General features: G+C 36.1%; 2 protein-coding genes and 1 non-coding gene across 3 annotated transcripts; 1 reads left to right on the plus strand and 2 right to left on the minus strand.

Annotated features, from left to right (window-relative positions):
- Positions 1–1,747: 1,747 nt before the first annotated feature.
- On the minus strand, positions 1,748–20,479 carry LOC123526699 (cyclin N-terminal domain-containing protein 1-like). The gene is made up of 10 exons (XM_053522547.1): positions 20,432–20,479; positions 16,135–16,300; positions 12,439–12,542; positions 9,811–9,979; positions 8,201–8,365; positions 5,699–5,782; positions 4,987–5,078; positions 4,515–4,526; positions 3,579–3,675; positions 1,748–2,533 (listed from the first exon to the last, which is right to left on the minus strand). Exons 2-10 carry the CDS (start codon positions 16,297–16,299, stop codon positions 2,432–2,434), a joined length of 990 nt encoding a protein of 329 aa, XP_053378522.1. The 5' UTR covers position 16,300; positions 20,432–20,479; the 3' UTR covers positions 1,748–2,431.
- Positions 16,490–16,561, plus strand: Trnat-ggu (transfer RNA threonine (anticodon GGU)). Its single transcript has one exon. It is a non-coding gene; the product is annotated as a tRNA-Thr (tRNA).
- Positions 20,480–35,408: 14,929 nt separating the features above from the next.
- Positions 35,409–52,062, minus strand: LOC123526597 (uncharacterized). Its single transcript, XM_045305837.2, has 4 exons — positions 52,023–52,062; positions 48,400–48,661; positions 47,056–47,277; positions 35,409–45,553 (listed from the first exon to the last, which is right to left on the minus strand). The coding sequence occupies exons 2-4, from the start codon at positions 48,626–48,628 to the stop codon at positions 45,303–45,305; spliced, it is 702 nt and encodes a 233-aa protein (XP_045161772.2). The 5' UTR covers positions 48,629–48,661; positions 52,023–52,062; the 3' UTR covers positions 35,409–45,302.
- Between the last annotated feature and the right edge of the window lie 4,710 nt (positions 52,063–56,772).

Below are 56,772 nucleotides of genomic sequence, written 5' to 3' on the forward strand. Positions count from 1 at the left end.
TAACATGTGTTTGTAGGCTGTAAAAAAGAGGTAAAACATCACGGTTGTAACCTACTATCAATGGTATTAAGAACTTGTTTTTATACATTTACATACTTCACAAGTGATTTACGTCTTCTTAACTGTGTATTAATAATATCATTTTTACGTTTCATTACACATTATCAAACCCTTGTTTTACATCATATTTTTTATTGTGTAACAAACACTACAGACTTTCTACATGTTTGATAGACTACAAGACAAAAGTCAAATTCTGCTTTAAAATCACTAAATATGTATACATCACTCTGCTTTAACTTTTTACTTGAAAAAAAAAACAAAAAACAAAACAACTAACAAAGTCAAGCACTTCCTAAATTTAGAAACAAGAATATATCTGCAAAATCGATGAATGCTGACCCAGATATATGATTACATTGTATTGCATATTAAAAGATCGAAAAAGAAATTCACTGACTGGACACATACAGTTTACTAATGTTGAATAACCAAATGGCAATTACGTCAGTTAAAAATCATTGGACCAGAACATACAGACAATAGTTGGGAGTGAAGCTTCCAATGAAGTTTTGATGAATTCTAGCAAGTGGTTGCTGAGGAATACCCCAGACAAGAAATGTTACTACTGTACACTATGTTGAATACTAAAAAGGCAATAACTCAGTGAAAATTCATTCAACTGGAACATAAAGAAAACATGCATATCTCCTTTTGATAGTGAAGCATCCAATGAAGTTTGGCTAAATTCTAACCAGTGGTTGCTAAGAAATATACCAGTAAAAAATTGCAGGATGGATGGACAAAGTGGCAACTATATGCTTCCCCTTAGAGAGCACAAAAATTGGCAATACTCTTGAAATGAAGGCATCTAAACTGCAACAACTTTTTTTATTTATTGTATCAACCATATTGCTGTTGTAAAGATCATAAATAACTAGAGCTGCTTTTGAGAAAAGCGCATGTCTCCCACAACTGCCTAATCATCTAGATTGGTGTTTCTTTTCCATTTTGTATCTGAGTCAACCATACACCAAGACCTGTATCACTGGCATCAGTATTTTCGGTAATTCAAGGGCCATAATTCCGCAGTGCCTGGGCCGATATGGCTAGTTATCGAACTTGGCCGAGGACTTATTGGCAAACACATTTTGTTCAAGTTTGGTGAAGATCAGATGAGAGAACTGTTCAACTTAGAGAGCGGACAAGATTTGTGACAGACAGACAAACACAGACAGGAGTAAATCAATATGTCTCCCACCACAGTGGTGTGGGAGACATAAACATAAAAGAAAATAGAGAAAAAATTATCTTAAATAACAACTTTCAACAATTATAAGCATAAATCACAGATTGCTTGGAAACAGTTCAATCAAAATTCCAACAATTATACCAAATAACATATAAAAATATTAACAATTTATAATACGAAAATAATTTGTAATGACTAGCATTATTCTGACCTATCTTTACTCACTCTTATCAGATACTGCTTAAAATTATTAGGGGACTCATATATGGTACTTAGTATAAAATTCACATATGGCTAAAAAAACTCAGTTTCAACATCTTTGCCTAAGACAATTTGACTGTGTTAAAACTACAATATGCACTGAAAGCAGCATTTGTTTTGTATTATCACTATCAGAGACATTTTTTTTGCATATCCAACGTCATTACTTTTACAAATTTACATATATAAAATAATCATAACATTTTTATTGTTAGATATTTGAAACCTTTCTAGTTTTTGCTTTTTTTCTTTTGTAAGTGTTTCTCTTTTAAGAAGTATTGACTCAAATATCCCCTAACAGTGCAGTAAACAGTCTGTTACCTTCAGGTACAGAAACACCACTCTACTGTTCCCAACATCAGTATAAACAGGGGAGATAATGTAAATAAGTTACTGTCATTATGACAGAAAAGGGAGGTAGTTGAGAACATAACTGTCCTAGCCAGCACTATATTTTGTTACTTTGTACAGGTAACTTCTTTCCTGGCATAGCTTAATATATCTTCACTGTTCTAACAACTTAGTTAACAATGAAAGACGGTAACTTCAAACTATTGTTCTTACAACACAGGTACTGTCTTAAACAGTGAGCCACGGTAATTTAATCCTTTACCATTCAACCGCAGGAACCAAGTTAAGATTTAAGGAATCTTTGATTTTTAGTGTCCCCAAAGCACTGCAGTTAACACTAATCAAAACTCATCATTTTTGAATGGTTAGTCTTCACAGAAATTGGGGATTATTTCAAATCTCAGTCTTCTGAAGTATTGCTGTAAACAGCCATTGGAGGTAAAGTAAACTGTAAAGGAACACTGCTTCAATCTTCATTTCCTCATCCGCTCACTGCTCCAGCTAAACAGGCGACACACACCAATACTGCATGGTCACATAATCCTCAGTGGTAAGGGGGATAATATTTCAATCTTCACTGCTCTCCATCAGGGTTTTCAGAATGACAGAGGCAAAATCTGAAATATCTTCTGTCGGAATGCTTGTGATCTTACTCAAACAAACCATAACCTGTAATATACAATAATCTGTGAGAATAATATAATGATCATTTCAAAATAAATATGGGTAATTTTTCATGTCTGATGAAACCAATGGAGGTCTACTTGAAGCACCAATGTGAGAGCAAAAAGATGTCCAAAGCAAAGTTTGAAGATTGTAGGTAAAGGCATTCTCAAGATAAGAAGTAGACAAGGTTACAGTTTTGTCACTGTGACCTTCACCTTTCACACACTGCCCATGGGCAATGTGCTTGCCAAGGTTGAGGACAGTAGGTCTAGAGGTTCTCAAGACTGGGAACCATTTTCATCCACTGCCTTATAATGAGCCATGTGGAAGTCCGAGGATCACAGGTCAAAGAATTTTAAAGTTATTGAACGGAAACAAAATTGGTAACAAGACATAGACAACCAGCGCCATCACATATGTCCCTTCAGGCATATAATATTAATTATTGGGTTTGTTACTGACCCTCTACGGAAATATGTAGGGTCAGTATGTTGTATAGAGGGCGAGGCGAAGCTGATATGTAGGGTCAGTATGCTTTATAGAGGGCGAGGCAAAGCCGAGCTCTCTATAAAGCATACTGACCCTACATATTTCCATAGAGGGTCAGTAACAAACCCAATAATTGATTTGTTTTATCGACCACTTAATTACTTCTCCCGGGCAAGTAGGATAGCTCCCTCATTCATTGAATAGTCAACCTAAAAAATGAAACGTTAAATCATATAAATTAAAGAAGAAATATTTTGCTTTAATTCAACAACAAAATGCAAATTTCCGCCATTTTGAATTGCAATTCTCATGTAGGATCACCAACTGACCCTCTATAGAAATATAGAGGGCAACCACGTGACACTAATCTACCAATGAAAGGGCTAGAATCTGGTGGGAAGTAAAACAAAATTTGAATAATATGTTCAATAATTTTGGACAGCAAAGACATGACAGTTTTCAAAAGAACTAGAACAGCAAAATGAGACTGGTCAGTAAAGGTGTACAAACTACCAAGGAGAAAGTAAACATTGGTATTTACATGTAGTTTACACCATACCTTCTCATGTGAGTCCCTGTCTATGATATAGGCACCTGCTGTAATCAGTGTCACCATCAACAACATTTTATCTGCTCTCACACTCGCGAAACATTCCCTGAAAAAACAAATCAGTCAATTAGCTCAGAGATTTCAATTTCCTGAATATCTACCTACCTTACTAACTTAGTTGTCTTGATTTTCATGCAGTGGTAGGATACTAAGAGACAATTTCAAGAAACACGAGACACAAAATATTTGTTTTTGCCAGAGGGATGGGGGCGGGGGAATGTATGGGGGATAAAGTGGGTGGTGATGTAATACTAAGAAACAATATCAAGACAAACAAATAAGGCTCCCACTTTTACAGAATTTTGTAAATTTTGACATAATATTTCAAAAACAGAACATCGTTTAAACAGCCTTAATTCAATTATTGCCTTCAACCATGACTTGTGCCTTAAATTTTTCTCCATGGCAATGGGGAACACTTAAACCTTTCCAGGGAATCTCCATTGATAGCCTTGTATTTTTGTTTGGAAGTGGCTATTCCTACGGTCCCGTAAGAATAGCCTCACAGGCTATTCCTACGGCTCTCCCGTAAGAATAGTGAAATAGCCCGCAGGTGCTTTCCTACGGCTCTAAAGACGTTTGATTCCCAGACTTGATTTGTTTGTTTTTGTTCGATGGTTATAACACTCCGTTTTTCAACAGTATCTTCATCAATTGGATTATTCAATCCAGTCTTCGAGTATACCTAAACACATTGGGTGAGACTGAAGTACTGTAAAGAACACTGCTTCAACTCATTTCCTCACCGCTCACTGCTCCACTTAAACAGCGACACACATACGCAGTACATAATCCCAGTGGTAAGGGGATAATATTTCAATCACAATGTCCAGGTTTTCAATGAAGCAAAATCGAAATATCTTCTGTCGGAAAACTTGTACTTACTCAGCAACATAACTGTAATATACAATAATTGTGAGAATATAAATGATCATTTCAAATAAATATGGGTAATTTTTCATGTCTGATGACATCCAAGAGGTTACTTGAAGCACCATGTGAGGCAAAATTTCCAAAGAAAGATTGAAGATTTAGTAAAGGCATTTCAGATAAGAGTAAAAATCCTGTTTTCACTGTGACCTTGACTTTCACACAATCCCTCATGTACTGCAGGTGAGCATAGTCTAGAGGTCCAAGACGAACCATTTTAACCACTGCTAAATGAGCCATGGAATCCAGATCAAGTCAAAGCATTTTAAAGTACTGACGAAACAAAATTGGTAAAAGACATAACATGCCATACTAATATGTCCCTTCAGGCAATAATATATTATTGGGTTGTTATGACACTTGACAGAAATATTAGGTCAGTGTTTATAGAGCGAGGCAAGCGCCAGTCTCTAATAAAAGCACTGACCACAATTCCGTAGAGGCATAAAATCCAATTTTGATACTTTTTATGACCACTAATTCTTCTCGCAATAGATGCTCCTCTTCATAATAGTCAACCTAAAAAATAAACGTTAAATCATAATAAAGAAGAAATATTGCTTAATTATCAACAAAATGCAAATTTCGCATTTGAATTGCATCTCAGAGATCACCAACTGACCACTTAGAAAACAGAGCAACAGTATAACAGTGTTGAATCTTACCTGAAGTCGAATGGCAAATCTGAAGCAATAAAACATAAAGAATACATAGGTCAATATTTGGAAGCAAATATATATTCAGTTTCAAACCACAGATTGTGGTCCGTCATAAGTGTGAACATCCAAAAAACATTTATACATTGCTTTACACTACTTCATTATCCAGTCATTATAGAGCTTAATCATGTCCTAAAATATCTAGTCTACCTTCAAAACATTTCCCTTGAAAACAAATAGTAAGAAGTTCAATATTCCAAATCACCTGAACCTATCTATTTGCAGCATGTAGGTTAAAAAATCAAAAAATAACACAAAAATTATTTTGCAAGTTGAGGCTGAAGGTAGGGATAAATGGGTGTGATGGAATACTAAGAACAATATCAAACAAAAATAGCTCCATTTGTACAGATTGTAAATTTTACATAATAATTCAAACAGAACATCGTTTAAAAGCTTATTCAATTATTGCTTACATACTTTGCTTAAATTTTTCTCCATGGCATTGGGAACCTTAAACTTCCAGACTCCATGATACCTGTTTGTTTGTTGATATGAGCCATTCTAGAATTTATATAAAATTACATTTATTTCACCCTGTCTTCATGTGACAGGAACCCACAGCCACTGGAAGTCTAGAGTTATCTCACATTACTGAAGATAAACATATCTACCTTCAAGTCCAGTAACATTTCACTTAAAAGCGGATCATGCTTGACCTAATAATTACAGGCCATGATGCCAATACGCATACTTATCATTGGCAATGAGACAAGAAGGTCCTCAGTAAATACAAAGTGCTAAAGACAGGAACACAAAGAAAAATTAACCAAAAGAAAAAAAATCTACAGGTGTAGATATGTCAAAATACACCTAAAATTTGAGCCTCCATGTTACACGAATGTCCGTTTTCTATGCCAATAATAAAAAGTTACTAAAATAACTATTGATGAGAAGGTAGTAATTAAAAATAATTTCGGTGTGATAAAAAGATCTGCAAATAAGCTTTGACATAATGAATTTCGATCAGTACATCATTAGTATGGTGATAACCCATTTAATTTGAAATAAACGGAGGTAATTTGACAAAACAGTTCATATTATACGATTGTCTCAGTCCAACTAGTAACATAAGTGAAATTCAAATAAGTCCTATAAGTACTTACGATATAAATCATTTTAGATTACGGAATCTAGGGAGGCGTACATTTAAAATACATCCGTGAAACCTACATTGGATCATGATTTGTCATGAATCAAGATTTATTTTGTTTGAAGATATTTTGGAGTTTGTATAATAACATAAATAAAGTCTCTATATGGCTGCAAAAGCCAATAGCCAATTTGACCTTAAGGCCATAACTTGGAACCCATGAGGAATCTGGCAGTTGAAGAAAGAAGCAATGACTCGTGGTGATACAAGTGTGGCAAGTTGGTTAAAATCAAATCATAAATGAGCTCTATTGTGGACAAGGTAAAATAATAATTTTGGCCTAGGGGCAACTGGACCCTTGTGGATTGCCGATCAAGAAGGAACGAATCTTAGTGACACAAGTTTGTGCAAGTTGATTAAATTCAAACATAATGAAGTGCTATTGTGCAGACAAGGTCAAATAGCTAATTATGGCACTTTCAGGGGCATCACTCTGAACCAAATGGAATCTGCAGTTCAAGAAGGACCAAGATTTTATGGATACAGTGTGGCAAGTTTGTAAATTCAATATCAGGAAATGAAGCTGCTATTGTGCAGGACAAGGCAAATAGTAATCGGCCATTAAGGCCATAACTCGGACCCTAATGGAATCCGGCCATTCAAAGGAACCAGATCTCGTGTGATAAAAGTTGTGTGCCAGTTTGTAAATAATCAAATCATAATAAAGCGCTATTGCAACAAGTCAAATAGCTAATTTTGCCCTTCAGGCCTAACTTCTGTGACCACTAGGGAATCTGCCAGTCAAGAAGACCAACCTTAGTGATACAAGTTGTGAGTTGTTACATAAATCGAAATAAACCATATCGAGCAGCAAGAATGTTGACGTCCGACTGACTGACACTGTGACGGTGATCACAAAAGCTCACCTTGTCACTATGTGACAGGTGAGCTAAAAAAACGTTCAAACTTACAAAAATACAAACTAAGTATATCTTGTTTGATGCTATTTATGCAGTTCTAAGGAAATAAACAAATCCCTTAAATAAATCCCCTAATCTCTACAAATATTATTTCAAACAGAAAATTATTTTTCTAGCCCTTGTTTACTTTTTAATCCATATCATTTCTGGTACATGTGGCCTTCACTTTTGCCAAGGGAGTTAATTCTAACTTTGCAGTACAGTAACCTAGTAGTACATGATATAGCACTTTTTGTGAAAGTCTAAGTTATTGGACATAATTTTTTGGAAAATTTCAGGAATAAGACATATATAATTATTGCAATGTAAAATCAAAGCAGTGTAAGGGTAATTTTATCAAATATTTGGGCAGCACAAAATTCATTATCGGGTTTACTCATTAAAAGATTGGTGAGAGCATTTAGAAAATAATCATTCTACTTTTCTCAAATATGGTGTGAAACTTAATCAGCTTTCAAAGTAAGTCAAATTAATTTTCTGTTGATAGTGATGTAATTTTTGTTCTCATAAAAATTGTATACATTGAGACCAGATATGATGCCAAAATAGTAGCAAGTAAAAATTACCAGCAAATTCTGAATCATTTTTAATTATAAACTGATTATACAGACACTAAGCAGCTGAGCATTTGCAAATTATACACAGCTTGACTCTCATGCACCACTATGCTTAATAAATGGTTCTTTGGATTTCAATAGCCATAAGAAACTAAATTCTCTATAAAAAAAAATATTCCCGAACTGAAAGACCTGAAACAAACATACTGCTTAAATACTGTCGGAAGTAAATGGTCAATTCAAAAAAGCTTTAATTGCTCAAAGGTTGGTCTTGGAACTTAATATAATTTGCACCTATTGCTTCCAGCAAGCACTCCAGGTACACCAGTGGTGAGGGTACAGACACATGAAAGTTTAGTGTCTTCAGGATGCGTAATTCAGACTGCAGGATACTCTCTGTGTTGTACCGATGTCCAGAATCTATCAGGAAACGTCTCGCCTTGTGAGGACTTAAAATCTGTAATAAAAGTAAAAGTAGTCAAGTTTATTGACAATAAAAGAATGGTTCAAAACTGGATAGGATAACTGCTTCAATAACCCTTTTAAAAAATCTGTTAGAACACACTCTCATATTTACACAAAAAGATCTCAGTTTTCTGTATCACATCGAGAAATATATTAACCTAAACTGAGTAGAACCTTCAGTCTCTCCACATACACAGGACATTGGCAACCATACATGTACCTACACTAAGTAGAACCTTCAGTCTCTCCACATACACAGGACATTGGCAACCATACATACCTACACCAGTAGACCTCATCTCACAACACTGACTTGCAACTACAGTACCTACCAGTAACCTCAGTCTCTCCACATACACAGGATATTGGCAACCATACATGTACCTACACTGAGTAGAACCTTCAGTCTCTCCACATACACAGGATATTGGCAACCATACATGTACCTACACTGAGTAGAACCTTCAGTTCCCACATACACAGACATTGAAACATATGTACCTACACTGTGTCTCCACATAACAGAATGAACATACATGTACCCAAAACCTATCTCTCCACATACACAGAATTGCCGAAATTGCCTACTGAGTAGAACCTTCAGTCTCTCCACATACACAGGATATTGGCAACCATACATGTACCTACACTGAGTAGAACCTTCAGTCTCTCCACATACACAGGATATTGGCAACCATACATATACCTACACTGAGTAGAACCTTCAGTCTCTCCAATACACAGGATATTGGCAACCAAATAACCTACATGTAGACTCATCTCTCACATACACAAGATGGAACCTAATACCTACACTGCAACGCTTCATCTCCACATACACAGGACATTGGAAACCATACATGTACCTACACCGAGTAGAACCTTTAGTCTCTCCACATACACAGGATATTGGCAACCATACATGTACCTACACTGAGTAGAACCTTTAGTCTCTCCACATACAAGGTATTGGCAACCATACATGTACCTACACCGAGTAGAACCTTCAGTCTCTCCACATACACAGGAATTGGCAACTACTTACTACACTGAGCAAACTGCTCATTCCCACAACAAATGGAAACCTACATGTACCTACACTGAGTAGAACCTTCAGTCTCTCCACATACACAGGATATTGGCAACCATACATGTACCTACACTGAGTAGAACCTTCAGTCTCTCCACATACACAGGATATTGGCAACCATACATATACCTACACTGAGTAGAACCGGCCTTCAGTCTCTCCACATACACAGGACATTGGAAACCATACATGTACCTACACTGAGTAGAACCTTCAGTCTCTCCACATACACAGGATATTGGCAACCATACATGTACCTACACTGAGTAGAACCTTCAGTATTTCCTAATGTATAGGTCTTTGCCAATAGCAAAATAGAAACAGGATCCACAGCCATGGATATTTACCCTGTAATGAGATGTGAGTTTGCTAGCAATCTGTATACAAGACACGACACGGAGGACAACCTGGTTCCTGACACGGTTCTGTATTTCATGCCAGTCTTTTCCACGCGTTTTCATACCGCTTGTGTTTACTACATGTTCATGCAGATCCTGTACATGTTGCACCATAAACCTGACAAACAGAAATATTCTTCATTTAAATTAAATTTATCATCATTTTAGTTTACACTTAATTTATTTAAGCTCGACTGTGATGAAAGTTTCAGGTTTATTTGAAGCACTCTCGAGTCCACATCCTGGAAAAACTAGTACATATACTTGTGTCATATGAGAAGGTGTGGTCATGACCTGTGGGGCTCAAACCCTAGACCAGCAGGTTGAGTGGCCAACACTTTTAAAACAACAGACCACCGTTCTCCTCATTTTCAACTGAATTGCAACAAGGTGCAGGTAGACTTGCACACATTAACATTACGTAGATAAAGACTGAACTCTAATGGACTGTGTTCATTATGTATTATGTAACTACCCCATATGTATGCAGGTTCTTTGAAATTTTACCACTGATCTCTTCTTTATCCGAAAACTAACATTCCTAAATGTCTTGAAGTTTAATAATTAAGTTGGAGATAGGTGCGAGGATGGGAGCTGTTGAGCTAAATGAACTTTAAAGTTAAGATCAAACACATGTGTATTGATAAGGACATTGGCCTGCAATATTCAACTGGAAACATTTTATGTTTGAACTTGCTCAAACTTTACTATTAGGCTCTTACTTCTACTTCTTTCCTGCAAATATCACATGGATTTGGTGGCTTTCAAATTAAAACCCAATGAAAGGTAAAGTTGTAATTCACTTAAAATTACCTTGCATGTTTCTTTTTGAAACATCAGCATTATAATTAATGTCATGGTTTTCTTTTACAAAGCTGCAGACAAGCTTTGAGAATCAAGTTTGGGTATTACCCTAACATTTTGGTTTGAATGGGGTATTGGCTTAGACTGAACTGAGTATTTAACAAGGAATCAGTTAAACCGAATGATGCTCCCAAATGCATGTGCTTGTCCCAATATGGGGAATAACGTGTAAGAAAAAAACAAAAAATGTTGATTATAAAAAGATTAGAAACCAAAAAAAATGTTGATAGTAAAAATAAGAAAATTGAAATGCCAAATATTAATACTTTTAAAGTAAGCCTTATTTTGCATGATAAAGGGAGATAATTCAAAAATTAGGTAAGGTAGAGTTATGGTTATTTGACACTGCACTTCACATCAATGGCCTCTATCATTTTGTGAAGTTTCAATGAAAAGCCATAAATACTTTTCAAGTAATGCTCCAGACAAGTCTTATTTTGTATAATAAAGGGAGATAATTGAATAAAAAAACTAGGTAAGGTAGAATTATAATTCTTTGACAATGCACTTTGTCTCAATAGCCTCTATGATTATGTGAAGTTTCAATCAAATGACATTAATACTTTTCAAGTTATACTCCAGGCAGTATCTGTGATGGTTTCCGATAGAAGTTTCCAGTAAAATTTTGGAAGGTCCAGTGTTCAAAAGTCCCACTGTATTTCTATCTTTAGCTCTAGCAGCTCTTATAAGGGGCAAAATGTCCTCTTTGAAAAAAAAATGGGCGAAGATCTTATAATGATGCTAATGAAGATCCATTAAGTGGTTTGTGAGAAGATGTTGTTTAAAGGTATTTCTATTTTTAGCTCGGCTGAGTGTCCCCATTTCAACAAAATTGGGGAAGGACCTTGAAGATGCTATATTACCTAGATAGATGAAGACCCATCAAGTGGTTCATGAGAAGAAGTCATTCTAAGGTATTTCTGTTTTTAGCTGAAGTGGCCCATGAATGGGGACAATTTTTCCCCATTTTTACATGTTTTGGAGAAGACCTTATAATAATGCTAACGACCAAGTTTGATGATGATTCTTCTAGTTGTTCATGTGAAGAAGTTGCTCAAAGATATTTCATGATTTAGCTCTATCAGCCCATAAAATGTGAAAATTGTCCCTATTTGAACAAATCTGGGAGAAGATTTATAATGATGTTACAAACCAAATTTGATGAATATCCATAAAGTGGTTCACGTGAAGTCGTATAAAGGTTTTTCTATTTTCAGCTCAAGCGGCCCCTAACTTAAAGCAATCAATCTGAGCCACTGAACAAAAAATGAGAGAAGACCTTGCTGTGATTCTGCAGACCAAGATTGGTGTAACTCTACTAAAAATTTCAGAGAAGGAAATGTTTACGTAAATTGTGGATGATGGACACTGGACCATAAACCTATACTAATATCTCACCCTGACCTTCAATTCAACTGAAGGGGACTCCGTGGCCGAGTGGTTAAGGTCGCTCACTTCAAATCACTTGCCCCTCATCGATGTTGGTTCAAGCCTCTCTTGGGGCGTTCTTCATGTGAGGAAGCCATCCAGCTGGCTTACGGAAGGCCGGTGGTTCTACCCAGGTGCTCGCTCGTGATGAAATAATGCATGGCGGGGCAACTGAGGACTTGACCATCAAAACTGGCAAGTCACCATATGACCTAACTGTTTTGGTGCGACATTAAACCTAGCAAAAAAAAATCAATCAACTGAGCTAAAAATATAATTATTTACCTATCAAACAGTTCAAGACTTAGGTATTTCACTTCGCTTGACATCTTCATACGATCACAAGTAAGGAACAAGAACTGTACACTGTCCTGCACTACAGATGCTCCCTAAAAGTCAATTACGCAGATTATGTAAAAATCCACAAAACAAAACATACTTAGTAAATAAGTATTTTCATTATCTACATGAACCTGTACATGGGTCATTGAACATGAATTCATAGAATATAAAACTGAACCTGCAAAGTCATGGCACATCAATAGAATTTAAGTATCAGAGTGATCTGCAGACAGTCTAGCCTGGCTGCATGGTTATTTTCTTTATTAATTTACTGCAAACATTTTAAAAATAAATTTTTATAAATAGCTCATTTTTATCTGATGGCTAAACCACTTATGTGCTGAGTCAGGGGCAATAACAAGAGCTGTCGGATGACAGCGCGCTCGACTATTCGAAGAATTGATTGAAGAATGGGGTCAAAATATTTCCATAGATTTTCAGACAAAAGAAAAAAATGGATTAAACAAAATTTTTTCCTGTATTTGTGGATTTCGATTAGTCTTGCACTAAGTGGCAATGTGTGACCATGATGGCAAATATGTTATTAAGTTATATGTTAGGCAAACACAGACTTGTATGAAAAGTTTAACTAATTTCCAAGTCCAAAAAGGGTCATAATTCAGTCAAAATAGTTGACAGAGTTATGTACACTTGCCTACAGATGGAAATCATGTTGATATACTAGTGTTAACAGTTTCAAAGCCACAGTTCAAATATTTTGACAAAAATGTCAAAGTCCAAAAAGGGCCATAATTCAGCTAAAATAGTTGTCAAGAGTTATGTACTCTTGCCTGCAGATGGAAATCATAATGATAAACAAGTGTTTAAAGTTTAAAAGCCATATGTCAAATAGTCTTGACAAAACATGGACATATATGAAAACAGAACCAATTTCCAAGTTCAAAAAGGGCCATAATTCAGCCAAAAAAGATGACAGAGTTATGTACTCTTGCCTATTGATAGAGACTATAATACTGAACAAGATATAAAAGTTTCAAAGCCATATGTCAAACACTTTACACAAAATATAAACTGGTACGAAAAACTTAACCAAGACTTCTAAGTCAGAAGGGGCCATAATTCAGCCAAAATGCTTGATGGAGTTATGTACTCTTGCCTACAACTGGATATGGTGATGGTAAAGAAGTGTTGAAAGTTTCAAAGCTTTATCTCAAAAGACTTTGTCAAAATGTAGACTGGTATGAAAAACTTAACCAAGATTTCTAAGTAAAAAAGGGGCAATAATTCAACCAAAATGCTTGATGGAGTTATGTACTCTTGCCTACAATTGGACATGATGATGGTAAACAAGTGTTGAAAGTTTCAAAGCTTTATCTCAAAAGACTTTGCCAAAATATGAACTGGTACGAAAAACTTAACCAAGATTTCTAAGTCAAAAGGGGCCATAATTCAGTCAAAATGCTTGACAGAGTTATATACTCTTGCCTATAACTGGACATGGTGATGGTAAACAAGTGTTGAAAGTTTCAAAGCTTTATCTCAAAAGACTTTGTCAAAATATGAACTGGTACGAAAAACTTAACCAAGATTTCTAAGTCAAAAGGGGCCATAATTCAGTCAAAATGCTTGACAGAGTTATATACTCTTGCCTATAACTGGACATGGTGATGGTAAACAAGTGTTGAAAGTTTCAAAGCTTTATCTCAAAAGACTTTGTCAAAATGTGGACTGGTACGAAAAACTTAACCAGGGTGTGACGCCGACGCCGACGCCGTGGTGAGTAGGATAGCTCTACTTATTCTTCGAATAGTTGAGCTAAAAATGTTAACATGTAAACAACCTACTGGAGTTACTTCCACTGTTGATAAAGAAAATTGATATATGAGAAATATGACAGAACAAAGATAGGGACGGGAGCCAGTCTACAGACAGTCTAACCAATGACTTCCTGTTTACTCTCAGACAACCTGTATTTAAAGACCATACTTTTATTACTTACATTTAAATTGAAGTATTTACATGTTGCATTCTTTAATTTCCGAAAAGACAAATTGAGAAGATATCTCATTATTCAAATTGATTTGAGGCTTATTATTTGAACTTAGGCCTAAAAAAAAAATTCTTTGTTTCCGGTAACATGCTCAAAAAAATTAGGGTAGGTAGGTCGGAAAAAATTATTTTTTTTGGAATATTTTATTAAGGGAGACTTTTCGGAAATTATTTTTGTGTCAAAAAATGAATACAAATAAGGGGGTTATGCCTTAAGAGCATCAGGAAATTGATTTCTAACATCACTGACCATGTTTAAAGCAAAAGAAGTGCAGTTTGGCAATTTTTTGTCAAAAAGTTGAAAAGATTGTTCTCAAAGACCATAAAAACATTTAAGGCCGGGCCAAATATTTAGGGTAGGTCGGGATACCAGAAACAAACAATTTTTTTTTACGCCTTACAGTTAAATATACTGTTTCTTTCATACAGATTAGAAAATACAAAATATTTCAAACATGTCTTACAGTGTCCTGCTTTTCAATTTACAATATGCCGAGCATAGGTACCCTTCAAAGCAGGATGCACCAGCACTACTCAATCTGTAACTAAATGTGTGTGACATGTCTGTGGGACACTGATGACCCCACTTCCTATCACTGTACATAGTTTCATGACTCTAGGTGATTTTTTTAAAAAATACAAAATGTACATGCAAAACAACTTAATTTTCAGCACTTTGTGTATTTTTCACTAAGTCAAGGATCTTAACTCTGGCCTTGCTGAATGAAATCCAAACAGAACACCAGCTGTACAACTTCACCTGCTGTATAACAATCTGCCAATGTTTTATGACTCTAAGGTGAAGTACATTTTGAGATACAAACTTTTTATGCACTTAATGCATATTTCTGTCTAGGTCAAAGGCCATAACTCTTGTCTTGCACAGTGAAATCCCAAACAGAACCTCAGAAGACAAATTCTAATGCTGAATTATATTCCTATCATTTTTCATGACCCTAGATCAGGTATGTTATAAGATTATGTGCACCATAACCTTTTATGCCCTTTCATGCATATGTTTTACTAAGTCAAGGGCCACAACTCAGGTCAGGCTAAGTGAAATCTCTAATAAAACCCAATGTGCTCAACTTCAAATACTGAATACTATTCATGTAATGTTTCATAATCCTAAGTCAAATAGATTTTGAGATACATGTACATACATCATAAACTTATGCATATTTCTGAATAAGTCAAGGGCCATAACTCTAGTCTGGTTGAGTGAAATCCCTATTAAAACCCCAGGTGCAGAAGTTCACATGCAGGATAAAAATCCCGTGAAGTTTAATAACACATGGTCAAATACTTTTTGAGAGAGAGATGTGTGACACAAATTCGGATGGATGGATGGACAAGGGCAACTCAAAGTGTCCCCACCCAAACCCCCCAAAAAAATTTGAGGGAGCACAAAAAGTCATCTTTTTATGAAGTCACACTTAAGAATGCCAACTCTGAGCTTAGATAACTCTTTCGTTTGGATTGAAAACAGAAAAAGATCATATCTGATAAAGAATGCGTATAACTTTGTTACAATTCCACACAAATCATAGTAGGTGGAGAGGTTCCACCACTTGAGTATTCTGGCTATTTCAACCTACTGCCTGATTTGACTGACATTGTAAGCATTACCTGTACTGGCTTTGCATTATCTACTGCTTGCAAGTTTTTCTCTGTCAGAAGTACAATCCAGTCTTTAAGCATTTCTGGTGAAGCACCACAAAGTTTATGGTTGAACAAAGGCTCAGGAGGAGTACCAAATACTGCTGAACTCTTCTCTGCAGCAATTCTGTCCATTCTAGAATTAAGAATATGAGGTAATAATGTGCAAAAACAATTAAAATACCATTCATGACAGTATTGAATTGGGACGTTTGTGGGGCTAAATTATATCAGCCCCATTCCTTGTTCGTTTTTTGGACCCTTAAAGTATGTTTTTGTCACGGTATAGAACTTGAATATTAAAACGGGGAGAAAATGTGTAGGCGGCCGGATAGCTCAGTCGGTAGAGCATCGGAACGGTATTCCGAGGCCCCGGGTTCGAGTCCCGGTCTGGCTGCACATTTTTCTCACCCTGTGACATTTGGCGCCCAACATGGGACCGTGACGGCATTACACTGGTTAGTCTCCGACACCTGTAATTGCTTATATATAAAGTACCCGCTGAAATTCGAGGACGAATTTCAAAATGGTGGGGAAATATGTCACGGTATAGAACTTGAATATTAAAACGGGGAGAAAATGTGTAGGCGGCCGGATAGCTCAGTCGGTAGAGCATTGGAACGGTATTCCGAGGCCCCGGGTTCGAGTCCCGGTCTGGCTGCACATTTTTCTCACCCTGTGACATTTGGCTTTTTTTTTTTTTTTTTTTTTTTTTTTTTTTTTTTTTTTTTTTTTTTAAATTTATCAAAGATAATATTTATTTTATATCATGTATGTCCTTATGGAAGGATAAACATCTGGCAAGTGCAATGATGCATTGCACTTGTCCAGATCATCGATTCCTAAGGGCATAGGTGCACGGTTAGCATGGATAAGTAGAAGGGAATATAATAGGATTAACGGGATAATTGTAAGGGTGATATATAGGCCAAATAAGAAGTAAAGGGAATATTGTATGATGAATATATATATCTTAAAGCTGTCATTTTACGATATAAAGGAATGTACATATAATGAAAAACAACAACCACTTTATTCATTTTATTTATATGTATTATAATTTTACCCTATCGATGATCTGGACAAGTGCAATGCATCATTGCACTTGCCAGATGTTTATCCTTCCATAAGGACATACTAATAAACTTTGATAATGTGGCAGTTGACCTCAATACAACCGACACTGTTTATTTTCCAATACAGGTAAATCAAATATTTGCTTAACAATAGATCTATGACGGATTATCTTTGAACACCCCTGGACTTATTGGACTCAACTGCCACATTATCAGAGTTTATTAGTACATGATATAAAATAAATATTATCTTTGATAAATTTACTTGCAGGTTAGTTATTGTTTATTGTTTTAACTTAGGTCTTCCTCAATAAGATATAATTGTAATTTGACATTTTAAATAGTTGTATATCTTTAGTAACCATAATAGCATTGTATATTATCATTCTATTCTTTTGTTAATGAAATGCATCATGGCACTTGCCAGATGTTTATCCTTCCATAAGGACATACATGATATAAAATAAATATTATCTTTGATAAATTTACTTGCAGTTGCAGTCTTGTATTGGTTCGACCCAAATTACAAGAACCTACAAATATTTGACGAACACCCCTAGCCGTGAGCAGTACGTTTAGTACATATAGTGAGGATGACTACATATAGTCACCACTTCGTCATTTTTTTCACAATTTTTGAGCAAAAACTCTGCCCCCCCCCCCCCCACACACACACACAAATGTCATGCCCCACCCCGCTACCTCTCCCAATTTTCTTTACAATTATTCCAACCAAAATTCTTAGTAGATCTACACAATTACGTAAAGTCATAACATTTAAAACATGGCCAACATGCTTTAAAGTCATTTTGATTTCCAATGTCACATATCAAGGATATTCACCCTTTTCTTGTTATTTCAGCTCCTTTCAAGAGGATGTTAATTTGCAAGATTTTTTGCCAACATTATAATACCACATCAAGTGAACTTAAACTTAAAAAGGAAAAATTATGAATTGTTGTCACTGAACATGATTTAAGATGCTAAATGATTACCTCATCCCCTGAATCAGCGAGATACTTTCTTGTTGAACAGAGACCTGTGATCATTTGTACTAGACTAGTTCACAAAAAGTTAGACATTTTCTGAAATCTATATTTTTTCTTAAACTGAGAGCAAGTATAAAATTGTGCTTGCAATTAAAAAAGGTCTAGTCAATATATATGGTTACTGTTTCCCATTACAAACACTTGGAGGTCAGGCCCCGCTCTCCTCTCTGTACTTTTTATTGCGATAGTAAATGGTAATTTTTAAAACATGTTGAATTTGTAACAAAACCTGTTTAATGATAAAGACTACTGGTACTGATGATAAACCCGAACAGAAAGAGGTTTTTTACCTGTAACTTTTTTATTTCTGCAAATTGTTATCAATGGTTGGTATCACAATAAAGCTTAACATTTGCTGAAAACTTTACATTATTCAAATTTATGTTTAGTAAGCAAACTCACATGAAGTGAGGCCCTGAAACGGGTATGTCAAATGGGGACTTACGAACGTTGACTTATGACAAATTCGACCACTTTGTCATTTTCAAAATTTTCTTTCCTAGTATTGTATTGAAACTTTCCCAAAAATACTGCAACAGTTATTCCGAATCAAATAATGAAAAGTGACCCGATGTCAGGCCTTCATGTGTTTTGAGATTGCACAAAATACATCCTCTTCCCCAGTAATTTTTGATAAATATTTTTTATGCAGATAAAACTCAGTCATTTATTTATACAGAATATTTACCAATTTTGTTTTTGTTTACACTAGTTGGTGTTGTAAGTGGTTGCTATTAGACCATGTGTTCAGTTATATAAATAACCGATTGCAAACGAATAATTTCAAGGTGGTCAACTTTATCATCTGTCAGAGTTTATCATCAGTACCAGTATCAACAAATATTGGCTCATGAATACTTGGCAGGATTGGAGAGAAGAGGGGGGCTTGACCTCCAAGTGTCTGTGAAAAAAAAGCCTTGAAACAGATGTGCGAAATGCCTGTGTTCATTCAGCTTCACGCTTCTTGTGGTGATGTGTGCAGATTTATACGATTTCCCCTATTTTAGTCGTTACACTTACAGTGCAATGTCCACGGATCCTGTTGACTATACCAAGGTCCCTAGTCAGGGTTTTTTTTCGGCTGTTTTTATAGCCGTTATTCGGTTATATTCCCAATGCCAAAAAGTATGTATTTTTCCCAAAATGAGTGCAAAAATTCCCAATCTACATTCTGGAAAAAAAAATCATCAAAATTGCACAAACATTGACCAAATTATGGACAATTTTGTAATGGAAGTATGTTAAATTGGTTGTACAATGTGAAACAAGTGTATGAGAAAGTGCTTAAACACATCCTTACTATATCCTATGGAACTAAATATTTCCCAATTTGGAACATTTACGCGTCAAATTTCCCAATTTTGGGGGTATAGGCTATGTTCCCAACTTAGCTAGAAAAAACCCTGCTAGTGGGGCTCGAACCCCGGACCTCGTGATCTGTAGGCGGACACTCTAACCACGTCGCTAAAGGGTTAACCCAACAGCAAGGCTGTTGGAAGTGGCCTATAAACCTACTATCACTACACTTCTCCCCCTTTACTTTTCAGAGCTTACCAGCTCTCCAGAATGACACTCCATGCCCATCGCATGAGTCCGTCAAACACTTCTGACACCATTAAAGTATTTAAACCCTGGGAGAGAAAATACCAAGGTCACTAGTTGGGCTCGAACCCCGGACCTCGTGATCTGTAGGCGGACATTCTAACCACGTCGCTTAATGGTTAGCACAACAGCAAGGCTGTTGGAAGTGGCCTACAAACCTACTATCACTACATGCACAGGAGTCTGAAATTCTATCAATAAGACCATAGAAGTCTATCTTTACAAAATTTACCCCCTTTATATATAAAAAAATTACCCCCTATATATATAAAATATTTTTATATATATATAGGGGGTAATTTTTGTTAAGATAGACTTCTATGGTCTTATCAATAGAATTTCAGACTCCTGTGCTACATGACAGATGGCGGGTAAAGGGCCGTAACTCTCTAAACATGATAAAAAATAATAAACTGGCCAGTTAAAACAAAGTTCGACAATTTACTCGTCATTGAATAGAAGCAAATGCATACAGAGACATATTTCTGAACTTAATTATCACAACTCTATAATACATTAGTGAAAATGCATTTAATTTACCTGCGTTATGAAAGAAGTAAACTTGCGTCGTCTGAAAATAAACGGTGTGAACACACTTTTTTACTCGGAAATTTGCAAACTCCAACGCAGTGATCTCCCTTGCCGCTTCGCTCATTGATCACTGCCAACACAACATTCACGTGACCATGGTTCATCACGTGATGTCAGATCGGTTAAAAAATTAACTTATATAATTATTAATATGTCATTATGATATACCAAACTTTTGACAATAACATATCTTGGCCAACAGGAAAATAATCAAACACCTCCATCTGTTTCGGCTTGTGTCAAATGGCAGCATTATAATAGTGAACCGCGTCAAAGATCAACGTTGACATATTCATTTGTTTACTTTCAGTTTCGTTTCAGGATACTTACCGGTCGTGTAAATAAATATCTATTTTCATTCAAAATCATTATTGTTTTCATTATGGAACATTCGCCTGTGCTAAAAGAATTGTAAACTTCGAAAACATTGGGGAAAAAATAACTAAATAATCATATAACTAAAAGAAGTCCACTTAGCTGAATTTTAGCTAAAAACATTGTGTTGGCAGTGATCAATGAGCGAAGCGGCAAGGGAGATCACTGCGTTGGAGTTTGGGAAATTTGATCCCAACTGTAACGTAAAATTTATTTGTGTCACAAAATTTTACGTACAACTGGACAGTGTCATTTTTTAAAAGTATCTTGTATAATAAAATGTAAAGTAGTAAATCATCTAGCCTGGGAATCCATGCTGACAATTTCTGTTTTTTATCTGCAATTTGATATCAGAAACTTAATGTGACATAGTCACGATCTTAAATGGAACACACATATCTCAAGAATCATATCTACTGATGCAAACAGAAAACTAGGTTCATAGGCGTAGGAGCAGGAGGGGGGGGGGGGGGGGCGGGGGGGGCCCGCCCCCCCCCCCCCCCCCCAAAGCTAGGAGATGGGGGCCAAACTATAGATTGCCCCCCCCCCCCCACCCCCCTCCCAATATTTTGGAAAAGAGATATAACTTGCAGTCTAATATAACATTTACTTAGCATCATATAATTCTTTTCAACCTGATTTCTGATTTGCATTTGGCCTTCCCTTGTATTCTGACTTGTCTCTTTCCGTAGTGTGAGTACTGAAATCTGTACGCACCACGCCAAGGATTTTTTTATTACATTTTATAAAAATAACAAATCATTGAGCGCAATCACTACAGTTCCGGTTTGAGCGTCTGCAAAATCTGTATAACTATTAAGCCTGTTTACGCATGTTTACAAACGTTATGTATTTTGTTTTTGTTTTTCATTGTCCATTAAAGGGAAATGATATTTCCACAACTTTATATCACAATTAGACAAATGCAGTGCTAATTGATTGCATGTTCAGGGCTTCAACAGAAGAATGTAAAAAAATGGCACACTTAATTAGAACAATAGATGTACATAAGGCCTAAAAAAAAAAATTCTTTGTTTCCGGTAACATGCTCAAAAAAGTTAGGGTAGGTAGGTCGGAAAAACTTTTTTTTTTGGATTTTTTTTTATTAAGGGAGACTTCGGAAATTATTTTGTGTGTCAAAAAATGAATACAAATAAGGGGGTTAATGATGTCTCTAGAGCATCAGTAAGTTGATTTATAACATCACTGACCATGTTTAAAGCATAAAAAGTGCAGTTTTGCAACTTTTTGTCAAAAAGTTGACAAAAATGTTCTCCAAGGCCATAAAAACATTTAGGGTCGGGCCACGCCATGTACCCGGATAATCCTAACTCTGTTCAGCGACCCTAACTCAGTGCCAACATGGCTGACAGAAAGACAATGTATGTAGTTAATTTCCTCGTCTTTTTTCATGTTTTTATGTGAGTATGCAATGTTAGCTTAAAACTTTTGATAGTCTAATATCCGTATTGATAACATGTTTTGTGTACTAAATATTTCAATCGAAATGTCACATTATGTGGCTGGAATTCATTAAAATGTACTCAAAAAAGTCTTCAAATGAACATGTTTTATGTTTCTAACTGTTTTAAAGTACCAGAAATTGAAGTAAGACCTTACTTATTAAATGTATTAGTTCCATAAATATCTCTTTGACAATGTTTAACAGTATCAAAGTTTGAAATTGATTTTTATAGCTTAAAAATTGTATTGATTATGAGGTGGGTTTAAATTTGCGGATAATTCCTAACTGGTATAGGAAACAGTGCTGGATAAATACAAACTTAGAACGGATAAACACTTAACCAAACGAAAACGGCTGTTCGTCTGTGCTTTTTTTATGGACTTTTGATGCTCGAAGTTCTTTGATCTACCCACCCCTGCAGGGATGTGGGATTCCTATGTCGAACTTATCCGACTCGTGATTTATTTTTTTTGCTGGCGGACAAGTGCATTTTTCATTCTGCGTGTCCACGGACAAGCATACTTTTTCGGGTATAAAATGAGAAAACATAAAATATCATTTAGATTGTGTGTTGCTTCAAGTGTATGGAGGTATAAAGATAATGGGTTCTTTGACTAGGTCTCGCGCACACTGTAACTCGGTGACTATGAAAAATATCAGAGAAGATTTAGATACAAGAAGATTTATTTAACGTCGGATAAGTATAAACATATAACACTAGCTTTAAAGCTATTTTCCGGCAAACACATGTAAATAAGCTCGACATAAGTAAATCAGCTGTAATAAAATGCAAATATGTTAAAGCACATCAAAGCAAATAAAGCATCTGGCTCTAATTAAGTAGATAAGAAACAAATCACAAATTATCACATACATGTTACAGCGCATTAAAACAAAATAGCACATAGGTACTAGCAAGTAAAAGGAAAAGATAATTTACCACATACAGATTTAGCACATTTAAAGAACATAAAAAAAGATTAGCTGACACTACACAAAAATAAGAAGAGTCACATTTTAACAACATGCATTAAAAAAAAATAAAAGAAAAATCTATACATGCTAAAGGGAACATAAGAACTACTTAAAAGTAGCTAAAGAAAAATATTTGCATCATCAGCATATAGCATTCTGTAACTAAAACTAAAAGCGGAAAACAAGGGTTACACACAGAGAACTAAAATGACATTTAAAGACATCAGTAAACGTAAACAACTGTAAAAAAGTATTATGACAAGTTTGTAAGTAGAATTCCAACTTTTTTGAGACAATAAGTCACTGTCAAAGGAATATTTGAGCCAGTAGTCAGCCAAATTAAAATCAAAAGCACACAGAGATCGCAAAATGACTAAAACAAGTCGGAACGTTTTAAGAGTCTTTCTCTGAATTCATCTGGCTTTGCACCATTGCGTGGGCAGTGTTTCAGGCATGACCTCAAAAGATCCCGAACACTGCTTACGCGATTTCAGACTTTTATAAACGTTAAAAGGCAAATATTTCAACAGCTTATTTTTTACCACAGTTACTGTGATATGCTTTTCTTTTCATTGTCCTAAATAAAGAACTCGATCTCCAGTCTATTTGCGCTTTCATGAAGGTATGATATTACAAATCATAGCAAGTGAAATTTGACTATGGACCCAAGTGGATTTTTAAGTTCCGTGGACAATGTGAAAAATGTAAGGATAACCCACCCCTGTCCCGTCCCGTCCATCCATCACTCCCCCCCCCCACCACACCCACCACACCCACACACACTTTTCTTCCCTATTTACCGTCTGAAAAATATCAATTTAATAATTAATTATAAGAGAGAGAGAGAGAGGGGGGGGGGCGGGGGGAGAGAGGGTTGGGGACTACAGAACTTCGAACATCGGTGGTATTAAATAATTTCTTATATAAATATAATAATTTTGACTTTTATACTGAGTAATTTTTGAGGGTTTATCCAGATTTTTCCAAACATTGCTATTTGTATAATATTAAAATTATGAAAAAATATTTGACTGTAGTGGGCATACTATAACATCTTGTAAAATTAATGACAAATTAATAATGAAGATTTTTATCCTTACATTTTTCACATTGTCCACGGAACTTAAACCGACAATACCGCTGTATAAAGTAATGTTTACAATAATCACAACATGTGCATGTCAACTCATTCGTTTCTATAGAATACTAGTCAGTTAGGTGTTTGTCCGTCACGCAATTTCGTGTAAGTTAGGTTTTTATCCATTCCTCATGTAAACTGAGTTCGGTTTTTATCAACTCAAAGTTAGGTCTTTATCCTTTTTCTCGCTGTCAGTACATTTGAACATGTATTGTGTCAACATGTAGTGGGTTAACAACATAGTGTAAACGGGCCTATAAAGCAGTATATCTTTGCTTTCAAACAACAAAACACTCGAGGCATCAAAAGCATAGAAGTATTTTTAAAGATTTTTTGTAAAAGTTTTCATTGAAAAAGTTGCCTTGTTCGTCGTTTTTCCACCTGAAAACACAAGGGCTGATATATTTAACATGATGCATTTTGAAATAAATATACACTTGATCAATGGAGAGAGATATAACAACAGGAACATTCCTTTATACATCGTAATTACACAGAAAACAAAGTTGTATCGGCTTTACATCCGCCATGTTGACACTGAGTTAGGGTCGCTGAACAGAGTTAAGATTATCCGGGTACATGGCGTGCGGGCCAGAAATTTAGGGTAGGTCGGGATACCTGAAACAAACAATTTTTTTTACGCCTAATATGACTGATTAAGACAGTTCAGTGCCTAGTCGTATGTGTATCATCAGAATATCTCAATGATTGCCAAAACATAGAGGCTTGAGGGGGCCTATGGCCCATTTGGCCCCTGTACAAGGCTTTGAGGCTTTGTCATGAATAATGCACCGGGGATATCTTGACACACTCCCCCACGCCCCACCACCACCACCCCGCCGGTCGAAAAGGTTTGTGCCCCCCCCCCCCCCCCCCATTTAAACTCGCTCCTACGCCCATGAGGTTTCATCAAACGTAACATCAAAACAAAACATGTAAGCATCAAAACTCTAGCATATAAAACATTGGTCAGACCGCAGCTTGAATATGCCTCATGTGCATGCATGGTCACCACATACACAGGTCAACATTCACAAGCTGGAAATGGTCCAGCGTCGCACAATCAGATGGGTCAAGAATGATTATTCCCGCTACTCCAGCTTAACACAAATGCAAAATAGCTTTGATTGGCGCATGCAGAACAGACGTCTAGACTCTAAGCTCGTCATGTTCTTTAAGATATACCATGACCTGGTAGCTATCTCCCTCCCCAATTACTTACGGGCCCCTACCAGGTTTACAAGGCACATGCATCCATTAAGTCTCCGTCAAGTCCATGTCAATTCAGATAACTTGAAATATTCCTTTTTCCCCACACTACAGTCTTGTGGAATGGGTTACCACCGAATATTGCAGCCCTGCCTGACCTTGAGTCCTTCAAGCAGGCAGTGGCCCAGCTCAGTTACTAAGTAAACTGCAATTGTTTTTATCCTTTTACTCTATCCTTTTAACATTTTAACAACATTCGTAACTTTCACGCACCCTGCCCATAATACTCGTGAGATGTGTGAGGCAGGATAGATAGATAGATAGATAGGCAGGTAGGTAGGTAGGAAGGTAGATAGATAGAATGCCAATAATTAACACTTATTAGCACAAATTAAATGCAAAGGTGTTAGGTATGATTTCATAAGATTAACGGCTTCCAAGGCTATATATCTCCATACATATTTGGGTTGACCTCGCGAAACTACTTTCTGACAGTATCACAGCCAAAACATTTAGAATAGGCTTCTTGAAAAGGAATCTCAGACATTGTTCTGACATCAAAAGTCAAAGAACAGGCTTATCAAACACAAGTTGGCCAAAATTGGGGAATAGTTCACCAATTTGGAATCCACGAATTAAACAAATAGAACAGTTTAAAAAAAAGCCACTGCATTTCTATTTAACCAACGTTAAGGCAACTGACTTAACAGTCCTTGAAGGAATACATCCTCAATCAGAAATAGGCCTACTAGTTTCAAATAGATGTCAGTTGCTGAAATTCGTGACATCTACATGTTACCTCATTCATTTTGTCTTCGGGCTACAATTGTTCTACAACCATCATTGAATGATTTTAAGATGGCAGTGCAGCTCCCCAGACTTTTCTGAGAACCATCAGAACGAAATGAGCCGCTCCATGGGAAAACCAACATAGTGGCTTTGCGACCAGCATAGATCCGCGCAGTCTGGTCAGGATCCATGCTGTTCGCTAACAGTTTCTCTAATTCCAATAGGTTTTGAAAGCGAACAGCATGGATGCGCAGGCTGGTCTGGATCCATGATGGTCGCAAAGCCACTATGTTGGTTTTCTCATGGCGCGGCTCAATTGTACGGTGTAAATAACTTGTTTTAAGGAGCACGTTTTGAGAACAATCAAACAAATAAATAACAGACAAGTAGCTAACTCCCAGACGCTTGATGCCGAATAAAGCCGAGTATCTACTTGCTTTGATGCTATTAAGTTAAAAGCTCTGGCAAGTACATTAGACATATAGCAAACATTGTACATGTATTAAGAATCCCCAAAAAGTGATCTATTCATAGAATGGTATCTTAAAAGATTTTGGTAAATCTAGAATGAAGTAAAATGCTGAAAGCTGAGGTACCCCCATGCGCACAAAACTATAAAAATGTTTTTTTTGTTTGTTTTTTTTTTTATGTTTGTTGTCGACTGTTAAGAAGTTAATTATATATTGTGAAAAATAAGACTGGCGAAAATGAGATGTTTTGTCACGATTCGTTTAAAAGTCTAATACTTTGCAAACACGCCAAAAACCCGGGATTTTAATCTGTTCAGCGACCTAACTCAGTGCCAACATGGGGATGTAAACCCGATACAACTTTTTTTTCTGTTAATTACGATGTTAAAGGATGTCCTGTTGTTATATTTCTCTCATGATAAAGTGTTATTATTTCAAAATGCATATGTTAAATATCGCCTTGTGTTTTCAGGTGGAAAAAAACGACGAACAAGGAAACTTTTAAATGAAAAACTTTTACAAAAAATCTTTAAAATACTCCTATGTTTTGATGCCTCGAGTGTTTTGTTTTTTGAAGCAAAGTATATGCTTTATAGGCCCGTTTACATATGTTGTTACCCACTACATGTTGACAAAAATACTGTTCAAAGTACTGACACGAGAAAAAGGATAAAGACCTAACTTAGAGCTCAAAACCAAATCCGTTAAAAGGATGATACAACTACTTTATGCAATTAAGTTAAAAGCACGGCAAGTACATTAGACTTATAGCAAACATTGTACGTAATAAATCCCAAAAATGTGATTTTTAAAATGGTATCTTATAAAGATTTTGGTCAAATCTAGAATGAAGTGGAAAAGTGAAAACGGTAGGAACTCCAAAATCTCAAAATTGTTTTGTTTTTTTTTTGTTTATGTTTTTTCTCGACTGTTAAATTTTTAATATTAATGTGAAAATAATAAACTGTTTGAAAATGGAGTTATCTTGTACACGATTCGTTTAAAATAAAATATATTTTGCTTAAAAAAATTAGATACCCCGTGTTAATTCTTCAACTCTCGTCGCCGACCCTAACTCATGCCAACATGGCCGTGAAAGCCCCACCTTTGTTTTTCCGTAATTACCAGTATACCGCACCCCTCCCCTGTTGCATACCCCTCCCTCCCCCCCATCCACCATTTTCCCACCCTCCACACAACCTCCCCCCCCCCCCCCTCCATGTCTAAATCCCCCCCCCCCCCCCCCCTTCTTCCCCCCCCTCCCAGGCTCGGACAACACCCCCCACCAGCCCCCCCCCCCAACCTCTCCAATCCCCACCCCACCTTCTCACCACAACACTCCCTTCACACCCACCATCCACCTCCCCAGCTTTCTCCCCCCGACGCTGTTTTCTCTCGAAAGCACACCCATACCTCCCTTTTAGGCCCCGTTTACACTATTTGTTAACCCACTACAGTTGACAAATACTGTCAATGTACTGACAGCGAGAAAAAGGATAAAGACCTAACTTTAGTTATAAAAACCGAACTCATTTACATGAGGAAGGATAAAACTACTTACACGATAATTGCGTGACGACAAACCACAACTGACTAGTATTCTATAGAACGAATGAGTTGACATGCACATTGTTGTGATATGTAAACATTACTTTATAAGCGGTATTGTCGGTTAAGTTCCGTGGACAAGTAAAAATGTAAGGAAAAAAATCTCATTAATTAATTGTCATTAATTTACAAGATGTTAATGTGCCCACTACGTCAATATTTTTTCTAATTAAATTATACAAATAGCAATGTTGGAAAAATCTGGATAAACCTCAAAAATTACTCAGTATAAAGTCAAATTATTATATTATATAAGAAATTATTTAATACCACCGATGTTCGAAGTTCTGTAGTCCCCAACCTCCCCTCTCCCCCCCCCCCCCCCCTCTCTCCCCTCTCTTATGATAATATTAAATATGATATTTTTCAGACGTAAATAGGAGAAAAGTTGTGTTGTGTGTGGTGTGGTGTGGTGGGGTGGGGTGAGGATGGACTGACGGACAGGGGTGTGGGTATCCTTACATTTTTCACTTGTCCACGGAACTTAAAAATCCACTTGTCCATAGTCAAATTTTCACTTGCTATGATTTGTAATATCATACCTTCATGAAAGCGCAATAGACTGGAGATCGAGTTCTTTATTTAGGACAATGAAAAGAAAAGCATATCACAGTAACTGTGGTAAAATAAGCTGTTGAAATATTTGCCTTTTAACGTTTATAAAAGTCTGAAATCGCGTAAGCAGTGTTCGGGATCTTTTGAGGTCATGCCTGAAACACTGCCCACGCAATGGTGCAAAGCCAGATGAATTCAGAGAAAGACTTAAAAACGTTCCGACTTGTTTTAGTCATTTTGCGATCTCTGTGTGCTTTTGATTTTAATTTGGCTGACTACTGGCTCAAATATTTCCTTTGACAGTGACTTATTGTCTCAACAGTTGGAATTCTACTTACAAACTTGTCATAATACTTTTTTACAGTTGTTTACGTTTCTGATGTCTTTAAATGTCCTTTTAGTTCTCTGTGTGTAACCCTTGTTTTCCGCTTTTAGTTTTAGTTACAGAATGCTATATGCTGATGATGCAAATATTTTTCTTTAGCTACTTTAAGTAGTTCTTATGTTCCCTTTAGCATGTATATGATTTCTTCTTTTATGTTTTTTTTTAATGCATGTTGTAAAATGTGACTCTTCTTATTTTTGTGTAGTGTCAGCTAATCTTTTTTTATGTTGCTTTAAATGTGCTAAATCTGTATGTGGTAAATTATTTTTTCCTTTTACTTGCTAGTACCTATGTGCTATTTTGTTTTAATGCGCTGTAACATGTATGTGATAATTTGTGATTTGTTTCTTATCTACTTAGAGCCAGATGCTTTATTTGCTTTGATGTGCTTTAACATATTTGCATTTTATTACAGCTGATTTACTTATGTCGAGCTTATTTACATGTGTTTGCCGGAAAATAGCTTTAAAGCTAGTGTTATATGTTTATACTTATCCGACGTTAAATAAATCTTCTTGTATCTAAATCTTCTCTGATATTTTATCATAGTCACCGAGTTACAGTGTGCGCGAGACCTAGTCAAAGAACCCATTATCTTTATCACCTCCATACACTTGAAGCAACACACAATCTAAATGATATTTTATGTTTTCTCATTTTATACCTGAAAAAGTATGCTTGTCCGTGGACACGCAGAATGAAAAATGCACTTGTCCGCCAGCAAAAAAAATAAATCACGAGTCGGATAAGTTCGACATAGGAATCCCACATCCCTGCAGGGGTGGGTAGATCAAAGAACTTCGAGCATCAAAAGTCCATAAAAAAAGCACAGACGAACAGCCGTTTTCGTTTGGTTAGGTGTTTATCCGTTCTAAGTTTGTATTTATCCAGCACTGTTTCCTATACCAGTTAGGAATTATCCGCAAATTTAAACCCACCTCATAATCAATACAATTTTTAAGCTATAAAAATCAATTTCAAACTTTGATACTGTTAAACATTGTCAAAGAGATATTTATGGAACTAATACATTTAATAAGTAAGGTCTTACTTCAATTTCTGGTACTTTAAAACAGTTAGAAACATAAAACATGTTCATTTTGAAGACTTTTTTGAGTACATTTTAATGAATTCCAGCCACATAATGTGACATTTCGATTGAAATATTTAGTACACAAAACATGTTATCAATACAGGATATTATGACTATCAAAAGTTTTAAGCTAACATTGCATACTCACATAAAAACATGAAAAAAGACGAGGAAATTAACTACATACATTGTCTTTCTGTCAGCCATGTTGGCACTGAGTTAGGGTCGCTGAACAGAGTTAGGATTATCCCGGTACATGGCGTGTTAAAGTTTTACCTTTTGGACTCGGTCTGGACGGTCATTTAATGAGATGTATGTGTAAAATAAAAAGCGTTCAAACGGTAGTTCTTAAAATGGAAAAAATCTCTTAATACAGGGGTTGGCGAATTTTGCGCGAAAGAAGAAATAAATATGGACGAAATGAGACATTTCCGGTTTTGTATGACTGTGAGGATTTTCTACTTTTTTTTATACAAAATCAAATGAAAACGGTGGCTACACCTATAACACATACGGGTCCGTTTCTTACTAAGCACGTGTTTTAAAATTTCTAAAATTGACATTTGAGTGTAATTTATCTAACTGTACAGCCCGAAGGGGGAAGGAGATTATTGTCCACTTTTGAGAATATCCCATCAAATACCGCGCACCCGGGAAAAATTCATTATTGCAACAATTCATATTCAAAGTTACACTTATTCTTAGGACAATGCATGCATTTTTTCATTGAATTATTAGGGCTTATTTCTGAAAAATCGGCCGGAAAGTCCAACCCGTTCAAAATTGATAAAAAAATCTCCTTCCTCCGTCAGACTGTACAGAAGGCACAAACATTAGCTAAACAAACACGTGTGATGTGAAACGAACTCATTTGTGCTCCAGCGTGACTGAAATATTAAAGTATTGCAGACAAATACTACTAACCATTGGGGCCAGGTCCATCAATCGCCGTCATTTGATTCGGTATATAAAGGACAGAAATCATTTTAAATCCTACCTGAAAGAAAAAAAGAAGAAATACATCTATGCCTTTTTTTTACATGGCCATTACGTAGTATTCACCTCTAAAACAACGTTGCATCCACATGATCTGAGAATGCTTTAAGCAGTATGATATTTAAATAGCATTTAGTTTTGTGTGCCAGATTGTAGCTCTAATGGATACCTTTCATACCGAAGGAGTAGACTGTAGATGTAATGTTACATGTCATAGAGAATATTTCTTTGAGTTAGGGATCAAACACGACCTTTTTGATGGTTTGCCCCGTCGAGTTAGTGGCCAAGCGAAGAAGGGATATCCTAAACTAGCCTTGAAACCCCTCATGCCTGTGTATTGTTTTACGTCGTTGTGTATCCAACAACGCCTAAGTTTAGTTTATACTAGTTTGCTTTAAGTCGATTGCGAAACAAGTTCTACAACTTAAAATGTATATTAATCACTCTCGATACGTCATTCTTCATGGATGAGAGAAGAGATCAATGCTGAGCGCCGAGCAAGGGATCTGCTGGTACCATTTTTCCAAGTCTTTGGTATGACATGGCCAATGACCTCCTGCACTGGAAACAGACACGGTTTAACAAAGCTATTGAGGTGGTGTATCTAAGGAACTGACTATACATATGAGCAATGCCATGAGAAAACCAACACAGTGCGTTTGCGACCAGCATGGATCCAGATCAGCCTGCGCATCTATGCAGTCTGGTCAGTATCCACTGTTCGCTAATGGTTTCTTCAATTGCATCAGGGTTTGAAGGCGAACAGCATGGATCCTGACCAGACTGCATAGATGCGCAGGCTGATCTGGATCCATGCTGGTCGCAAACGCACTATGTTGGTTTCTCGTGGAGCAGCTCAATTATGTACTTGGAAAATGCATGTCAAATCAATAAAACAAAACCAAATACTATAGTTCATTTCCTTTTATTCTTTCATAAACACGACATAAACTGAAGCAAATACTATTTACAATATGTCAGCATTTTCAATACATGTGTATATAAATACAAAAATCTGCATATTAATGTAGCCATCTCATAAACACATATAACATATAAATATTCACTGGTAGCTTATACCAGTATCAAAGAATTAAAAAAATATGTATTAGTTCTTTGCATATACATGTATTTCATTGTGTCTTGTGGTAAACAAGATCAATAACAGTCTATACAGTTCTCAACATAACCCAACTTTTTGTTTAACTCCTATTTTATAGTTCTTTGTTCTGACAGACTGCAAGTTTAATTAAGCTATTTAATCATCCTGTGATAATAAACAAAAGTTAAAAAAAAAAAAATCTAAACCATAGTTATCATAGTATTCAAGAAAAGTGGACCTTGACAAAAAATTCAACCAAGAAATACCAATTTTCTAAGTACAAAAAAAGGCCACAATTTGGACAATGCAGGTCAAAGTACCAGTTATTGGCCTACCTACTAGCTCACCTTATAAGGACAAGTGTATTAGGTTATAAGTTGCATCGCTGTTAAGAAAATCTGGACCTACACAAAAACCTTAACCAATGCAGACGATCAAGTTATGGAAAAACCTCATTTCAATTAAGGAAAGGCAATTCAAGAGTAAAGTCTTTTTTGTGTGTGTATATTATACACAATACTAGCGACATTCTAGCTTTTGACAGTGGAAGAAGCCCCTGTGTGCCCCTCAGAGCATTGTTTTAAACATGTGCTTCATGGCAGTTTGCATCTGTACAGATCCATCAACCTTTTGTAAGCCAGCTTTATGGCTTCTTCACATCAAATAATTCTATACACCAAGCAAACCCACATTAGTGAGAGGCATGTGATTTAAATTCAGTAAACTTAACCACTTGACCTGAGGTCCATAAGATTAAATGAATCCTCCAGAACTAATATGTGCTCAAATATATAAAACAAAAATTCTTTCATAAAATGTGCTCCAAACAAGCTATTTGTGTCTAACTTATAATAAATATACATGTATATGAAATAAATGGAACAATAACTTAAAGCCAATGATAACTAAGACAAAAATGATGATGATGATGATGATGAAATTCATGAGAGATCTACTGAATTTGTGACATTTATTGGACAAATGAAATATCCAATGTCTAAGTACTTTATCTTCTGACAAAAAAAAGAAGACAAAACTACATGTATTCATTTTTTAAGGCATAACAAAAGGGATTTAGAACCTAAAAAGCTATATAGAAAACAAACATGTAGACACAGTTTCAAAATATAAATAATTTTCACTAAGTCAAATTCCAAATGTAGCATATCCATCTTCCAAAATCCTAGTGTCAACTACAGCTGTCAACAAGGGTGCAGAATGTCACAATATACGCCCGTCACAGCAAATTTGTTTACACTAGCACCTGTATTTGCAAATGGAATTTTAATTTTCTAGTTGTTTACAATGTTGTTTTTTTTTAGAAATTATTGTAATTCTTTTATTTTTCTAAGTCCACAAAAAAAATCCTTACCAGGTAGAGATACCTTAAAATACACCCAAAATTTGAAAGTAACATCAATGTTGTACCACAGAAAAGTGGTCTTGGTTTTTCCCTACGGTCAATTATAAAAAAGTTACAATGTAAGTTATTTATAGTAACAACTAAGGGAAGTTAATCTTTAAAGAGAAAAAAAAAAAAAAAAAAAAAAATCGAAAAAAAAAAAAATTACAAGTCCACACAAAAATCCTTACCAGGTAGAGATAGCTCAAAATACACCTCAGAATTGGATGTAACATGCATGTTGTACTACAGAAAAGTGGTCTCGATTTTTCCCTACGACTTGTAATGAAAAAGTTACAATATAAGCTATTTATAGTAACAGCAAAGGGAAGTAATTCAAAAGAAGGGACCAGTGCATGACACTCCGTCTCATGATGGTGTACAATTGTGCCAAGTTACATCAAAATCCCTCCATGCATGAAGAAGAAATGCTCCGGACAAAGTCATTCTTGTATCTGACCTTTGACCTTTAAGTGTGACCTTGACCTTAGACCGAGGGACCTGGTTCTTGCGCATGACACTCCTTCTCATGCTTGTGAAGATTTGTGCCAAGTTGTATCAAAATCCCTCAATGCATGAAGAAGAAATGCTCCAGACAAAGTTTTCATTCTTGTATCCTTTGACCTCTAAGTGTGACCTTAACCTTACCCCTAGGGACCTGGTTCTTGCGCATGACACTCCGTCTCATGATGGTGAACAATTTTGCCAAGCTACATCAAAGTCCTTTCATGCATGAAGAAGATATGCTCCGGACAAAGTTTTCATTCTTGTATCCTTTGACCTCTAAGTGTGACCTTGACCTTAGACCTAGGAACCTGGTTCTTGCGCATGACACTCCCTCTCATTATGGTGAACAACTGTGCCAAGCTACATCAAAATCATTCCATGCATGAAGAAGATATGCTCCGGACAAAGTCATTCTTGAATTTTTCATTCTTGTATCCTTTGACCTCTAAGTGTGACCTTGACCTTAGACCTAGGGACCTGGTTTTTGCGCATGACACTCCGTCTCATGATGATGAACAATTGTGCCAACTTTCATCAAAATCCCTCCATACATGAAGAAGATATGCTCCGGACAAAGTCATTCTTGAATTTGACCTTTGACCTCTAAGTGTGACCTTGACCTTAGACCTAGGGACCTGGTTCTTGCGCATGACACTCCGTCTCATGATGGTGAACAACTGTGCCAAGTTTCATCAAAATCCCTCCATGCATGTAGAAGATATGCTCCGGACAAGGTCTCTGGACGCCGCCCGCCCACCCGCCCGCCAACCGCCCATCCGCCCGCCCGCCAACCGCCCATCCGCCCGCCAGGGGCGTTCCCATAATACGTCCCGTTTTTCAAACGGGCGTATAAAAAAGACAGCACACATAACTACTCTTAATGCTGAATAGCGAAATACAACACATCTGAAAAAGCTGGAGCTATCATTGGAGAGTTTAATGACAATATGGATGACAATACTAGACAATCATTGAACTCTTTGGCTAATGTATTTAGTAACAACAGAGATAGAGTGAAACTCTATCAACACTATGTATAAAAGGGACATAATCCATGGAATATTTCTGAAAGAGTATTGCTCCATGTGTCATATCATGAGGCTAATAATTTGGAACAACCACTTCAAATTTGAATGATCAAATCCACGTAGTAATCTGTGATATAGAGCAAAAGCACATCACAATTTTATACTGAAAATCTTAGTAAAGAAGGGGGACATAGTTCATAAAATATAGGTGCCACAGTTATGGACCTTATGTTGTAGTGTTGGTGATGATAAGGAAATGCTTTTAAGTTTGAATTAAATCCATGGTGAAAAGGCACCAAAATAAAAACTGAAATTCTAAGTAAAAGGGGACATAATTCATGAAATATTTGTGTCATAGTTACTGATCCTGTGTCATATGAAGAGGACAATGATGTGGGAGAACTGTTTTATTCTAAGTAAACTGGTGACATAATTCATGAAATATTTGTGTCATAGTTATTGATCCTGCTTCATATGAAGAGGACAATGATGTGGGAGAACTGTTTTATTCTAAGTAAACTGGGGACATAATTCATGAAAAATTAGTACAGTAGTTACCAGTATGGCCTTAGTGTCAAAAGATGTGGGTGATAATATGGAACAACTGTTTTATGTTTAAATCAAGTCCATTTAGTAATGAAAGAGCATAAATACTCTGACCTGAAATGTTATAAATGTATAAAGGGGAATGATTTATTAAACATTGCTGCAACAGTTATGGCCCTTGTGTTATTTGATGTGGGGGATGATGTGGGCAATTATTTTACATTTGAATCAAATTAGAGATACAGTGAAAATGTATCAAAATCAGCATTCAAGATTTAAAGGCACTGACCTACAGATCTACAGCAACAAAAATATCAGAACTGAAGTGTTTGAAACTCGGTACTGCCTTAATTATAAAATCTTATATTCAACAATCAATAATTGAGCCGCACCATGAGAAAACCCAACATAGTGCATTTGCAACCAGCATGGATCCATCCAGACCAGCCTGCGCATCCTGGTCAGGATCCATTCTGTTTGCTTTCAAAGCCTATTGCAATTAGAGAAACTGTAATTGAACAGCATGGATCCATGCTGGTCACAAAATTTAATGCACTATGTCGGTTTTCTCATGGTGTGGCTCAATATACTTATTAATTTCAGTAGGAGTAGAAAGAAGTTGCCAAACTTGAAAGAGCATGATCCAGCCGCATGCAGTATGCAGGCAAGAGATGTGTGGTGATTTCAAAAACTGTTTCTTGCAAAAAAGTGGATGCATGAATTGACAAGAACTGAAAACGGTTCCGCTCTTACTAAAACTGCCCCTTCTTACACCAGTGGGCCAAATGCTTACTCGTACTTTGTCAGTATTTTGGAACAAGGCTCTGTAGATATACCAACATTTATGGCAAATGCTGGAGGCAACTTCAAACTGAAGAAAAGTCTAAATATGCAAAAGCTGCTGCTGCCATTAGGACAGATCCTTTTAAGTGCTGTAGCAGAGAAAAAGTCATTCAAACATAGCTGAAAATAACTGATCAGGGAATGTGTGCTGTCATCAATAGATTTTTAATTTGGAGGTGTGGGTCTGGACCAAAGAGGAGAATAGACTCAACCACCATTGGTTCTAGTCTTGCTCTTGAGTTCATGAACAAAGAATTAAAAGTATGTTCAACAGTGTCAATGCTCGTACAAAAGCTGAACAGATGGAAAACAAACGAGATGAACTTCATGAACTTGTACATCAGAAGTACAGAGCATGCTGGGAAAATGCTACTGGGACATGAAAAGCAGTGCCTTAACTTGACATTAAGAAAGGAAAAGTTTAAGTGAAAGTTACTGGTCTTCCTACTACTGTTTGCAGATCAAACTTCCCTTTTGCCTTATCTTAAATTGATAGACTTGTACCTTTACGTCACAAAAGCAGCAATGCTGAAGCTATTTTTGGAACTCGTCTATACAGGTAACTCCGCCTTTCCGATACGAGTAAAAAATACTGAATGAACTTGTTTACATTGGCTGCATGACCGAGAAATGATGATTTAGATACTGTTCGAAAGGGTGTTTAACCAGATTGTAACAGATGTACTAGATCTAATCTTCATTTAAAATTTAAATGAATCTTGCCACAATGCACACTACCTTTAGGTAGCGTGGATGTGAAAAAAGACACCCTTTTATATAGATACATTACAGGCCTTTTTTCTGCCTAAATTTCAGTAACTTTTGCTACAGACTTTTCTTTTAAATAACGTATCTCGTGTTTAGTTTTCACAATAATTATAAAACATGACCGACTCGAGATGTTGGATTCGCTCATCATTGATTGAATTAAGGGCATAAGTTCGATTCCCGGAACCGACCATGCCTCTTTAGTTGAAAAAAGTCAGCAATTTCTTACGGAATATGTGAGTCTTAGTCTAACTATTTTGACGCGATCCTAGGAAACAGTTACGAGTTATTTTCTCTACTCGAAAGAAATTGTCATCGCTAGATTTGGGTTTAGATGCTGATTTGTTGCGAATATGAGATAAATTCAAATAAAACTTACATGTATCAAAAGGTAGTCCAAATAATTATACTCAAGAGTTGAATATCGTTATATTTTTTGACTGGTCGATATCCACTTTAGGTAGACAACGTAAAATTTCGAAATGTAAAATCGGTCTACCCGAGGTCTCATTATTTAGACTAATCAAAAGGGGAGATTAAATTCCTCATTAATTTATGTAAAAGTTATCATAATTCCCCTTAACATGATTAATGTTACACGTAATGTGTAAGCAATAAAACCAATGACTTTAAATGACGGTGTGGTGTTATTTATCCTCATTTATTTTGTTCCTTTTAGAGTGACCATTACAAATATAAAACAAGAGCGCCGCCAAGCGGGGCAATATACGCCCGAAGGCTTACATCATAGGATGGGAGCAAAATTTTAAGAACTTGACTGTTGTAGCCACAAAGGACTGGAACAACAAAACGAAAACTTCAAAAAACAAATCTAAGTCCACAAAAAAATATTCGAAGTCTACAAAAAAATCCTTATCAGGTACAGGTATGTAAAAATACACCTTAAAATTGGAGGTACCATCCATGTTGTACCACAGAAAAGTAGTCTCGGTTTTTCCCTACGGCCAATAATAAAAAAGTTTCAAAATAAGCTATTTATAGTAACATAAAAGGGAAGTAATTAAAAATTTTTTTATTGTAAGTACAAAAAAGAGACCTGCCAAATAAAAACAAGAGCACTGCAATGCAGAGCAATATACACAAAGCAAAGTCATATATGACCTTTGACCCTTAAGTGTGACCTTGACCTTGAAGCGAGTCATCCGGAACATGCGCTCTGCACATTGTTATAATGTGGTGAACATTTCTGCCAAGTTTCTTTAAAATCCTTCCAGCAGTTCAAGAGTTACAGAGCGGACACGAATCAAACTGATATGACTTTTGACCCCTAAAGTGTGACCTTGACCTTGAAGCAAGTCATCCGGAACATGCGCTCTGCACGTCGTCTTGGTGTGGTGAACATTTGTGTCAAATTTCTTTGAAATCCTTCAAGGGGTTCAAGAGTTACAGAGCGGACACGAAACAAACTGATATGACCTTTGACCCTTAAGTGTGACCTTGACCTTGAAGCGAGTCATCCGGAACATGCGCTCTGCACATTGTTATAATGTGGTGAACATTTCTGCCAAGTTTCTTTAAAATCCTTCCAGCAGTTCAAGAGTTACAGAGCGGACACGAATCAAACTGATATGACTTTTGACCCCTAAAGTGTGACCTTGACCTTGAAGCAAGTCATCCGGAACATGCGCTCTGCACGTCGTCTTGGTGTGGTGAACATTTGTGTCAAATTTCTTTGAAATCCTTCAAGGGGTTCAAGAGTTACAGAGCGGACACGAAACAAACTGATATGACCTTTGACTCCTAAGTGTGACCTTGACCTTGAAGCGAGACATCCGGAACATGCGCTCTGCACGTCGTCTTGGTGTGGTGAACATTTGTGTAAAGTTTCCTTGCAATCCTTCAAGGGGTTCAAGAGTTACAGAGCGGACACAAAATTGCTAACGGACAGACGGACGGACAGACAGACACCAGCGTCATAACATAATACGTCCCTTCGGGCGTATAACAAACAAAACATGGAACTATTTTGACTTATGTCAGTCTATAAATGGTTCTTTCAATGAACGAAGACAAGGCTTATCAATTGCCTGTATGTAAATAACTGAAATAGTGTTTAAACGACTTCAAATAAATAGTAGATAAATTCACATACATGTAAACCCCACCAATAAAATAAAAATAAAACTAGATCTAAAATGGAGTTAGATTTGCGATAGTTAAGCTACAGAAGACTCTGCAAAAGTTTGAATATCAAATAAATCAGTGTTTATGAATCTACAAGTGTTACGTAGCTTGAAGATTCAACGAGATACCTTTCTATAAAACCTTGTATACCTTGCGTGGTCGGAAATTTTGTCGATAATAATTGTCATAACAAACAAAAAGTGCTGTTTTCATTTGAACGTAGTTGAACTATTCTATATTCTATTTTTAAAACATATCCATTATCACCTTATTGCATTTTACAATGTATGCAGGTACGGCAATACTTCAAAGACTGAGTCAGAGCTTTGTGTGACGTCAAGATAAAGAATAAAAGTTTCACAAGGTGAATGAATAATTTATTGTGGGCGAGGCGGGGTTAACTCCAAAAACAGCTCAAGCTTCACAGTTTCTGTGACGTAAACGTGCAACTCTATCGATTTGAAAAAAGTTGAAGGGGCAATTTGATCTGCAAACAGTAGTAATGGAATACAGTTAGAAGACCCAAGCAGTTATAGATAACAAAAAATGAAGGAGATTCTCGCTTGAAGTATGTGATGTTTCCAGCACAGATACAGATATTGATGGTCAAAGAACAACAGCTGGGACAGTTGCTCCAAGGACAACAGAAATGGCAACGGTTGCTTCAAGTAGAACAAGAGGTGATAGTTGCCCCAAGGACAAGGGTACCCCTAACACCCTCAATTCATTAATGATGGATCAAAACATAAGAGAATTGACAGATAAAAAACTTTGTACTTGACAATCCACTTGGGAGAGTACTGGTCAATAAAGGAAATCAGTTGTGAGATGCCAAGTTTCTATCGGCAAGATAACGTACATCTTTCTGATGTAGGTAATGATATGTACCTGTTGCAATTAACAGATGCAATTTCAATTTTCATTATACAGCATGCTGCCAAGACCAAAGGTTTAGATAAGTAGTTAGAATTTAGGAGGTCAAATTGTAAACAATTTGCTGTGGCTGAAAAATCTAATCTGTCATTGGGCAGAGGTAGAATTCCTGGCTTCTTTCTATACATAAATTCACATTTTGCAACATTTATTATCACTATATTTAATTTATTAACTGGGACACATCCACTCTCTCGACTTGGTCCCTCACAGAAAATAACATAATGTGGGGCGGGCTGGTGTTTCCCAGTTCTCTGATTTTGTGTTGAAAATACAGTCGAGACTGCCTTAACGACCCCCTGAATTTAGCGACTCCCTGTCATATGCGACCCTATTTTATGCTCCAGACGCAATTTACTATTAAAAGAGTCTGAATTAAGCAACCCCCTGCCTTATGCGACAAGCGACTGTGAAATCAGGCTCCCGAATCGATTATCAGACCGTTTCCAGCGACTTTGAGACGTTCCCTCACAAGATTTTACACGATAGAGTTACCGTTCGTTATCTCGCGTGAAGTTGTTTGTGACGAGAACTTACTTGTTTACCAAAAATTGCCAATGAAAAACATAAAAAAGAACTGTTTTGACATTAGAACAGCGTGTTAATGCACTTGAATTGACTGGAGAAAACCAGCGTATAAAGTCGCTGAAGAATTCGGAGTCGGTGCATAAATTAACAATGTTCCTGATGAAACAAAAAGATGGCGGTATTTAACAGGAAACAACGAAAAAAACACGGATTAAAGATGCAGTCAATAAACGAACAAATGTCAATGAACCATTAATACACAAAAATATAAATATCATAAATCTCAGTGTGTAAAATAGTTCGAATGGAACATTTATATTTTACTGCTCCCCTTTATTTTCTTGCCAGATAATGAGCTTAAATTTGTTTTATCAACATCATACGAATGATGCAAATTATTTGAAATTTATATTTTATCAATATGCAATTAAAGAAATAGTATTTAATCATTTTTCACTCCTACCTTAAAAGAGGCCTATATGTAAGTATCCGATATACATGTACTTTAACTGGAAAAATATATGAAACCAGCGTCATCCAGTTATGTGAGACTGTTTTAAGAGACTCCCTGTCATATGTGACCTTCTTTGCTGCTTCCCAAAGTCGGTCTCTTAAAACAGTCTCGACTGTAGATTCAATTTTGTGCAAAGAAAATATCTTTGGCATTTGAATGGTTCAGATTAATATACATTCTATTGGTTGCTTTAGTGTGGTATAATGCAAGCTCAAAGCAGCATATAGACAGCATTAGTGTGGTGTATAGAAGTTTAAAGTAGCAGAGATAATTGCAATGAGCAGCAATAAATAAAGAGTATGTGACAATTGTACAGTGTATGCTGCAATTGCAATATTGATCCGATTTATCCAAAGCCTCTGTTTTGTGGCCGAGTGGAATTTGAAATATTCTATATGGTTCCAATAATCAATGGAGACAACCATGAGAAAACATTGCAAACTATGTTCCACACATGATTAATGTTACCTTATATGTTTTATGATCAATAACAGAATGTAAAACATTTTGTAATCAAAATAATAAACAGTGATTTCTTTGATTTATTAACTGTTCTGCCTTTGAATAAATATGCATTCCTCTGAAGTGTATTGGTCATGAATGCAGGAAAGTGTTTTATTGCCATGGCGGCCCAGGTTTAATTCCCAACTACGGCATTTTGCTGTACTTCAATTTTAAAGAATCATTTTTTAGCCAAAATCTGGAGGTCAGTGCCTTTAGATAAAAAGGGCATAACTCGTAACAAGGCAGTCTGAAAGACAGTTATATCCCCCACCACTGTTATGGATAGTGAAAGGGTTGATGGTATTGGGTGGAAGCACTGACGTGTGCACTGGACACTCAAAGTACATGTACTGACCTCAAATCTATAATTATGGTTCATTTACCACTTCTAAGTGACCTATGTATCAAATGTGATCTTAGACCAAAGCATTCTCTAGCTATATGGCAACATATTTTCTACTGTTCTGGGTCAATATGACCTTGACCTTTGGCCCACTGACCTCAAAATCAATTGGGCTCATATCTACTGGTCATGACCAATCAAATTAGATAATCCTTGGCCAAATGAAACATTGTCTGGAATTTGTTTTATTGTTTTGGGTCAATGTGACCTTAATCTTTGACCCACTGATTTCAAAGTCAATAGAGGTAATCTGCTGGTCAAGATCAACCTCCCTATTAAGTTTTGTGATCCTAAGCCAAAGCATCCTCAAATTATTGTCTGGAAATGGTTTAACTGTTCTGGGTCACAGTGACCTAGACCTGACCTATTAATCTCAAAATCAATATGGGTCATCTGCTGGTCATGACCAACCTCCATATCAACTTTCATGATCCTAGGCTTAAGCCTTCTTGAATTATCATCCAGAAACCGACTGGTCTACAGACTGACAGACATTAGCAAATTTTTCGAAGGGAAGCATAATAATAACACACTCAGATAGACTGCAAATGCACCAAAACTTTAACCTGAAATTTTCAGTGAAAAGAAGGTGAATCATGAAACACTGGTGCAAGAGTTCTGGCCCTTGTATCATATGAAGTTTGTAGTGATGAGGAGTATCTACCGTAAGTCTGAAGAAAATTCATGAAGTAGTAACAGAGATAGAGTGAAAGTGCATCAAAACTTTAACCAAGGTGGTGACGCAGACACGGAAGCGAGTAGAATAGCACTCCATATACTTTGTTTTGTTGAGCTAAGAATCACCAAATCGAGATAACAATTATACATTGTATCATAAATACTATGACCACTTCTTTTTTAACACTAATCATTCAAGAAATGTTGACAGACACCTGATAATGTAATAATAATGCAATCTGATGGAAACGAATAAAAACTGTAAATACTTACTATAAGCACACGCTAGAGTAAGAACATCACTGTCATGCTTTTATACTGAAATCTATTGTGAAAATGAAATTATTATCTAACAGAAATGCTATCCTAATCAAAAGTTCTGAAAGTTACTATTAAAACATCTTATCTGAAAAAAATGCACTCAATATGCACCCCATTCCACCAACCCACTCTTGAAAGCAAAATTCGCAGATGTTTACCATGTGGATTTTAAAGACTCAGATTTTAAATAAGCTACTATCAGATTTTTATGCTTGGGTTTAATTTCATATTTACTTCAAACCTTAAAAATTATCTAAAAGTTGAAAAAGAAAAAAAAGGATAATAAAAAATGTTGCTTGATTGGGGTTTTAACCCACAATGACAACCTGAGAACTATTGGGAATACAACTTTTGCCTGATAAACAAGAGCATGTCATACTGGCACAATTTAATCACATAACTTCTACATTTCAACATAAATACCACCCAAGATAACCTGCATACAACAGAACTTATAATATCACTAAGTCAAAGTATCAGCAGACAATACCTTGCAAAGCATTTATAATTATACTAAGATACAGTGCACCATTTCTAAAGCAAACACTATTAAAATATGAAAAGATGAAAGGCTGTCCTTCGGAAAATGTTAACTATTATGAAAGATTTTCCACTTTTTACTATGGGATTGGAGGGGTGAAATCTCAATCTTTATGAACCTGAGTATACATGTTTCAAGCTATGGCAATGCTTGTGAAAATTTTAACATTCAAAATGAGCCGTGCCATGAGAAAACCAACATAGTGGCTTTGCGACCATCATGGATCCAGACCAGACTGTGTGGATGCGCAGGCTGGTCTGGATCCATGCTGGTTGCAAAGCCACTATGTTGATTTTTTCATAGTGCGGCTCAAATTATGTTAGCAGGTACATGACTGCTAATGTAATGACTACCTTGTTCGTCACCCTGACATTTCAATACTATCACAAACTATCTATTCACAACTCTATACTATTTACTAGTTCCCAATTAAGAAATAATGTATAAAAAACTCGTGTTTAAATGTTATTCAAAGAAATTACAAGTCCATGGAATAGTCTCACGAGGGCGTAGCATAAGTGAATTATTCTGGCAATGTGTAACTGATTTTGAGTGTACATTGTATTAATTTAGGTAAAACACGATTTTGCTAAATATTATTTCGATTCTAATATGCCCTTAAGCTGTATTATAACAGTAGATAAATATAGTAGCGCTCTTTCTTGGTTGCAACAAAAACACTGACTTCAATGCATGTTAACGTGATACAGAAACAAGCCTATTAGAATTTTCAAATAAAACTTTTAAGTCTAAGACTGGTCTTAAACTGTCAAGCAACTGACTGTTTGTGAGCAACATGCTTGAATATTTGGGGACTAGCTTCCATTTTCAATTTTAAAATCTTGGGAATCCGGAGTTCAACAAGTTTTCAAACACTGATTTAATGTTTAAATGTGGAATGTGTAAATGACTTCATGATGGAGAGTAAGACACAGAGAGAGAAAGAGAGTTGGAAGTACAAAATGAACACAGCTCCATGGTGGAAAGAAAAGCAATGTTTCACATATTCTCCTTGTCCCTCACAATAAACCTGGACAAAGAGTTCTCCTGGGCACATGTCATTTTCTTATCAAGATCTTTGATCTGTTTTCTCTGTACAAGCTTTGCCGGAGAGTTCATATCGACAGTTCTAGTAGATAATGGCGAGCGTGTGTTCTCTTTTGTGTTTGCAGCATTTTTAATTGGGAACAACTCCTTGGGCTGTGCTGCTTTCACTTTCTTTTTCTTCAATCTGATCTTATCAGTAACATCTGAAATAATGGAATGAACAGCATGTAAGATTGTGAAAAAGAAAACAGGCATACTTTACAGTATACAATAGCTAGGACTTGACTAGGCAATAAGTATATTTTTTTGAGGATGCCTCAGCAGGCAGCTGTGCATTGTCAACCATTTATACTAAACTGAAAACCACTACACCATTTGGCTCAGTTAAGATGCTTCATGTAGATAAGATGCAAAAAGCACCTGACTGGGTGAATCCATTCACTTTTAAAACAGGCCTGAGGTTCTGCCAAAATCCAACAGCCTGAAAATCTAACTTCTAAAGCCTGAATTCAATTTTTTCAATAGAGTCATAAGGAAATTCTGGCAGTCAAAAGCCTGAAATAAAGCCGAGGTCAGGACCAGTCCTGAAAATTCACAGGCCTGTTAACAAACATAAAATATTGGCAAATTTTGCCAGATGTTCAACCAGGGAACCATGGCTGATCTGTGATCTAGGTGAGAATGAATCGAACAAGGAGTCAAGAGTCAAACTGTAGTTATGTCCTTTTTACTGTGTTAACAATGCTTTTCACTATGTTCAAAGTCATAGATCTGATTTTCTGCTTCATATAGAAAGATTACCTTTTTCTAAGATATGGATTGTTAAAACATTTCAAATCACATTTCTGAAATGGTGACCAAAGGAAATTACCTACAGGTGCTATATAAAAGGCCTATATACAAATACTGTATTAAACAAGAAATTGTAACAAAGTTACCAAGTCCTCAACCTGGGGAAATGTTTCATAAAACATGTTGCCAGCAATACAAAGTCCTTTTCTACATAAGGGGGCAACATACTAAAAATGTTTATCAAATTTCTGCCAACAAACAATCACTGATGGGCCATACCATGAGCAAACCAGTATTCATGACATATGACAGAATTATTGCTCCAAATCTAAAAATTCTTGAAAATGTTTTTCAAGTCACTTAGTGATTATGCATGAATGAAATTAGTTTACTTGTGTATTTTAATATAACTATTAACTTATTAAGCCATCGGAGACAAATCTTATTCTTAGATTTTTGGTTCAAATGTTATTTGTGTTGTCACTGCAACAATTGAGACCTGTAGCCGAAAGCAATCGTAATTATCAGAAATCGCTTTCAGTCTCAAACCTAAAATCGGTAGGGTCATCTGCTGGTTACGATCAACCAGCTTACCAAGTTCTAACTTGTGCAAAAGTTAAAGGAACACTTCTTCAAAGTTTCAGATTTCAAAGGTGAAACAATGTTCTAAATGATTATATTGATATCTTAATTGTTTTCTTTTGTCATAATTACAATTTTTTTCATCAAATGGTCCATACATATTTATGTAACTATTAAGTCTACTTTTGGTACTTTCAACGCAATGGAAAATTCGATAAATTTACTGCAAACTTTATATATGAAATACATCCAATTTTGTACTGTTTAATGTTTACATGGTAACTGTAAAGGCCTTAATAAAGTCTGTAAAGATATAAAACCTGTGCCTTACCTAACATCATCTGTTCATCTAGGACCAATCGTGTAGACTCACAGTTGGGAAAATCTTCCAATGAGATATCCTCTATACCAGTAACACCAAGGGTATCGATGACTCCTGGAAGATTATTCTTATCCTCACACTCACACAGAGGTTCAGTCTCATTTACCACATTGTCATCATCTACCTCATGCTCCTCTGTATGAAGTTCAACGTTTTCAATCTCTGGTGCAGCTAAAACATATTATAATAGTTACTTCATGTAAAACATTCCCTCATCACAATGAACAAATATGTTAAGCTTCAATCCATTCCCATTAGCAGTTAACCAAAATAACTACTCCTAATCTGTTTCCATTTTAGGGTTCCTACAGACAGATATAAAAATTTCAGGACTTTCCACGTTTTTTTTCAGGACCAATACGATCTATGCCTTTTGGTTCAGCCACTAGACTAACAACATACTTCCCAATTAATAGACTTAGAGTCATAAGAGTCACTATATATGTGTATGAGGTTTCAACCCAGTCCCATTAGTTGACAGTGAGATACCAGCTTACATACTAAAAACTTTACCAAAACTGGACACTTGCAAAAATGAAGAACAGCTGAGTGCAATGGTTCAACCTATTCTTCAAATAGTCAGAGTCTAACTAAAATGGTAAATATCTTATACTGATACTGGCAACTGCCTGCTATTACAAAATGTCAGTTGCTTTAAAGGCAAGGTATCAAGGTATTCTTTCAATTACTAGCCAAACCTCTCTATAGATAAGATCATAAACAGTACCGGGTCAGTGACTTAGGATTACACAACTAAAAAATAGGGGAGGTAGGATTAGGCATGTTGTTTTCTTTTCTTTTTTTCATTTCATGGAGAAATCTTGTATGAAAGTAAATTTAGATTTTAACTAAAGTTCTTTGATCAATGAATTTCAAAATTGTTACCAAAACATCCCTAAAATTCATTTCAGACAGACAAATTTATCAGCTTATGATGGTGAACAAGTGTTGCAAGTTTCAAAGCAATAGCTTTGATAGTTTAGGAGAAAAGCTGACCTAAACATAAAACTTAACCAGGACATCTGATATTTTCTAAGTCCAAAAGGAGCCATAATTCTTGCAAAAAGCAGGATGGAGTTATGTTTCCTGCTGTACAGGGTCAGCTATTGATGGTGAACAAGTATTGCAAGTTTCAAAGCAATACCTTTGATGGTTTAGGAGAAAAGCTGACCTAAACATAAAACTTAACCAGGCAACACTGAGGCTGATCAAGTGATGACAATAACTCATCATTTTTTTTCAAAAAATCAGATGAGCTAAAAATGGAATAAGAACTACTAGTATTTAATTTACCATTTTTTGCACTTTGCAAAGGTGCCAGTGGTGTGCGATCGATCCCTACAGTAGGGGACCTGGGATCTAGCGGATCATGCAGTGCTCCCTCAGGAGTCTTGTTCACAACAATAGGTGTCCTTGAGATCTCCTCTGATGGGGATCTTGGATCTAAAGTCAAAATGCGACTTCTACCATCCGACTTGGGTGTAGTCACACTCTCAGCTTGATGGCCATTACTGTTACCCATCTCTAATTGTTAGTTTTTGTAAAGGATGAGTATCTGAAATAAACAAATACTGGTAAAACCTTGTCAATACAAAATAGCTAAATAAATGTTACTGCTGCTACCATGTGAACAATGTTTCTTGCCATGAAACTAAGGTCAAAGCCATACATCAGTCTGTCAAAGAAACTAATATTCATTTCATTCTGAACATTCATCATGTTCATATTATCATTTCCTATCACATGAAGTTGTTTTGTTTATTTATAGGTGACATTAAAACTTTTTATTGGTAATTTTGTTTTCATTTTCATGTTAAATTTTGAAGAAAACATTGTATTGTCCAACAAAATGGCCATCAGGTAAGTTTTTCTAATCCACAGGGGGATGTACATTCCCCGAGTGTCTAAAAGTCCTGCAACCATACAAGTAATTTCCACAGGGGGATATACATTTCCCGAGTGTCCAAAAGTCCTGCAACCATACAAATAATTTTACTGATACAGCTTCCATGCTACAGTTTTAACTATACATGTGTGTTCATAAATAATCACTCCTGTCATTGTATGCATATATCTGACTAGGTCAACGGCCATATGTTTGGCTAGTATGGCTGTGTGAAATCCAAATTAAACAAGAGCTGTCGCAGGAGACAGCGCACCCGATGCTGGATAGTGAAATTGGGCACATCTGTGGAAGCTGAAAGCTGTCATTGCAGTGTTTAATGACTCAAATGTGGATGAAGACATTGGACAATAGCTTAAGTCTCAAAACATTAAATCAGTACAAAGAGCTATAAAAATAAAAAGATTGGCAACTTGAAAGGCATACAGAGCAAATCTCACCAACATTTAAAGCCCGATCGGGCAATGTTACCAGCCTGTTTAATAAGCGTCTGTTTAGTTAATCACAAGTGACCAAGTTAGCAAATGCTTCAATAAGTTAAAGATAACACGGTGACACGAGCTTACGCAATATTATCTCCTGTTGCCATTCTGTATATTTTATAATTCTTTGGATAGATAGATAGATAGAAAGACAGAGAGGAGAGACAGACACTGGCACATCAACGGTGATCAACCCCAGACAAACTAAGCCCATCTCTCCCAGTCATGGAATATATTTTGTTTAACAATTTCTTTGGAAGTGTGGCTAGAATGCACTTTACTGGTAGGCACTTCCTGCTAGGATTGTGTAACAGTCTCAGGAAAAATGTGCAGCCTCGACCAGGATTCGAACCTCGGACCTTCGCCTTACCGTGCCAACGTTCTACCAATTGAGCTACCGAGGCTACCCGATGCGAGAACCACTACACACCTTCCCTCTTATTGCGAGACATTGGCACTCCTGGCCAATGTCTGCCGCAGACTGTTAACCGAATTCAGATGCACACCCCAGCCAAACTGCTTTGCTCGCATGGGCTCCAAGGGTGAGCATCCCGGACGAGCCCCCAAATGTAACAGTCTCAGGAAAAATGTGCAGCCTCGACCGGGATTCGAACCTTGGACCTTCAGCTTACTGTGCCAATGCTCTACCAATTGAGCTACCGAGGCCACCCAATACGAGAACCGTTACAATTGTAAAAGGCAGGGTGTGCTTGTTACAATCATTAAAATAATTTGTAACAATAATCTATTCATTAAAGAAAAAAGAAAAAATGGGGGTGTGGGGGCAATAGCCCCCATAAGAATAAATGTGGAGTATTTATTGAATGTGCGTACCGGTAAAGTGCAAGTGTTGCACTGTTATTTAGTTGAACTAATCCGACGTTTACAGTTTGTTTTATGGCAGTGGCTAGGGTTACGGTACCGTAATCCTAGCCTCCGATTCTAGGATTACGGAAGTTCCGTATTTCTAGACAACCCTGTGAGAATAGGCTAGGATTATGGAAGTAATTCTTAAACAGGAATCAAATATATATATTAGGACATGCATAAATGATGTTTTAAACTTAATAGCGACTTTTTATGCCTGTCGTATTATTTCGTGTTATCGATCCGCCATTTTGGGTTAGTAAAAGAAGAAAGAGAAAGAGAAAAGAAAAAAAAAAATAGGGAAGAACAATTAAAAATGAAAGAAAAAAAAAATGCAAAATCATGACTATGAAATAATAACGTACTCTTAAACAAAAACAAAATTACAACAATATTTTTAAAAAACAACAACAAAAAACAATAAAAACGATTATTTTTTATGGAAATTGAAAAGAAAAAGAAATGGGCCATGAACTGAGCACCTCCTCGTGATGTGGCCCGGATATAGTTGGACAATTATGTAAACATTGTAACATTACTATTTTCATTAAGAAGATTTTAACTTTTATCATTCATAACCATTCATCAACAATGCATAAATAATTGTCCATCTATATTTTACTAACCCAAAATGGTGGATCGATAACACGAAATAATATGGCAGACATGAAAAAACGCTATTTTAAGTGAAACAAGTAAGTTAACAACATCATTTATGCATGTCCTAACATATATATTTGATTCCTCTTAAATACTTCTGTAATCCTAGCCTGTTCTCACAGGGTTGTCTAGAAATATGGAACTTCCGTAATCCTAGAATCGGAGGCTAGGATTACGGTACCGTAACCCTAGCCACTGCCTTGTTTTATCAGGCTGGGCACATCTCCCATTCGGGGTAAATTACCTCATTCGGGGTAATGTACCCCGATCGGGGTACAACTAGAACAATAGAAAAGCACAAAAAATTTGATATTTCTTTTTACTTTAAAGTGCTAACATAAATATTTTTACTAAAGCTTTATATCATCATTACAAACATGCCTATGTACCATTTTATCAATTTGGCATATGTTAAAAAATGGTGAAATTCTGAAATTTTTACATCAAAAATCTGTTGAAAAATTATCATATTGTCAACTGTTTATATCATACGAAGTTGACCCGAAAATATGAGCATTAGCACTTCCTTAATAAAAAAGTTATCAAAAATTTTGTACTTTTCTATTGTTCTTCTTTTACCCCGATCGGGGTATATTACCCCGAACGAGGTAATTTACCCCGATTGGGAGATGTGCCCAGCCTGTTTATATAATTAACAATTTGTGACGTTATTCAGGTATATATGTTGTTTATAGATATGGCACAAAATCAAATGCATATAGTAGGTTACAAATGGACACACATGTGCAGAGGTGCACATTTTGGGCCATATATGGCTGTTTAAACGCTAACTTAGCGGCTAAGGAATCTCAATTTATTGCCGTGTCGCGAAAACTAGTGACGTTTATATCAAAATTCAAAACACACAGTACCAAACACTACAAAGATATAAAGTCAGTGCTGTACGATACTCTATATAAAGAGACATAAATTGTTTAAAATGAAACATAACCCAAACGAAAGACAATGAAATATAAATCAATTTAAAATAATGAAATGTTTACATTTTCGAAATTCCCGCTCGGCCAATCAAATTGGAGGATTTAAGATCTTGTCTAACATTTTACCCCATAAAATAACCGTTGTCATCCAGTTCAGCTGACAGTTGAAACAGGTATTTCACGAAACTAACCGGTACAGTTATTGAACAACAAACCAGTTATATCAGGAGCATAGGTGTTTACTGCAATAAGTCTGGAGCAATGATATAAAAAAATTCTATCTTCTTCCCAGGTCTATTGCCGGTCACATGTTCATTCCATTTTTTAGGAACTCCTGTCCCCCAGCTTTTGAAGTATATTTTTTATGACAATAATGAATATAAATCATGTTAGTTACCTTTAGTAATACACATGTTACACATATCAGTTGCTTATTTTAATTTTTTATTGTATTTCTAATGAAAATTTTCTTTTTATCATGACCAGGGACAAAGAAATATAAAATACATTTATTTTATGTCGATATGGTCAACAGGTCTTTGCCAGGGATAAGGAAAACTACGTGTCCCTCAAGCGGGCGTGACTTCAACAATTATTAACTAATTTCGGTTGACTTGTTTGCTTGAACTAAATTTATGAGCTACTTGCAAGTAACATCATAAAAATTACTGGCATAAAAATTACAACTAATACTGACTTTCATCTGTCCCTTTCCGTAAACCCATGTGGAATCCCTGTGATATCTGAATAGATTTAAGCATTTATTATCATTCAAAGGGGTGTCATAGAAGAATGTTGTGATTTTTTTTTCATTTAAAGAACTTTGCCTTTTACAAAATATTATGGAATATGTATATTCTGATGGTCAACGTGTTTTATTTTTAGTGAGTATACCTTTTGTTTGTCATTACCGTAACGCTTATTTTAGCCATATTGCTGTATCTAGATTTAAGAGCATAACACCCACTTGTAGATTTTGCGTACATGGTTCCACACCTTGAATTTAAAATACTTATTTAGACTAAATAAAGTAGTGATGTGACAAAATTTAAACAATTTGTCATTTCCGTAACTGTCATTTCCATAACGTGGTCGTTACGGAAATGACATTTTGTTATTAAAAACAGAGATTTCATTACAGAAAACAATTCTGTAATTTATGTTTTATACAATTGTTAAAAAAAAACATTTGGAAACCTTACTTTAAAAAACGAAATGTTAACGTCAAATATAGCGCCTGTTAACCGTACTATGTCATTTCCGTAACGCTGATTGTGAGCAGATCTCTCATAATCTGTGTAGAAATAGTTTTCATTCTACGAAGCCTTTAAACTTTTGAGACACTTTTGTTTCGCAAAATAATGTTTTCAATGATGTCGACATATTCAAGTGTGTTCTAGTAAGAGGAAATTGTATCTGTTGTTACGGTAATGACCAAACGTTTGGAAAAGGCAAACGAGAAACATATTTAAAATAATGTCAAAACGATATTTTCCCCACTGTGGATTAGTTTTCTAAATAGAGCGGAGATCACAGGCAAATTTCGCCATGTTGTACAGGGTTGTCCATGGAGCGGAGATCACAGGCAAATTTCGCCATGATGTACAGGGTTGTCCTTGGAGTGGAGATCACAGGCAAAGCTCGCCATGATGTACAGGGTTGTCTGTGGAGCGGAGATCACAGGCAATGGTCGCCATGATGAACAGGGTTGTCCTTGGAGCGGAGATCACAGGCAAAGGTCGCCATGATGTACAGGGTTGTCCATGGAGCGGAGATCACAGGCAAAGGTCGCCATAATGTACAGGGTTGTCCATGGAGCGGAGATCACAGGCAAAGGTGGCCATGATGTACAGGGTTGTTCATGGAGCGGAGATCACAGGCAAAGGTCGCCATGATGTGCAGGATTGTCCGTGGAGCGGAGATCACAGGCAAAGGTCGCCATGATGTACAGGGTTGTCCATAGAGCGGAAATCACAGGCAAAGGTCGCCATGATGTACAGGGTTGTCCATGTAGCGGAGATCACAGGCAAAGGTCGCCATGATGTACAGGGTTGTCCATAGAGCGGAGATCACAGGCAAAGGTCGCCATGATGTACAGGGTTGTCCATGTAGCGGAGATCACAGGCAAAGGTCGCCATGATGTACAGGGTTGTCCGTGGATTGGTCGATGCGCCAACATCATACCTCATCCATCTGACCACAGTCAGAGGTCATGACATAAGATTTCTGGTGCCTTTTGCACGGACCCTCAACTACCAGAAGTCGTTTTTCCCCAGACACCATCATGTTATGGAACAGCCTTACCCAAACAGTGGTAAGCTGCCCCTCAGTAGACAGATTCAGGAGGGAATTGCAGTCTGTAGAGCTTTGCTAAACTCGTACTGGATGTTTTTTTAAGACACACTGTAATACAGTATATTTTAACAAATTTCAAATTTCTTACACCACACAAGCGCCTGTACGAGTATATGCCAGATAATTGGTATCTGTACTATAAAATAGAAAAAGAAGCCCGACTCCCACAACCTGCATTGAACCGTAATTATTTTGCTTACACCCAGAAATATTGCAAATAAATTGCACACTTCGGTCAATAGTCTCTTAATGCACACAATTGTCTTGAAATGAGCACCTGTAGCGAAAACCAAAGCCATCATTCAGATCAGACTGCATATTTGTGCTGACATTGACCAACAAAAAAATATGGATTTCAGTAAATTCCAGTCATTTCACTAAAACTTTACCAGTTTAAACAAAGGCCCTGGTAGTTATAATCACTCAATTCTATATATAAAGGTCAGTTCTTCTCGATCGGTTATACATGTATTCACCTTTTCCCGAAATTTCCAGGAAAGAGGTGTATGTTCGCTTCTTTGTTGTACTTCAGATATATCAGTTTGATTTGTAGTCGAAAAGTGAAAAAAACAACTATAGGCCAGTTTAATTAATCAGTTTATTACAAACAAGTATAGCAACATTCCATGTACAATGTATACATATTAGTCATTTTGCATACTGTTTGCAAAATCATATAATGTATAATTCGTCGTGGAAGGCTTTCATATAGTTACATCAATATAAAGAAAGAAAAATAGTATATATATGCTATTGTTTCTATGGAATAATTTCATTTATCCCATAACACAACAGTCTTATCAAATTCACCTAAACCATTTTGGGGATATACGCTCAATGTCCCCAATTAAAAAAAAATCAACAATATACAAAATATTTACTGATAAGTAACAATTACATGCAAGCGTGGAGGAGGACCACTTCCGAAACAGGTCAAACATGTACTTGCAATCTAAAACCGATCATGATCAAAATCGACAGGAGTTTAAAGACTGAATGAATATTGACATTACAAAAAGCTCATGTAACATGTAAACTAAACTATAAACTGAAACACTGAAATATGGGTTATAAATAACATTCTACCAAATTACTGTGGCGTTTGCAGTTGTTTTGTTCGACTTGCTCAAAAGTGTCAAAAATACCATCATATGAAGTAGTAGCTCGGACAAGGTTCAAATCTGTGGATTAATGCATCAATTTTTTCATAAGTTTTTATGTAAATAAGATGTTGCAATTGAACCTCCCTCCAATAACTATAAAACCTGGCTTGCAATGAACAAGAATTAAAACAAACTCTTCGAATGAGCTAAGACTCCCATATCACACATAAAGTTTCTGCAAAATATGAATGTATACAAACAATTTTCACACATAACACATAAGAATAAAATGTCTGAAAAAGACATAATACAAAAATATCACGTATGAATGGTATGCAATATTAAAGTGTGACAATGTCTGCAAAAGTATAAACACATATAAAGCAATATCACAATTATGGTTTTAAAAGTACAAACACGTACAAAGCAGTATGTATGGAGGTTTCGCAATGTTCTGCAAAGTATATAAACACATTCAGAGCAATGTCACGTATGACGACTCTGCAATAGTATAAACATATACAAAGCTATGTAACGTATTAAATTTCTGCAATAGTATAAACATATACAAAGCTTTGTCACGTATAAAGGTTCTGCAAAAGTATAAACACATACAAAGCTTTGTCTCGTATAATGGTTCTGCAAAAGTATAAACACATACAACGCTATGTAACGTGTTAAGGTTCTGCAAAAGTATAAACATATACAAACTTTGTCACGTATAAAAGTTCTGCAAAAGTATAAACATATACAAGCTAGATCTGAACTAAGCGTACAACGTACATTCAGTAGTTTTTGGTCATGGCTTAATCATGATAGAAAAAATATTTCTCTTCTCAAATGCATGTATTCTCTTTAAATAGTGTGTCATGGATAAACAAAATTAGCACCGAGAAACCGCTTGATATACAGAAAATGTATTTCACTGCGCGGTGGAAAACAATTCAAAGGAAATAAACGTTGTCTGCAACAACGGTATATACATTTAAAATTGATATAACATTATATGCAGAAGTACAATGATATAGATAATATATATTAGAAATGATATATAGCAGGACTGTGCTATTCTTCAATACATCTGTGGTGATGCTATATTTCGTTTCAGTTTTAGTATGTCTTTTAAACCATCAAGTAGATGAAAAAGGAAATATATTGTGACAGATACAGTAGGTCGACGTAACGTCGATGCGTAATCGTGCTGTAGTAGGCCCCTATTATTAAAATACAGCTTTCATCACGATCGAGCTAAAATATATTAGTATAAACTAAAATATTTAAACTAATTCTTGAATAATGTTGTCTGTGTTTGATGTTAGAAAGTGACATAAATAACGCCATACATATTTTTTTGA

Source organism: Mercenaria mercenaria, chromosome 14, assembly GCF_021730395.1.
Source record: "Mercenaria mercenaria strain notata chromosome 14, MADL_Memer_1, whole genome shotgun sequence".
Taxonomy (NCBI): Eukaryota; Metazoa; Mollusca; class Bivalvia; order Venerida; family Veneridae; genus Mercenaria; species Mercenaria mercenaria.

Coding starts and splice junctions, on each gene's coding strand:
- LOC123526699 (XM_053522547.1), bottom strand. CDS start 16,299: ATGGACAGAATTGCTGCAGAGAAGAGTTCAGCAGTATTTGGTACTCCT. Junction 12,543..16,134: donor ATAATGCAAAGCCAGTACAG/GTAATGCTTACA, acceptor ATTGACTTTTAG/GGAGCATCTGTAGTGCAGGA. Junction 8,366..9,810: donor AACTCACATCTCATTACAGG/GTAAATATCCAT, acceptor CTTTTATTACAG/ATTTTAAGTCCTCACAAGGC.
- LOC123526597 (XM_045305837.2), bottom strand. CDS start 48,628: ATGGGTAACAGTAATGGCCATCAAGCTGAGAGTGTGACTACACCCAAG. Junction 47,278..48,399: donor TTTGCAAAGTGCAAAAAATG/GTAAATTAAATA, acceptor AATATGTTTTAG/CTGCACCAGAGATTGAAAAC. Junction 45,554..47,055: donor AGATGAACAGATGATGTTAG/GTAAGGCACAGG, acceptor CCATTATTTCAG/ATGTTACTGATAAGATCAGA.